The 71,813-nt window shown below is 44.1% G+C and overlaps 2 protein-coding genes and 1 long non-coding RNA gene across 5 annotated transcripts in view; 1 reads left to right on the plus strand and 2 right to left on the minus strand.

The window, feature by feature from the left end:
• The first annotated feature begins 1,804 nt into the window (after window positions 1-1,804).
• Window positions 1,805-29,793, plus strand: csnk1a1 (casein kinase 1, alpha 1). 3 transcript variants are annotated; one of them, XM_063190364.1, is made up of 11 exons: window positions 1,805-2,531; window positions 2,839-2,945; window positions 7,221-7,347; window positions 8,728-8,826; window positions 13,113-13,196; window positions 16,581-16,720; window positions 18,376-18,454; window positions 19,604-19,678; window positions 20,813-20,919; window positions 21,450-21,598; window positions 27,747-29,793. In XM_063190364.1, the coding sequence occupies exons 1-11, from the start codon at window positions 2,409-2,411 to the stop codon at window positions 27,752-27,754; spliced, it is 1,098 nt and encodes a 365-aa protein (XP_063046434.1). In that variant the 5' UTR covers window positions 1,805-2,408; the 3' UTR covers window positions 27,755-29,793. The 3 variants fall into 3 exon arrangements, with proteins under 3 accessions (XP_063046434.1, XP_063046435.1, XP_063046436.1); XM_063190365.1 differs by having other exon boundaries at window positions 21,450-21,562; XM_063190366.1 differs by lacking the exon at window positions 13,113-13,196 and having other exon boundaries at window positions 1,806-2,531.
• Window positions 29,794-38,421: 8,628 nt separating this feature from the next.
• On the minus strand, window positions 38,422-51,585 carry LOC134440603 (uncharacterized). The gene is made up of 3 exons (XR_010032993.1): window positions 51,166-51,585; window positions 43,452-43,525; window positions 38,422-40,162 (listed from the first exon to the last, which is right to left on the minus strand). It is a non-coding gene; the product is annotated as an uncharacterized LOC134440603 (long non-coding RNA).
• Window positions 51,586-59,952: 8,367 nt separating this feature from the next.
• The window catches only part of fbxo38 (F-box protein 38), a 25,944-nt gene continuing 14,083 nt past the window's right edge, over window positions 59,953-71,813 (minus strand). The window contains exons 12-22 of the mRNA XM_063190468.1: window positions 71,377-71,535; window positions 70,533-70,730; window positions 69,890-70,089; window positions 69,291-69,570; window positions 68,839-68,939; window positions 68,206-68,308; window positions 67,323-67,489; window positions 65,039-65,184; window positions 64,369-64,472; window positions 63,093-63,206; window positions 59,953-62,219 (exon numbers count right to left, since the gene is read on the minus strand). Coding sequence (XP_063046538.1) covers window positions 62,041-62,219; window positions 63,093-63,206; window positions 64,369-64,472; window positions 65,039-65,184; window positions 67,323-67,489; window positions 68,206-68,308; window positions 68,839-68,939; window positions 69,291-69,570; window positions 69,890-70,089; window positions 70,533-70,730; window positions 71,377-71,535 — 1,751 coding nt within the window. The 3' untranslated portion in view covers window positions 59,953-62,040. The remainder of the gene's footprint in view (window positions 62,220-63,092; window positions 63,207-64,368; window positions 64,473-65,038; window positions 65,185-67,322; window positions 67,490-68,205; window positions 68,309-68,838; window positions 68,940-69,290; window positions 69,571-69,889; window positions 70,090-70,532; window positions 70,731-71,376; window positions 71,536-71,813) is intronic.

Below are 71,813 nucleotides of genomic sequence, written 5' to 3' on the forward strand. Positions count from 1 at the left end.
CTCACAATCAACGGCAGTGCAGTGGAGTCTGTGAAAAGCACAACGTTCCTGGGAGTGCACATCACAGATGACCCCATATGGACTACCAACACTAGCGCCCTGGTCAAGAAGGCACAGACACGACTCCACTTCCTGCGTAGGATGAGAAGAGCCAACCTTCCCACATCTGCACTCACCACCTTCTACAGAGGTGCCATTGAGAGCATCTTGACCAGCAGTATCTCTTTCTGGCGCGGCACGGCAGCTGTCTAGCTGCAGACAAGAAGGCGCTGCAGAGGTTGGTGAGGACAACAGAAAAGATGATCAGATCACCCCTACAAGCCATTCAGGACCTGAACACTTCACACTGTTCTAAGAGAGCAATGACCATTATCAAAGACCCCACTCACCCAGCACACAAACTGTTTTCCTTACTACAATCAGGGAAGCGCTACCGCATCATGCTGTGTGCTGCACAAGCAGACTGGGAAACAGCTTCTTTCACAAGCTGTCAGACTCCTCAACACACTGATGAAAACTACATGAACATTTCAAAGACACTGAGGAACATTCCATGAACATGAATTGGTCAAACGCAATTTCAAACTTCTGTGTTAACCCTGTTAGGCCTAGGCCTAGATTTTTGACAGTAGGCTACACTTGAATTGACTTTAAATGTAGAAACAACGTGGCATAACAGCTCCACACAGTCATATTATATTATATTATATTATATTATATTATATTATATTATATTATATTATATTATATTATATTATATTGCTCAACATCAGTCCGTTTTTGCAAAGTCAGAGTGCCAAGTGCGCATGAGGACTGCAGATGAGTATTGTGCCTGTAGATGGCAGCCGTGTTCTTTATTTAGCAGACAGAGTTGTTATTGTGTGTGGGAAACAATTGTGTAGATGAGCATACCGGTATTTCAAATTTCAAAGCCGGGTCAGTGTCACCAACCTCTTGGTCTAAGCTTCGTTTTGTTGTTTCACAAATATGATCAAACATCAGATCCGATAGACAACACACCGCTTTTTAGACACACAGAGCAAGTCAGCAGCAAAAGCATCAAAAAGAAATGTGCTGAAGCCCATTGCCGGACATTGCATTGCATTTTTATTCTACAGTCTATCAGGGTCGCACTCTTTTTTAGTCGAATGGAGTAGACTTTTATAAGTGTAGGCAGAGATTGTTTGCCAATAAGAGGAACTTTGGTGTAGGCCTCCTTCCAGCTGTGCGCATCTAGTCTAGACAAAGGTCTGCGCTCGAACTTCAATAATGTTATTAATGATAACGTGGCATAGTGCTCAAAGTTCGCTTTGAAAGCGATTTGGAAAAAGAAAACCCAATGAAACAAGTATTGACGAGTTTGCTGTTGTGTGCCAGGCTATGTTGGATTCCCTGATTGACGCTCCCAACGCAGGACGCTCCCCTGTCGGCTCGCTCCCACTAGTCAGACTATCGGTCCCACCGCCATATAACGGAGCTAGTTATCTTTTGGTGTTAATTTTTTATTTCTAACCCTAACCTTAACCCTAAACCTAACCCTACCTAACCCTAACCTTAACCCTAACCCTAAATTGCTTGTATGTGGCAGTGTATGATAATACGTGAAATATAATCGGGTGGGACTACACGTCCGGGAGTGATAGAAACACCTGGGACTGCACGTCCGGGAGCGATCTCAGTTGGGAGTGTCCATCTACCACCGGCTATGTTGATAGTGAAGTTAAAAACGCTTCCGCAGAGCCATGACGTCACACCACAACCCCTCCCCCTCCTTCTCAGGCCAGCTACCCCTCGCGCTCCTCCTACGGTGGGAAGAAGTCAAATCATCTCGAGACGGTCGGCGGAGTGACAAGATGGCGGATTGAGTGGGTTGCTTTTCTGGGAGGAAAAGGCGACTTAAATAATACAAATATATCGAAGGAAGAAGATTGGGTTTTGTTTGTGGGTGATATTGGACTTTCGTCAAACAAAGGGAAGGCATCGCCCTTCAACGGAGGCGGTGAATGAAGGAAGGGCTGTTGTCGAATTGCGAGTTCTGCTTGTGTCCTTTCGATTTCTCGCTAGCAGGCTAGCTAGCTAACTCGAAACTGGAAATACTGGACTTATCCCATCCGCCTGGAGCCTTTTTGGGAACTTCGATGTTTTGTTCAATCTCGACGGGTTCCATCGTCGACCAATGATATCGATGCTTTGTTTTCAAAAATATAATTTGCTAGTTACTTGGTTGTAGTTATAGAACAAGCTAGCTAGGTCGTGTGCTAACGCTAGCTGGCTACATTGTTTCAAGTGAATCGTCCACGACCAACAAGGACTGGATGTTCTGACTACTACAAGGCCTACGGGAAGCATCTCTTCAATCCCACATCATTTTAACCTGATCGAGTGTGTCTTGCTCGTGATTTGAGGACATGGCAAGCAGCAGCGGCTCTAAAGCCGAATTCATAGTCGGTGGGAAATATAAGCTTGTTCGAAAAATCGGATCTGGCTCGTTTGGTGATATATACCTGGCGATCAATATCACAAATGGAGAGGTATGTTTTGAATATCAATCGCTGTTAAGTCCAATATTTTGTGATAATTGTGCCCATCAATGGACGCAGGGAACTGCTTTGATAACTTGTTAGGTGAGCTTTGGGCAGTTGGTAGGCTACACCTAAGCTAACACAAGCTTTAGCTCGCCAATAACAGTAGCAACAGATTGATAACTATTTTCACAGACCGTCGTTTGTCACTGTCAGTATACCAATCCTTAATATTGAATAGTAAAGGCTAGTACCTCTAAAATTTCTTTATCGACCACTTGTAAGCAGTGTTTGATGCCAATCTGTTTTGTTGTAGGAGGTAGCAGTTAAGTTGGAATCCCAGAAGGCCAGGCACCCGCAGCTGTTATATGAAAGCAAATTGTACAAAATACTTCAAGGTGGCGTGGGAATTCCTCATATCAGGTAAGGCATGAACAGGTTCATTTCTTTTTATATATATTATCAGATTGCATGTCTAACACTCCTGAAATTAGAACAGGACGTCGGTTTACATCGCTAGCATATCAACTGTTGAGAAACATTGACTGGTTATGTTGATGGAATTTTGACAGCATCGCTGTTGACACTTGTGGAGTTTTGAGAACGGAATGTTTCATTTTCTAGGAATAACTTGATGGTTTGCAACAGCAACGTTTGATGTATGAATTGTTCAAAGACTGCTAGGCTATTATATTCGGCTGCCAAACTTGGTTGTATTTAGTCCGTAGCGGGAACATGTGCTGCAATCTATTATTTCCCTGTTAAATGTTATTTGTCAAAGGTTCATTAAACTGGTAGAATGGATATTATTTGGATGGTTAAAGTGGAAAATGTTTGACTTTAAGAACCTTACTCCAGTCGGAAATGGCCGCTGCTCTTTTGTTGTGTTTGTTCCAACATGTCCTCCTACTCGGTTAGAAAATGGCGGCCCAGTGACGGCGAAAACAACTTTTGGGGCCTATACGCATTGTCCGTCAAGGTTACTGAAGACTGTATTTTGTGTGTAATTAATATAAACACAACGATGAGTCCAATACAGTTGGTGGAAGTGAAGTTGTATTGTAAAATCTTTGAAATTCAAATGTGGTTGTCTCGTCAATCGTTAACTGTCTGGATTAAACGACTTCCTTAATCCATTATTGCACGGAGAAGCGGTCGTTTTGCGTTGGTTTCAAAACTTGGAGGCGCAATATGTGATGTAGAGCTATAAATATGGCTATGGAAGATTTTAGTAGGTTATTTGAAGGGAGTAACTGTTGGAATGCTCTGCAAACAATGTCTTACAAAGATTGTGAGACGTAAATTATTGCGCTGTGTCGTACAGATCAGGATACTGCATGACTCAGTCATCTTGACTTCAGATATGAGAGGTTGATGCTATTTTGCATGTGCAAATGGGAGATGTCGGGGAATGTAGAGCTACGTCCCTCGATTCAAGTGAACAGTTTATCTAGAATTATCGTGTAAATTATGGGTGCGACTCGTTGGGCCCGTTTAGTGGCTTGGCTATATGATGAGCCTGCTGGAGTTCTGATATTGTCACGAATGCTCAGATGAGAATGTAACATGATATGCACTTCCAATTATGCTATTTTAATTACATGATGCATGATGAGGCACGTGACCACGATGAGCAGCTGATCAGGACATGATCGAAACTTTAATATCTGGTTTTCAAACAGGTTTTATGACAACTTGGCTTTGTAGTCTTGTTCATAATTATTTGAAAATATAACCTGAATATTGAGGGGTATTACATTTTAAATATTTATAGTAATTACAAATTTTTCCTTGACATTATAGTGTATGTCTGTTTTAATTTTTGGATCATGGGCATGGTGCAGTAATTAAATTATCAATTGTTCATAAACATGTCAGTCGTGAATGTCGTGGTAGCCTAGCTGCTGGACAAAATACATAAGTTAGTATTGGCATGGAATAGCTGGACAAAGGTCCCATGTCGCACCTCTCAGATTAAAACTCATTCTGGACGCACCTTAACTCTCATTTCCGGGCTCTGGAGGCCATTCCACTTCTTTGGACCCTGTTCAAGTGTATTCCATCTTACGTTGCATTTCTTAATGAGGCCAGGGATAATGTAACTTACTGTAGAATTACACACACACACACACACGCGCACACACACACACACACACACACACACACACACACACACACACACACACACACACACGCGCACACACACACACACAAAGGCAAGCTAGACACAGCTCAGTATGCCAGTATTGAGAGTCATAATGTTGTGGCCTTTGAACTCGCAAAACCAGTTGAGCTTGGTTTCAGCTTGCAGCGTCTGAGAGCCTGGGACGTCAGGAATATTGGTTTATATGCTCACTCTAGCTGTTGTGTTTTTCAGCATCAGCCTATTGAAAATAATAGCGAGACTGAGGTCTTGTGTTTCAATCCAATTTACTATTTAGTTGCCCGGTGTCCTCCCTTGTGAAAGCCTGCCACAAATTGACTAATTCGGTTTGAACCTCACAAGAAAATATTGCCCAGAAACTTTTTAGAATGGAGTTAGTCGCAAGTCAGAGCAGAGCACGCAGATAAGCCACAATAAATGCATAAATGGGGTCCAGAAACGTATAGAATTTATTCAACGTAGGTCAAAAGATGCCTGGTGAATATGGTGACAAAAGGCAGAATATGGACTGGTCTGTTGTTTTTGCGTGCTCCTAAAACGGCAGAGCTATGTTTTCATTATTATGCTTAGAAATTTCCATTGATGTCGTAGTTGTCCAGTTGATTGCCTTGATCCTTCTGTAGCTTGAGATCCACTGGCATTCTGCATCTTGAGCAGGTCACAGCTGAGCATTTGACGCTGGTCTGAGGGTTTGAATATGTGCGAGGCCCATCGCTCCTGTGCGTTTTAAATGTATCCACTACTGCCAGTGAAAATCTAGCCTATTGCGCCCAGCATTGAACTGCAGCGCCTGCCAGGACCGATACCAGTAAACCATTAACTTCCTTTAACCCTAAGAATACGTTTTGCTTCCCTGTGAGTCAGTGGTTTGTTAATACCCATGGTACTTCAGATTTTCTTTCCCGAAACGGGGAGGATAAGCCAGATTTAAGTGTAGCACTTTTGAGAGAATATGCTAGAAGGCTTGGGGTAAGAATGTTACTGAACTCCATTTTGAAGTAGCAGGGAGTTTGTCCGTGTTGGGAAAACCTGCCTAACAGGCTACCCCTCCTCCACACCTTGCATCGTTGCTGTAGGTGTGCGCCAAAATGCATATTCAGGCGGTTGTCTTACTTATTGTATAGCGGCACGTATACTTCAGTTCCAGTCCCACTGCAGTATCAAAACTAATAGGTAATGTGTTTGTTAGGCCAAGTATTCTGTTTTGAAGGCTCTTTCTGAAGAAAGGCTTCACGTCAGGAGTACTGTCGACACTTGTTTTTCTAAACCATCTGCTTCCAAATTTCACTCTAAGATACAGGCTAGCTGTGATCACTTTAGCTGCAGGGCCCTCACTAAAATACAACACCAAACAATGTTTCATCAGATTGTGTGTACATGAATGACAACGTTTTGTCAAATTTGTGGCTGTAGTAGGCTAGGTCCAACGGCTGGCCTGTGATGCCTTGTTGGCGGCTACTTGGCAACCTAATGTGGCAATGTGCTTGAGAGAAGGCGTTACACTCAAACTGACCCTGCGTTTCCCCCTCAGCACTTCATAATTTAAAATGCCACCTTGACAACCAACTCCCTCCACCTTGTATTAGGTCCCCTGAAAAGACAAAGTGGGAATGCAACTTGCCATTCTGCTATTTCAAATTCTAGGACCTGTAGTATCACTCGGCAAATGGCCATCGCATAGCATACTATAGACCGGGACGCCTTGAAACTGAAAACCCTTTTGGATTAATGATGAGCGAGTGCGAAGGCCCTGCCCCCACCCCCCAGATGCTCCGAGTCTTCCTTCCTCGCTGCCCTGGACTTGCTACCTCAGCAAGCTGCTGCCGGGTCGACACGCTTCCTCAATAAAGTAGTGTACAGGGAAATGTTTCAGAAAGGGGGTTTTGGCCACTAACCCCAGTTAAGTTAACCTTGTATGAGTTGTAAACCTTCTAATGGAATAGCCTGCAACCCTCAATCAAACACAAACTACAGGGATCTTCTGTTACAAGACTGATTATCACTTTAACATACTGCCATAAGAGACTAGCCCTGCTTTCTGAAGCCCCCACGGCTGTTCTTTTTATCTCCCTTTCTCAACCAGTATCCATTCATTCACCCAAATATCTACCCATGTGCTAATGTATTGGCTTTCTATTCTACATGGCGTGGACACTCTATTGGTACAGTCAATGGATAAGATAGGTGTAATGCAGAGTCCCGTTTTTTTATTGCAGTGTCTTAGTCAGTTAACCAATACAGAAGTGGATGCATTTTTAGACTTTGTTTCTGCCTGGTTCACACTAGGCCCCATCACATATGAGATATGACACGTGACATCAGACATCTTTCATTTAATGCATCCTGTGTCCTAGACATGTACACATGTCACATGTCACACAGTCTCTCTGCCTGGAACTTGTATTCAAACTTGTTTGGTGTCACAGTGAAAATTGGCCGATTGAATGTTTTCCCTGTGTGAAGCAGAGAAGAATTGGGGAATTGGTGTGTTTGTGTGTCTTGACCTGACTGACGTTGGTGCTTGTGTGTTGCAGGTGGTATGGGCAGGAGAAAGACTACAACGTCCTAGTGATGGATCTGCTCGGCCCCAGCCTGGAGGATCTGTTCAACTTCTGCTCGCGCAGGTTCACAATGAAAACCGTTCTCATGCTCGCAGATCAGGTAAGACCCATTTCCTGAGTTAATTTGGAATATATTTTCTGTTTGTTGAATGCAATTGGAACTACATAACCTGTAGATATCAGGCATGGTGCCTGAAATGAGACGTGGGACAAAGGGCCACATGATTACGTGCTATAGGTGCACTGCACTCCTTAGATAATGTCGGTTGGTTGGGGCCCATGTTGAAAAATGATTTGAGGGGAGCGGGCATACTGAATACATGGCTTTCAAATGTTTACAAACAGGTGACTGCGTGCGCACACAGGGATTCCAAAATGCTACGCGGCTAGGTGTTTATCACTGGGTGTCCCATTGTAGCCCTGCACCTTATGTGACAAGAACCTGTTGCCTTGTCGGCTGGCAGTTGCTCGCAGTTTGTACTCTCTATGACACCGTTTAGGAGAACGTATTGTCATGTCGCTCGGAATTCTTTGGTATGCTCCCTAAATACGCTATATTGTGTTGCAAAGTGTTAGCCACTGCTGACAAGGCGGGATTTCGAGAACGGAGGCAGCCTCTGATTGTTTAGAAGCTGTCATCCTTAAAACGTTGCACTCACGTGTGATTGGAGTTATTCATTATGACTTAATTTACAAAGCATATAAATCGATTCTGATGTACTCACCTTCTCTCAGAATGAAGTCGGTAGAAGTACAGAAAACACGGAAACCGCTACAACATCCAGCTGACTAGATAACAGGTTCTAACCATGCACTACACTGGTCCAATGGAACCGCCAATGTTTAACACTTAGCCATGTAGCATTTGGGGATTTCTGTCTGCGCACATTGGAACATTGAAAACCAATGTACATTGTATGGTAAAAAAGCCTCTCTATACAACACAACTAAGTATCAAAACTCTACGCTCGTTCTTATTGAATGCACCCACCAAGTACCACAGTGTTGCCAGACTATCTGGTTGGCAACATGCAGCCCAGCCCAAACCTCTGACCATCATGGGTATGAAATATGGAATGCATGAAATTTTGGAAATTCAAGTTTTTGAAAAATCAGTGCAAGTCACTTGTCAGTTATCGCGTTCATTCTGATGGGGGGACATGTTATTTTATTATTCATACACCTTTGGTACGCATGGTTGGTTTTTACTTACCAAGTAATACAAATGTGATGCAAAAATACAGTTAGCACATTACATTGCTGCTTGGTTTTTCACACCTCTCTTCAGAAATCCTGGAGACTGTTCAAGATAGAAAGAAGTCAGTGTACTTTACTGTACTATTTCATTGCATTATGTCTATATCCTAAACTAGGTGTGTGCCCCACTTGCAGGATAACTTTTAACTGCAATAGTTGTGTAGAAATGTAAGTGTTTTAACATTTGTGTTGTTAATCTTTGTAACTTTTTGTGTCTGCACAGATGATCAGCAGAATTGAATACGTGCACACGAAAAACTTCATCCACAGAGATATCAAGCCAGACAACTTTTTAATGGGCATCGGTCGCCATTGTAACAAGGTAAATTTTGCATAGACCTACAATCCTACTTAAGCTCAACAAATACCGTTCTGGTGAGGAGGAAGATCATAAGATCATTTTCAGCTGACTCTTGCAAGCCCAGATATTGCTTTAGTAAGTAAGGATTTAGGTAGGACCTCTCTCTCTCTCTCTCTCTCTCTCTTTCTCTTTCTCTTTCTCTTTCTCTTTTTTTTTCTCTCTCTCTCTCTCTCTCTCTCTCTCTCTCTCTCTTTTTTTCTCTCTCTGTCTCTCTCTCTTTTTCTCTCTCTCTCTTTTTTTCTCTCTCTTTTTCTCTCTCTCTCCCTCTTTTCTCTCTCTCTCTCTCTCTCTCTCTCTCTCTCTCTCTCTCTCTCTCTCTCTCTCTCTCTCTCTCTTTCTCTTTCTCTTTCTCTTTCTTTCTCTCTCTCTCTCTCTCTCTCTCCATAAGTCCTTTTTAACAAAATGCTGCTTTACCTCCATGATTAAGATCAAAACAAATACAGACACATTCGATGCTAAGTTTGTCATTGTCTGAGGTATGGACACGTGCCACTGATGCCCTGTGCCTCCAACAGGGGCGTCTCTAGCCAAAGAAAAGGTTGCCATTGGATTAACCAGGAGGCGTTTTGCATGACTGTCAAATTTTGTTGTTTTCCCTCACGAAGTTTGTTTTGTTACCAAGAACTGTATATTAGGTTGCCTGATTTTGTATTTTGTCACATTACTCTGGAGAGCCTTTGCAGACAGGCAACGTTTTGGCGAAGTTAAAGCATGACGATGCACATTTGAAATGTGACATGTACCAGCACCATCTCTGGTCAAACAGTGGGTCAGTTAGAACGGGAACAGTGGTACCAACTGAAAAAAAGCCATGGTACATTTTGTCTTTGTACCAAAGCAATGAAGCCTGTATTACCATTTTTTGGCAGTGCTGTCTGGAGTCAAAGTGTTTACCATTGTGTGTCTGTGTGAATGCCAGCTAAAGCTTTGTTTTTTATTTAGTTTTTTTTATATTTATTTGATTTTGTATATTTAAACAATGCACACACTTAATATGTCACCTTCATGTGACAATGGGGGAAATCACTGATGAGAGATGAATAAACGCTCACGCACACCAGTTTATGGGGCAGCTGCATCATTAGCGTCACCGAACTCTCAAGCAGACAGTGCACTGGGTCTTTCTGTGTGTTTAGTCCCCTCTATGGCGCCAAAGGGTCTTGTGTGCTGCCACCCTCTGCTTTTTGCTTGCTTTCTCTCACCATGACTCTCTGTGTTCCGCAGAACATTAGGTGGTGTGGGTCTGGGTGGGGGTGTGGGGTGTATCACGGCCTCCGCACACCGGTTCCGACATCACTGCGGCGCACCATCGGTTCCTACCGTTTCAGTTACCCCTGCACACTGGTGCCGACATGCTATAACAAGGAATGGCCAATTGCATCAAAGCAGAGCATGGATTATCAATGGGTGACTGCGATAAAATGGAACTCTGCTGTGATTGGCAGCCGACATCCACAGACATCCGAGGACATCGGTGCCGGTGTGTGGGGTTGTATTGAAAAGACGGGACTCGAACATTGGCAGAGCAGTGCTCTGCATTTTGTCGGAACCGTTGTGCTGCGGCCCTCAGAGATAAATGGCTATCATGATTGGAAAAGCTATGTTGAGTTTCATATGAAGTATGACACGAAGCCCCACGCCAGCCCTTATGCACACCCTAGCTTGGGTGTCTTTTATAGACACTTTTTTGTGGGCAATAGATCAAACATTCAGATTTACAGCCAGAGCCCAACATCTAATCTACTGTTTAATTCAGTGTGTACTTTTGTGGAGCTAGTAGGTCTTCACCCACTTTCCCACTCCCTTGCCACCAATGTCTGGTGTGACTATAATAAAGAAATCCAGCTCTGCATCATCCGACTAACTTGGCTTGTGTCGCTTGCTCAGGGCCACTAGTTACACCTCATTATCCTCCTCTCTTGTCCCTCCCTCCATTTAAAAGAAGGAAAAAAAACCTCATTCCACGTTTTGCACAGCTGTACTAAACCCACAAAGCATCGCCTAATGCTGACTACTTTGCACGCTTTCTCACTCTCCTCTTGCTCTCTACTCCTGTCTTAAGATTTTGTTTTTGTGTGTGTCAAGCTTCTTCTCCCTGCCTGTTTTTGGGCCTCCCTGCCAAAATGCCAGCAGTGTTCTAGCCTCTTCCTTACTGAAGCTTTTATCCTGAGCACATGGCCAGTGACCAGCTTTCATTTGACCCATTCGCATCACTGGGGCACTATTGGGTCAAAGTGAGTTTTGCCAAGTTGCCCACGGTACCATTCACCTCGACTTGTTTGGCTTCTGTTAAAGTGTGCCTTATAGCCGTACGACAGATTGAAAGGAAATGGGTGGCCTGTTTTTTTTTAACAAGGGCTGTGCAATGAAAGAAATTCCCACGGATTTGTGCCCCTCACCCCACACGTCTATCAATTGTAGAATTATTTATGTGTGCACTGATTGGTCTGATGCCCATTTGCAACGGGGGGGCGAGTGAGCACCCTCTTGTCTGTTCTGCCTGCTTGCTAGTGTGCCATCGTATTCCGCCTGCGGAGGAAAGGAAAGAAAGAGGAGGGCTGCATAGAGTTTTGTCGTGGCATGGATCTAATGGGCCATCTAATATAAGTTGGGCAAATTACACCAGTACTTTGCTTTTGATTAAAAACTCATTTCATTCTATAATACTGTGAAGCCAAGCCAACAGCGTCAAGTGTATTTTGAATTGTTTAAGGTTTGTGTCTCCTTTTTTAGGCCATGTCGTTGCTGCTCTTGTTGAGTTATGGGAATAGGTATTAGCGGACTGCCAAATTTCATTCTGGTAAAACATTTGCAAGAGTAGGAGAGATGAAGGCGGCCACTGTTTTGACTGCTGCTGTACGTGTCTTCGAAAATAAGCTTGTATAGCAACGATAACTGAAGCTAAGGTTTTCCTAATGTTTCTGTGGATGTTGTTCCAGGCTGTGTTACAGCACAGTAGATTGTAGACACATGTAGGTTAGTTTTTATTGACCATTTGGACTGATTTAAAACGCAAAGGTAACTAGATATTAAGTATGAGGATGTTGGTCCTATTGTGAATGTACAGTGAAATAGTTGCAATGGTTCCTTGTTGACAGTTCGCATACCATACTACAATACACAGTTCACAATATATGTCTCTTAGCCGTAGGGTAATGTTGGACAGAAATGGAAATTTATTAGGATTGAAGGAAAGTTGTGCTCCTCAGTCAGACTGCAGTAGGGAACATGTAGAAGTTTGTTGAGAATTACAAGTTAGCAAGGCTTTAACACCAGCCAACAAGCCAAAAGCTGGTGAAAAATCAATTTGGCTGGTAGGAAAGAAAGTTTACTAGCCACTTTGACTGATGACAAGTGTGTGATTAACATCTACTAGCCACATTTGGCTAGTGATGAACAAAATAATACATAGCCCTGTAAGTTAGGCTCACGATTGTATCCCCACAGATGCACCATTTGCACAAGTGCAGGTCAGTGTTTCAATGCAAATGTATATAAGTTTTTGCGTCATTTATTAATTTGCGGCATGCAAGTCACGTGGATACTACCCCAGCCCTAGTTATGACGGAAAGCTGGACCTCATGTTGTCTTCATGAGGTCCTATGCGGCCATGCTGTCAACACCCTGTGTGTAGTGATTGTGGGCCATTGTAGTTGCATCATAAGTGGCGTGGTTAGAATGAACTGCTGCAGTAAAAGGGAAGGAAAGAAAAAAAAACGACTGCAAAGTCAAAAAAGTGAATCAGGCTTGGAAATGGTGTGTCAGATTTAAGTTGGTGGGGGTTGGGGGTTAGCCATAAATAACATCTCTACCCGGCCCCGAAACCACTTTCTCTCCTCCCTCCCCCTTCTTGGTTTCTAGCCTAAATGTAGGCTAAACTGGGGTTGTCATTTTGCCAGGGCTGATTTCCGGGGGTGGGGGGGTATACAGTATAAGCAGTGAAGCAGAACTTTAAACTCCCAATTTCCCCAATTCTGTAGATGGGGTTCCTAGTTTCCCCCCCCCCAGTTCCCCAATCCTGTAGACGGGGTTTCCTAGTTGGTGGGCGAAGGATGGTCCAGTCCTGGGGCTTCCTCTCCTTCCTCCCCTCCTCCACTCCACCCTTCCCCCCCCTCCTCCACCCTTCCGCTGCTCCTTCTCCCGTTCTTTTTCTGAGCCTTGGTGTTGCCTGTCTGCGCTGGCCGTCGTGTGGGGTTGTCAGCAAATACTGTTTTGATGCACTGCACCCTCCTCTATTGTCTGTTCAGTGTTTAGAAACTCCAGTGGGGAAGAGGAAGAGAAGCTTGGCTGTTAGTTCCTCTCAGGACTCGTCTTTCTCAGGATTAAACCAGGTCTGAACCCTCCCTCCCTCCACCCACCGTCTCCCTCTAACGCTACCTACCCCACAAAATTCTTTTTTTTTTTCTGTTCCACTTGGTTTCATTTTTTTTCAAATCCCGTCTTCCACATCCATAGAATAAATGTTTTGGATTTCTTTTCTTTTTGTTGTTCAGGGGTTTTTTTTTCTTTCGTAAGTAACCATTAACAATTGTTGGCATTAAACCAGACACACATGCTAAACCGAAACCGATTGTAACTCCTGCTCCAGGTTGTAAGAATACGGCAAGAGGGAAGAGCCTTGTGAGTGGCTGCCTTGGTACACAAGGTTTGTTTTGTCTTCAGGAGTGTACCAGAGTAGCCCAGTAAACCAGATGAACCCACCTAGCGGCAGAAAGTGCTATACCCTGGCAAGCTGGGGGAAAAAAGAAACAAAATCAGTCCTTCAATCACGACCCTCCTGTCACCGTGTATCTTTCATTTTTTTGTTCCGTTTGAATAGCGAGTTGTTGTGAAGGTTTAGTAAGATGGTTTTATGATGATTACGTGCCGTTAAACCATTTCAACACCAACCGTTGGTTTCACAGTTTGTTAATTGTGCCAGACTGTACATGTTGTCTTGCATACATGTTCTAGTCTGGATTGCATACATGTTATTCCGTACATACGTGTTCCAGTCGGGCTTGCTAAACCAGTTTTAGAGTGTCATGTTGACGACTCACCGTTTCATTTGCACATGCAAGTTGTGTTTTCCCTGCTCCTAGTTATGGCTTTATCATTGGTGTGCGAGGCTGCCTCACTGTCTTCTTATCCACCCAGACGTCAGGGTACAGCTGTCCTACGAACAGTAAAACATGGTGCATAGAAGACCAACATTATGCGGAACAGTATCGTAATCACATAGGAGCCGGAATGGACAAGTTGAAGAAGCTCCTAATGGACCGTTGGTTATTTATTTTCGGGGTCACCTGAGGAAAATAGGGGAGGGTCATGCCATTTTTTCCCTTTGCTGCGGGATGGTCAACCAACATTTTTTAATCTCAAGGGGAGTGTCATTCAAAAATGTCTGTCCCATTTATTTAAAAAAAAAAAAAAAACATTCCAAAGTAACCTACCTTCGATGTAACATAATCCTCAGAAACGCCTCCCCCTTTCGCTAAAATTGATCAGGTCATCAGACCCCTGCTATGTTTTGTTGTGTCTAAAGAACATTTGTCAGTAAGCTAAATCTCCCAAATGGCTCCGCCTTCATGAACTATAGTTTTCAAGATCAGAATGCAATAACATTCAGTAAGCAGCAGCGTTTGTCAATCAATGTTTGTCTAAAGATAATGTACGATAGGGCTATTCATTAAACTTTTCCGTAGGGGAGGGTCATGGATTTTTTGACAGCTTCGCGGGGAGGGTTGTCAAAGTTTTGAAGCTTGCTCGGGGAGGGTCTTGCAAAATGTGACGACCAAGGCTGGAAATTTTCCAAAGACCCCGAAAATAAATAATGAATAGTCCCTTACACAAACAATTGCTGTTGGCACGTGTTGTTTATGCAGAACTGGGACAATCCATTACACACAAACTGGCACCATCATAACGTTCACCACCTTAAACTTGTACCAGAGGGGTGTGTGCGTGTGTGTGTGTGTGTGTGTGTGTGCGTGCGTGCTGCATGCATGCGTGTGCACGCCTGCTTGCGAATGTGTGTCCACTTGTTTCTGTGTGCTTGCCTGTTAACGCGTTTATGTGCCTGCTTGCGCGTGTGTGCGGCCCTGCTTGTGTGTTTGTGTGTGTGCACCTACGTGCGTGTGCACACTCGCCTGCTTGTGCGTGTGTCTGCCTGCGTGGGTGTCTGCGTCTGCTTATGTGCGTCTTTGTGTTTGGTGTGGATCTCCATTGAGGTGGTTCTTTCCCATCACTGGAAGGACCTCAGCCTGTGTGGAACAGTGTGACTGAGCTGCTTCATGCTCAGCAAGGGAGAGGAGAGGAGAGAGCGAGTGTTGATGGAGTGGAGTGGAGAGGAGAGGGCGGGTGTCCATTGATGTCATACTCTGCTCTTTGGCCTGTGGCCAGTGTTTGGAAAATGGGCACTGGCATCGGGGTGTGGTTAGGTTATGCTTGCTTCCTGATTATATGACCTGGAAAGAGTCTCTCTCACTCTCTCTCTAGCTTTCTCTCTCTTCCTCTCTACCTTTCACTTGCGTGCTCTCACTAGCTCTCTCTTTCTCTGTCTGATTCACCCTTATGACTTTGTTTGTAGGCTTTTTAGATTGCTTGAAAAAAAAATCTTTTTTTTACCATCATTGTTGCGGCTGTTTGGACCTGTAAACATTGAGCCGAATTTGTATTTCAGTGTAGGAAAAAGTTCCCAACTTGACATATTTTACCCCCCCCTTGTAGTCTCTTCTCCCCCTTTTTCCAAAGTTGTTCCATTATTTTTCTACAAATCAAAAGTGTGGCATGCTTTGTTGTGTTAGTGACCCATGTAGCTCAGTTCATGTAAAATTCTTGGCGGCCTTAATATAATCATTGGATTTTCAATATGGTTCATAAGCCTAGGATTTGGAATGCTTCTATGAGCTTTTATAAATGCGATCTTGGAGTTTTGTGTGAATGAGGTCAAGCCAGTTTGGAAACTCAGATTTAAAGTGTTCGAAGTGTTTTGACCTGTTTTGATGGCAGATCTCATTTTTGACACTAATGTTCTACTCTGCCTCAGGAAGCACCATTGCAATTGTCCTTGCTATCTAGTAATTTTTTGACGCTGAAAGCTATCTTTTTGCGATTGGAGTCTAGAGAATTGCTGAAAAGAAGAACTAGACATTTGGGTGACAATGGAACTTGTGAATAGTTTTGGGCAACCTGCAGTTTAGTAGAAAATGATAGGCCAGGCATGCCCAACCAGATAGGTAAAGGTGGGAGGGCAAGGTCCTGGTGTCAAATTATGTATCGTCAACGCGCTTGTCGCGTTTCTATCTTGAATGTTGGCTCTATGAGGATGAAGGACCAAAACCAAAAACTCAACACGTTTTGACCAGGATTGCGTTTCTCTACAGCATCGTTGATGACTATGTTGGCAATTTACTTGCTTGCAATGCAATTTTCCATCGGCAACCTACTAAGTTGCAAACTTGTTAGCAATGATACTTTCGAGAAACAGGGTCTCCAGAGTAGTTTCACTGGGGGTGGTGCCACAGACGAGCTCCTCAGGTGTGCGCATGATGCCAGGACTGTAGTCGCGTGGTGCAGGCCATTGACGACATGTACTGGAGTAGCACTAGACCAACTTGTTAGTGTCAAGTAATTCACGAGTTTTACCTTCACATGCAGACCAGTTAAAATTCGAAATGGAGTTTCATGCCTCCTAATATTCCTTTTGTTTTGTTTTGTTTTTTCTCCCTTTGAAGTTGTTCCTCATCGACTTTGGTTTGGCCAAAAAATACCGGGACAACCGGACACGACAGCACATACCCTACAGAGAAGACAAAAACCTCACCGGCACAGCTCGCTACGCCAGTATCAATGCACATCTTGGCATTGAGCAGAGGTAAGCACCATACGTCCTCATTAAATCCTTAATGTTTACGCTTCCACCTTAGAGTGCATTGTAAAAACTAAAATGTAACCGATTCGCTCCTTCTGATCGTCCTGATTTGAATAAAGGATGAAAATGATGTGAAAAACTCCCTGTCCTTACACGGCTCTGAAAGAGCTGTTTATTGGAAGCTTCCCTTCTCAGCCTTCACCATTTCAGTTTAAAATACATTGAGATTGCTTGATGCCCTTTTAAATGTAAAATCACAGTGAATGCAACAGAGCACAAGTGAATGCTACTGTTGGCTGCCTGTCCTTGATGAATTGGTCCAAGTTAAGACAGGAGTGGAACAATATAACAAGGTCCAACATCCTGAATAGAAACTTTTTAATCACAAAAGATGGCAAAATGGAATGCATCGTTCGTAACAAATGTAGACATTTTTAACTGACAACGGCTAGTCCACTGAGCAAAATAAACAATCCCACTTTCACAGTTTCCACATGCTTGCCTATCACAACAAAGTAAATATGTGTAAGACAGTCCAGGTCTATTTGAGGGGGCGACCTCTGCTGATGGTGTGGACTTGCTTTTGATTTAAAAAAAAAAAAAAAAGATTATTTGCTGTATACAATTATGAAATTATGCTAAGCACTGAGCAATAGAACCAATAAGGCACCACAGTTGACCCACATGATCTGTACAATAGGCCACTTGCTTTGGCCCATGTAATGGCAACCGACATGGTTGGCATTAAATGGAGTTTCATTCAAGTCACGTACCTAGCTGATTGCATAATAATTAAGATTTAAGATTAAATGAAAGCGCTTTTGCAGTGGTTGTGTAGGGTCCATTAAATACTTATTATGTTTGTTTTAATTTGCTTTACATGTCACTGTTGGTAATTGTGTTACTGGTTTCACAAAATAACGAGTGGAGACTAACTGGAGTGATGGGAAATGTTTTCAAATCAATCAGTGTGTCTCAAAGAAAGGACACTCTAAACGATAAAGATTAAGTCAACAGTAACTGTGTATCAAATGGTTCAACCCCAACTGAATATACAGTCTTAATTTACATTAGGAATAAGCCTTGTTTTCTCCAAGATCAGAGGTCGCAAAACATGTGCTAATCAGAGCCCCTCCTCAGGTTGTCACATAGACTCACGGCTCAAGAATCTGTCAAGCAAATGATATTGAATGAGTTAAACGGTTATATAACATCTAAGTAGAAAATAACTCTAAAGAAAGCATTCATTGACGTTGAAATGTTATGTACAAGATCATCATTCCGAATCCACCATGGGGTTTCCTTCAGGCTCCTCACATGAGAGTGAGAGGGGGGGGTGGGGGGAGTGCTAGAGGGCGATCGTGGGGGTGATTTATAGGGCGCCATTGCAGCACCAGCGTGGCCTTTACCCGGCGTGTGGCATGTCACTGGTCAGCAAGTTAAATTAGGGTTTGAGTGCCAACACAACTGTCTTCTCTTCTCTTCCACTCTGAAATACCACTGATAATGTGAAGACGTACAATGGAATGGCGTTACGATCCAATTGGCCTGTCCCTCTGACTTGATTGCTTGTTGTGTGTGTGTGTGGGGGTGGGTTTGTGTTTGGAGGAATGTCTAGGCAATTGAAATGACTCTCTTTGTCTCTCTTTCTCCCACAGTCGCCGAGACGACATGGAGTCGCTAGGATACGTGCTCATGTACTTCAACAGGACCAGCCTGCCGTGGCAGGGACTGAAGGTATGTCAGGCCGGTACTCCAGGGCACCTTGTCCACTACGTACCGCAGGAAGACCCCTCATGCGCACTCATTGCTTTGTGTGTGTCGAGTCCGGTTCCAGTTCCCCTTGAATCTTGGAGAAGTCACATATGCTGGTGGGATTGTTGTGGTGCAGTCTGCTAAACATGCAGTACCATACAGGGGCAACTTTTGAATCTGACCTGGGTCATGTCCAGCCCCTTTCCCAATCGCTCTGCCCCACCAGTTTCCTGAAACAAATGTTAGAAAAACTGAAGCTGAACAAATCAAAACACAAGTTGGAACTGTGAAGCAGCTCTGCAATGAGATTTGGCCTGGCATTACAGGGTTGAGAGCTCATCCCGGCTTTTGTAGTCCTGGGTAACTGCACACAAAACACACCGCATTCCTGTGTTATCTTTTTTCTAGTGAACATTTTCAAAAACAATATAGTCTAATGCTTTGTACGGCTTGTAATTATTTGAATTGAGTAAATTCAATCAGGCAAGCAGGCCTTATCAGAGATCATGTAGCTGGATGATTTGTTTTTGTTGGCTTTATACAATCATGTGCCAGTTAGCCATACACCTTGATCTGTCATAGTTGTACCCAGGGCTAGGCAATATATATATATATATATATATATATATATATATATATATATAATATATCGCCATCGTGACAGAAAAGTGTCTATCATACCTGTTCTGCTCTATGGTTTCTGCATTATAAACAAATGTTATCCATTATTATAGCTAATATACAATGTTGTCATTGTGCACGCTCCAAGTCCGTGCTACTCTGCTGCATTGAATCGTCCTGGTTGCAGGCTGTATTTAGAACAGGCAAGGTTAAATGTGGTGCAGGAGGGATCCGCACTGTGGCTTAATGTAATTAAATGGGACATCAGATTGCAGACCCTGGCCTGATATTCAAACCTGTCAGAAGGTCAAATCTAGCAGAGCCTGCGTCCTAATCACCATTACTAACCATTAGAGATGTTTGAAAACTTTTTAAAAAAGGTCACATTTCTGCTTGTCATTTGTCAGATCCTAGATCACCCTTGTCCATGGTTAGGACGCCCACCGATAGTGGCCTGGGACCTGAGTCTGCTGCTTTAACACATTCATTTCTCACCCATATGTTCCCCAGGCTGCCACAAAGAAACAGAAGTACGAGAAGATTAGCGAGAAAAAGATGTCGACGCCGGTGGAGGTGTTGTGTAAGGTAAGGACTTGGAAGTTAGCCCTGCTCCGCTTCGCTCTGCTAGCCTAGCCTAGCCTCGTGGCTGACTGTACCATTCCCGAGAGCCGATTACAACGGGCGCCATCATTGGTGAGGTGAGGGAGGGCGGGACCTCAGGAAGCCTCGTGGACTCGTGCCAGCAGCATGTTCACAGGTCATGACAGGAGTAGTTTAAGGGCTTGTGAGTAGCAGAGATGAATGAAGTAGAAGTAGCACTCTCACTGGTGTAATTACAACACTAGGACATGCTCTTAAGTGAATTTATACACCAGTTATTCCACTGTGCCCAATGAGGATCAACTTTAAGAGTACTTTTGCTTTATTACTCGAGAGAGGTGTATGAAGTAAAAACAATATCTGCCTCTGAAATCAACAGGTCAATTATGTTGCTGTGACAACCAGTACGAGTAGTAAAGTAAGGTGTGGTGAAGAGGGTGGGGACGGCGGCTTTCAAAACTCCCTCCGAAAGCACTGGAAGGTCATTCTTGCATGACGGTTAAAAATGGCGGGTATAAATGTCAATCTAATCCGAGCCACAAATAGGCTTTAGGGTTTTTCTGAAGGAGCCCTCGTGGTTCAGCATTGCTGCAGCCGTGACCTGCAAAGCACTTTTGTCTGAGGGCTCTTTTCTCATCTACGATCATTAACATGCCTTTACATGTGTAGCAGCCCTTCACGCCAACCAACGCAGCCCTATCTCAACAGTCGATTATACAAGGTGTTCCAGCCTTCAGCACTTTTCCCCCGAGCTCTGGCTCCCGGGTTGGTCCGCTAATCCCTGCATAATACGGTTAAGAATGGCTCTGTATTTTATGTTTGCAAGGGTTTCACAATAGGTCAAGGAAACAAGTCTGTGACCAATCAGTAGGGCACAAGTCCACAAAAAGGGATATTGTATCAACTGGGAATTTCAGTGCGTGTTGGTTAATTTAAGCCAGGAACAATTAAGAGAGATCACTGAGGCCTTTGGCTACATACATGGCATTGCACATACTCTCATACATGCCATGTGAAGTAACCTTTGGTATTTTGAAATTTGCTATATGAACCAAAATTATTATCATTACCTTTGTTTGTTATTATTTGAGGTAGAAATGTGTGTTTTCTCATTTGCAGGGTTTCCCAGCCGAATTCGCCATGTACCTGAACTACTGCCGTGGGTTGAGGTTTGAGGAGGCGCCAGACTACATGTACTTGCGTCAGCTCTTCCGCATTCTCTTCAGGTGCCTAATCATCTCTCACTCACTCACTCGCTTTCTCTCTGGGGCTGCACCCCAAGGGCCACGTTCCAACACGCCAGCTCAGCAATTGATACAGCTCACTAGTGTGGGAACGCATTTCAATTCTCAGGACACAAAAGTGAAAGACTGAGGCCGACATGGCAGATTTGTTTTTTACTTGTCATGGCGCAGGCTCATTTTCAGATTCTCGTTGCCCCCCACCTGTTGCTCCCTCTGTCTTAAAATATTCAAGCTTTTCTGGCAGGTGTTCACAATAGAAAAACATGTCTTGGGCAATGATTTGAGTGGCCATTTTATTTGGCCAGCTGTGTTGTACTGTTAGAAAATTATTAGTAGTCTTGCCCTCAACCCTTCTAAATGGGAAACACACTGATGTCACCTTTGTATGACATTGTTTTTTTTGTTTTTGTTTTATATGTATATCAAGATGAACAAGCAAAGAAGCACCCCAAGTTTGTAGTGGCGTTTCCCTTTTTCACGTCATTTTGTGGTTTATCCGTGTGGCGTTGCAGGACTCTGAACCACCAGTACGACTACACGTTCGACTGGACCATGCTGAAGCAGAAGGCAGCCCAGCAGGCGGCCTCCTCCGGGGGCCAGGGGCAGCAGGCACAAACCCCCACAGGCAAGCAAACTGACAAACCCAAGAGTAACATGAAAGGTTAGTAGCAAACAGCCAAGCGACGTTTTGAGTGCAAAAACAGAAGACACCAATTGCTTTCATTTGTTTTGCGCAAAGTGGTTAAATGCAGAGAAAAGAAGATGAATAACATGGAGAATGGGGATTCGGAACATTCAAAAAAAAAAAAAAAAAGACCAAAAAAATAAACATTGACAAGTACTTTTGGTGTTTTAAGAAGACACCCAAAGGAAGAAGGAAAGGAAAACAAATAGAGATAAACATTAAACATTCAATTGGTCTGTCTTGCAGATGCAATGACGTCCTTGGGAAATTTGACTACTAACTTTATACCAAAATGTCTATTCTTCTCTGGGCCAATGGGGTGACTTCATCAACCTTCTTATGTGGATGTACGACAATCATTTAATAATAACGATCCCCTCTGTGAATTAACCCCTTTCCAAATTGTTATATGCTGTCCTGAATTTTTCTGGCCTCCTATTTGTTTGTTTGATCTAACACCTAAACTGCTTTTTTAGTTCTGTTTATTTTGCTTTCTGCCATGGCATTACCAGCATCATAATAATAACTAGTGAAATTAACAACTCACTAACCCTCACCTGGTTGTTCTGTCTGTTGGTTGGGTGGTTTGATTTGTTAAAACATGTTAATCTTTTCCTGTCTTGTGTATGATTATGGGAATGGGTCTTTGTTTTTTCATCATGTTGAATTTTGCTGTGTTCATCATGTGATGTTTCTCTATTTCAGTGGCAAGTGCTTGTAGTCAGAGCAATCTGGAAGGAGATTGATCCAATGTGACGCTGTCCCAATTTCAAACAGCTCTATTGATCTGGATTAAACGGACATGATGCATTCAGGATTTTTCCCCCAGTTGTACATGGCTGTCTGAAGGGAACAAACTCTATGTTAATTTGAGTTGGACAACTATAATTGTAATGGAATAGAATCGTTCTAATGCTGAGAGAGTGCTGCCCCAGTGTTAGAAGGCACATTCAGATTGTATAGTCTAGTAGTACCACAAAACACAGGGGACGATCAAGAACGCATTTACAATGTTTTGTAGGTCACCTTTTTTATCTTTGATTCAAGGCCACAAAAAAATGGGTTGTCAATTAGACATCAGCGCAGCTATAGGTTTTGAAGTTAACTGGATGCCCAAGCTTTTGCAGATCACACCTTTTTTCAACACGTCATTGTACTTCAAGACAACTATATAATTCTACTCTAAGAAGGCTCTCAAAGGAATGTCCAAAAGCACAGGCGTCCTGCTTTTTTAGGGTTGACATTACCAGTTTTTTCGGTTGTGCGAAGACATTCTTCCACTCCTTCATTCGTCTCCTGACAAACGTAAGCAGCCATTGCAGAAACCTACAAATGTTTGTGTGATGAAACTTGTGTGCTGTATTTCACACTTGATATGTGCATGTAATTCCATGTTGTGCGAGAACTTCATGTCTCCAGTGACCTAAGGGGCTCCGCACATCGGCTCCGACAAAATGCGATGCAAATTTCGATTCCACTGTTGTCAATACAACCCCGCAAACCGGCGCCGATGTCCGCGGACATTCGCGGATGTCGGCAAACGATTAGAGGAGAGTTCATTTTGTCGGAGCTGCCCATTGACTAGCCATGCTATGTTCATGTGGAATTGGGTTTGGGGGTGAGAATTGTTTCGGAAGCGAAAGTGCTCCGCAGTGCTGTTGGAGCCAATGTGCGGAGGCCCTAAGACCGTTCTCGCTACCGCCAACGTTGTGGACCTGTGTGTGTGATGACCTTGTGGGTTTGCCAAAGCGTTTCACTACTGCTCGCCATACCGCGTGTTTATACATGCCTCAGCTCCTCAATACGGAAGTGTTTGACTTCAGTGTCGAACAGTTAAATATGACTCACTGTTGACTAGAGCTGGTTAATCTTTGAACATGTGCTCTAAAGTACAGCTCTTGTTGCACCCTCTTCTCTGGGCTGATTCAAATCGCTTATTTGAGCAAAGGCTGCTGACTTGGGTATGCAAAGGAGTATGCTGGTGAAGGCATATTTTTTCCCAACAGACCTGCCAACAGCCCTTCAGTGGCATGGGTCTCCAATGAATTTCCAGGCACTAGAGAGCGAATGAATCGCACTTCGATAAGCTGAACGACCCACAGTTATAAGACCGAAAAATCGTAAGGTCGGAGAACATGACTTCAGGGTCGTCAAAGCCTTGTTTATTATTTTTTTTGTGTCGTCTTCCATGCTTCTAGTTGACTCTGGTTTTGTTGCGTCAAGTATTTCACACATCTATGCTGCCTCCGTTGCCTTGTGGCCAAGCTGACCAATCGTAGGGCATGCTTTTCGTTGAGGGGCCACGTTGACAGGCCGTCTAAACTGCTCCATTAATGTCTGTACCGTGCCCTCACATTTCCAGCCCGGCGGAAAGCTGAACACGAGGGAAACTGCTTTTGGATTTGTGAACTTTTTTAAAATTTAATTTATTTTATTTTTTGTGCCCCTGAAAGAATTTTTTGAAAGATGAATGTAGATTCAACTACTAGAAATAGACTGTTTAACATTACAAATATCCATAGAAAGGATTAGCAACGCTGTGTATGAAGAGAAATTACACGCATTGTTCATGTGTTATATGTAATTTACTGCACATCAAGATGTAGCTCACGGACATGGATTACCTGCAGTGTAAGACTGAGAGACAAAGGAATTCTGTGAGGATTTTTTCAATGTTTCATGGTTAAAGTCTCCAAGACCTCAAGGTCTCAATGGCAAGCCAAGACCGACAGCAACAATGTAGAAACGATTTAGGGTAGAGTAACTCTATTGATGTAGCAGGGTCAGAAGTGTTCTGTGTAGTTTGATTCTGTGGATGGTGTTTTGCTGGGGTTCTTCTTCTTTAAATCTCTTGACACACCAGATGAGATTACCATCAAGAATAGATGCTGAATACTGCATGCTGGATCTCCCCTGAAATCGGTCCGCTCAAATTTTTGATGAAAAGATCTGTACAAAAATCGGCGTTGTGCATTTGCCAGTGACGTGCCTTCAACCTGAACGGCTTTGGAAAGCTAGTCGTATGTAAGGGTTTTCCTCCCTTTTCCCCTGTTCTCTCCTTCCTTCCCTCCCTCCCCCGTCCTAGTAGTCATGGCATCTGAAGTGCTGTGAGGAGAGCGGCTTGTCTATAAATAGGATTTGCTGATGACATGGTGTGGAGTCTAATCCTTTGTATACACTCCCTCAGCCTGTGGTGTGTGGTGGCGGTGGCCCCCATGTGCACACTCGTTGGCAGCGGCCTGTGCAGTGACCATATACATATACATGTACAGCAACTGGAGTTTTGTAGAAATTCATGTATACATTGCGCTGTAAGAAATCCCAACTGTTAAACATGGTACGTTGCTCTGAGAATTTGTGGCAAACAGCATTTGTTGCGAGATTTATCTCATTTGCGATGGCAAAATTGCCTCTATTGCTAACTATTAACAGGCATATTTTAATAATTTTCACATAGCCTGCGAGTTGATGATTGCAAGCCGCAAACTTCAGCAGATGCTCCAATTTCTCCTCCTCGTTCTTTCCTGTACACAGCTGATTTTTTGAAAATAGAAAAAAGCAGCACGTGCGGCGTTCCTTGTCACTCAATAATCCGCACAAGCTTTCCGTTTCTACAATTCTGCCCTTAGTATGATAAAAAAGTTTATTTTTTCTTTTGTAATTTGATAACTTCCATAAGGGAGAGTGGATGCAAAGGAGGGAGGGGCAAGCCATTTGTCAAACAAAGAATCGCATTGTCCAGCAAGCACAGTCCAATTTCTCAAAATTCCTGTTTGGTTCGATTTCAGCTTGGCCTGGGTCTTTACGCGAGTTTAAAAACTCTGACTTTAATCGGACTAAGCCAATAATTTGAATTTCTTCACTGACTGTCTCATTGGTGCACGATTTACAGTATATAGTATTCCTTTTTTCACTTTTTTTCATGGATTTCTCTGGATTGTAATACATGGGACCCCTGGTCACTGCATACTTAAGTAGCAAAGCTTGTGTGTGCTCAGACTGATTTTTTCCCCCCTGCATACTTTGTGTGGGCAGTGGTGGCCAACAGTGGAGACGTTGTGAATGGGAGCTCTGTTTGAACCCATTGTTTACCCCCATGTTGCACAATTTTGAGAAATTGAAATTAAAAACAATATGGAGTTGGCTACAGCAGGGGTATTTCATGCAAGTGTTTAGAGCAAGCCTACTTTTGTATATATAGTCGATTTTCCCATCATCACCGTGTCATGAGCAAATTCACAGCTTTGGAGGGAACCCAATTTGTCCAAAGATAATTCTGTGAAAACATTATGTTTTCTTTATTTAAAAAAGGCCTTTGGCAGTGGCTTTTTGACTCCAGCTCCTCGCATATGTAAAATGGAGGAGCACCGATATTGATAAAATGGTGCACTGCTCCCATTGTATATGATTTGTTCTACTTTTGGCTTTTCATTTTTGATCTGAAAACTGCCTTGTTGTATTCCTAGATTGTTTCAACAGTGTTAAGTTAGTAGCACCACAAATGTAGGCTCGGACTGGACTTGTGGCAAAGGTATGAGCGTTATTTCTGTTGGTACAGTTCATCTGTTTGTTTTTAGGATCCATGTGTACTTCTTGGCTGCTGTTTTAGGCAGCGAGAAGCTAATTTTAGTCTGACTTGAGGAGCGAGGGGTGCCCTCTTACCTCCGTCAGAATGTCGTGAGGGTTGCATCAGACAGCTTCTCCTTACCCTTGAAATGAAAGCCTGACACGTGAAACATTACGGATCTGGTGGCAGAGGGGGGTGTTAAGGCAGGGGGGGTAGAGCCCCTGGTTCCTCCTGATGCAGTGTAAGGGAGTACCAAGATTCGCCTGCCATCCAAGGCACACAAGGGCTTACAGACCAATGAATCGCTCCCACCACACCCCCTCTAGGCCTACTTTGAAGGACCTTCTCCATCTCACACAGAGAGGGGCTCAGCTTTGATTGCCTGCAGCAAAAAAAGATGAAGGCGTTTACAAAAAAAAAAAAAAAGAGGTAGTGTTTGCATGGATCTTTTTAAATGCTCTCACCATGTTTGAGAGACCAGCTGCAGCTGTTATGGTCTTTTGTTGCAGCAGCATAAATTGGAGTGAAGTTGTACTCAGGCCTGTCTGCTGAATGGGCCATAAAGCTCTCGATCTCTGGCTCGAAGGGCCTGCCGCCGCTGCTGCTGCTGCTGCTGTCATGTCCACAGTTTAGTGGTGGCTGTAAAGTTCTTAAATGGCGCCTTATGAGCCTGGAGTTGTAAGACTGTACGAGATTGTATGTAATGTTAAGCAGATCCAACTAAGTGGATGCAGAGTATGTTATTCGAATGATGACGTACCCCAGGACTGAATAGCCTTTTTTTTTCGCTTTCTGTGCAAAACCTTGCCTAAGACAGATCAATTTTTGGTGGTGCTGTTGAACATTCGGGAATACAAAAAAAGATAAACGTTGAACTATTTCATGTTTGTTGAAAACCCAGCACCAAGATGGTGGTAGGGTGAGCTGCCTTTTTATAAGAGACATGCTAGTCGACTCGAGAGTTAGTCGTTGACTGCTCTGATGAAAGTTTGGTCCAAGTATTGTTCAGTGCAAAAGTAGTCTTGTCTTGCATGACCCGTCACTGTGAAAGAAACTGGAACGGTTTTATCTCAAACCGTGTGTATTGCCCCGGTGTGTGGCACGGTGTGTCATGGCATGGCATTGGTCGTTTTTGCAAGTCATGTAGTGGTAATGGCATGATGTTGTCATGGAGACCTACCACTAAGAGTCCTGTCAAGGAGACCTCTGCTGTGACTTTTCATAGATCGTGACGTCTTTCAATTGCTCTCTGCAGACCTTGACGGGTGAAGTTACTGCCATCATTAGATGATTAGATGTCTTTGACTTTGAAATCAGAAATGCTGCAGTGTGACCATTGACTCTGCATTTTTATATTACAGGAGCAAGCAGCACAACTACCGTACTCGGGGAGTCCAGTCCCTCACCGTTACGACTACCTATCTTTAAACCCTGAGCAGAACCTCTTGTGACACTTATGCCTTCTTTTCTGTCTCCCTGTCTCTCTCTCTTTTTCCATGTCTTCTTTCTCACTTTTCCTCCCACCCCTCCTCTATCTACATTTTGGTTCTCTTGCAGGTTTCTGAGCATTATGACAATGAATCGAAGCGGAGCAGAGACGTCACGGCCGTAGCAGGATCTGATCTGCCCTCCACTCACATCCCGGCATCTAGGATCAAATTCACCAGACCCTGCCTGGACTTGTGGTGTGGGGGCAACCCTTTCCTGTTATAAAAAAGTGAACATGTGTTGTTCCATATACTATATATGTAATCGGTATATATAGATAACATGCTCAGCATATATCTATATATTGGTATGTATATACTATATTCACACAAGAGAGAGCTGGCTTGGTATGGAGTTCAAAAAGCTGTAGCCTTTTTCTATTGTCCTGTCCCCTGGAGACTTTTTTTTCTTGTGTTTTATTCAAAACTTGCAAAGGAAAAAAAATGTTAAGAGAGAAATGGTTGACTCACAGAGGATCTAATTGTGCACATGCCAATGTTTTCCCTGGGCTCGCTCCTTCAGGGCGCGGCTGGTGGGAGACGGAAGCAGGGCTTTCCTCACCTGTCAGCTGCCTAGTAACCTGGCAGCAGCGGTTACCACCCCTCAACCCCAACACCACAGTCAAATCCACGCGGCTCCACCTAAAACACCTTCACTTCTGAGATTAAATGTTTTCTTTCTTTCTTTTTTTTTTCTTTTCCTTTTATTTCTTTTCTTTTTTTTTACATCCTGACTTAAAATGAGAACATGTAAACTTTAAAAACCTCTGTCGCAGATGAATCCTGGGTGTTACTAAGCAAAAACATTGGGTTTCTTTTTTTTAATTAAAAAAGAGGTAATTAAAAATTCTGCCTGCTGATATGTGCTAGAAAAGCTTCTGATGTGAAGAAAAAAATTCTAGTGACTACTAGGTTTCTCTTTAGAACGCTGCATTAACTCTATTGTACTTGGTATTCTGAAGTCTAAAAAAAAAGAAAAGAATAAAAAAATAAACTCCACGAAAGCATATTCATTACAAATTAGGCATCTCAACTAAACCTATATGTTAATTGCTTAGATGAAATTGTATGCATCTATGGTATTGTTTTCCCTCTCATTTGGAAGAAATGGATGTTTCAGCGCTGGGTGTACCAAGTCATCCTGTCTTCATTTGATTTGCAGCACTGGGCCTCCATAGTCTTGTTCTGTTCTGAGACGAATGTGCTCACATCACTCCACCCCTCCCCCGTTATCATTTTTATATGCATATATATATACACACTTTTTTATCAGAGGAAAAAAAATACTTTTTCAGTTTTATAGAGTTGTCTTTCCCTGTTTTGAATTGATCATTTGGGGAAAGGGTGTTTTTTGTTGCTTCCTCCTGCACTGAAGGAGATCCTCTTGTAAAATATCTCTGGGACTTTCTCTGCTAAAACTAAATTTGTTTTCACTCGGCTGCTCTTTAGAAGTAGCAAACTTTTGCTTTTTTTCTGTTTTAGTCTTTTTTTATCACAAGGAAAAATAAGCTGAGAGTTCCTTTTCTATATATTTTGGGGCTCTTGTAAAAGACCCTTCATGAGTTTCTCTCAGCTTCTAGTCACAAACAACCAGATGCACAGCAGTAACTTGGCTCTCCTGTTTTTTTTCTCCTTATTATCCCCTCTGACCCAGCTTACAGCATTTACTGCTGGACATTCTATTAAAAAGTGTAATTTATTCCCTTTTAGCATGTCAGAACAAATTAAAATGACTTCTCAGAACCACTGTCCAGTGTCCGTACTTTGAAGGAAAGAAAAAACAAATTCTGTTCTGTTATTGGGCCATAAAAACTTTTTTTTTGTCTCATTTGTTTCAGTCTGTTTATCTCAAGTGATTACGCAGTTCAGACATTGGGGGGGGGTCATGATGATATTGAGAGAATGAATGCTTTTGGTCCAGAGAAATGTTATTTTTCCCCCGAAAGCCTTTTCTTTGCCAGATACACAGGGGTGGGATTTTGAAATGGTCTGAAGGTGTATGTGTTATCTAGATCAGTTCATGTCGACTGATTGTAGGGGTGGTGGGTAGTTGTAGGTGCTTGTGGTGGTGATGTTAATGGGATTTATATCTGTAAATATTAAAGGCTTCAAGTGGCTCTTGTGGTAATTGGTTCTATTAATTATCCCACAACATGTGCTCTCTCACCGGTGCAACCACATACTGTTTAACTGTCAATGTTGGTAAAGTGTTGGGATTGATTCCTCAGTCTGGTAGCCACCATTGATGACTCCATTTTCTCTACTACTTTCTCTCTCTATCTACTAAATAGTGAACTTGAATCAACCACACTTTGAATGTCATGTAATTTCATTTGTGCAGAGGGTTTGGAACAGCCAAATTAAGAAACGGTTATTGGTGGGAGGGGTCATCTCGAGTTTGAAATGTGACTGCCCAATCGCTGACGTTTGGGTGTGATATTTAATTTAATGAGTCATGGTGCGCCCTCATCCCGCTCCACTCCCTGATTGGTCGGTTATCTCCCAACAATAATAACCACCTCCAGGCAGACACAGACATAACGTGAAGGGAAATAGATAGATTGTTAAATAGATTGGCTTGTCCAGCGCTGTCACAGGACAGGCCTGTCTTCACAGTAGGCCTTCAGAACAACCAATAATTGTTTTGAGGGTATGGGTTGTTACTTAAAAGGTGGTGGTGCAGGTTAACTACTGATGTTTAAAAGTACTTGAGGCACTCAAGATAATGTATACCATTTGAAAAAATCTTTGAAATGGTGTTAGTCAGTAGAATTCTTTGAACTGAATGAAGTGATGTCACATTGGGGACCCCTCAGATGAGACCCATAGAATCCTGGGTCTCCAGTCCCCAACGTGATGTCATGCACTGCTTTGTCGGGAAAGAATAACAGCCTCTTTTTCGTTTAATATGTTTTGTGGTACCAAATTAAGTCGAATATAATGGATAACAATAACATAATGAGTACTACTAACAAAAAAGTTGTGAAAATCTTTAAATCTTAACGTGTACCACCACCTTTATTATTTAGCCATTACACAGTAGGCGGCAAAGGACTTGGAGCCCCAGAAACGGGCCAACATTTTAGGCCAGGGGATCCTGACCTTTTCCAACTTGTGGCCCACCTTGAAATGTTTGCTTATGTTCTGCACCCACCTCATACCCAATAAACAATAAAACTCAAATAAATAGTCATCAGCAATACACACAAATGTTATTTCTGATCTGTAGAGAATTATGTCCAGGCCCGCTTGGAATATGTTTAAGGCCCACCATGTTAGAATCCCTGTTCTAGACAATTAGGCCTATGGTCCCCAATACCATCAATATCTGGAGACCAAAAGGTTGTAGGCCTACCAGGATTCAAATCGGCAACCTAGTGAAAGTGAAAAAAAAAGTGAAAGCCCATTGGGAAACTCCAACTCCCATTGTCATTGTGACACAGCACTCCACAGCACACAAGTGAACACTGCACACAACGAAATTGCATTTTTATGCCTCACCCGTGCAAGGGGGCAGCCCTCAGTGGCGCCCCATGGGGAGCAGTGCGGTGGGACGGTACCATGCTCAGGGTACCTCAGTCATGGAGGAGGATGGGGGAGAGCACTGGTTGATTACTCCCCCCACCAACCTGGCGGGTCGGGAGTCGAACCGGCAACCTCTGGGATGCAAGTCTGACGCCCTAACCGCTCACCCATGACTGCCCCTAGTGTAGACCTAGTTTATTTGTTGGGACCACCTTCTTGCCAATAGCAATAGAACCAGCTGTAGTCAGCCGTGGTGTGGCCACATGGTTAAAGGACTCTTGGAATGGGCCTTTTTTCTTGTGACTTCAGACACCATCAATTCGATTAAATGCCTTTTAAGTAGGTGTTGGTGGCAGATGTATGCCACTTATAGACCTACACGTCACTGATGTTCTGCTCGAAACCCATACTCCATTACACCTGCTTCGCTTCAAAGCGGAACTTGTTTGAGATTTGCGAAAAGGGTGAATTGAAAGGTTGCTGGTTTGAATCCCATACCATCTGCAGTTAGAGCAAGGGACCTAACCCAATATTTCTCCAGGGACAGTAACCATTGCCCTGTCATAACTATAAGGTGATCAGTATGAAAGCTTTAAGTGTAATGTAATGCAGCTCCAACACCAAGGGTAGGCCTACAACTGCACAGCTAAATAGAGGGCACCAACATTTGTGTCCAAATGGGAGATGAGCAGCATTTGAGGGAATGGGTTGTATGTTCCCTCAGTATTAAGACACTGCAGTTGGTGGCAAAGGAGATGGTTTGAAATTCTAGACAGTTCGGCCTATGGTCCCCAAGACCAACATCTGGAAACAAAAGGTGTGTGTCCCTCCAGACCAGTGGCTCACCAGTTACCTGTATTTCATGTCATTGGCACCAACAGCATTGAATGCACTACCCTGATGAGGTGTCGGTGCAAATTCAGTTCAATTTGAATGTATTATGGACTATGTACAATTAAAACATACATTTTGTCATTTCATGTATTGTACCAGAGTTAGCCTTGAGGCTAATTTACATCTGCACTCCCTGGCATGACAAATCCATGAACTATTTCCCTTTCATAGGCTACCGTACTTTGGCCATCCTCACGCAGGCCAGTTCCTGTGAGCTGGCTGCCTCGTTTTGCAGCCTTTCTGGTTCCCATGTCAGTTGCTAGTGCTGCGTAACGTAATCCTATTGCTAAGCCCTCACTTGCCTCACCCCAACCCCCATCTATTCTGTATGTGGTGAGTTGTGGCACCCTGTTCAACTCATTCGATATAATGCGCCCATACCACTCGGATTTAGCATTAATTCGGCTGGTAGGCCTAGGGGGCGGGTGGTAAATAGTGTGCACTGATTGGAACTGTCAAATGCGGGCAAGGCTACCCTACCCAGCTGTGTGAAGTGGGGGAGGGGAATTTGGAGACGAATGGGAAATGCGCTGAAAAAGCACTCTCCAACTCGGTTAGTCTGTGGTAGAGCGATGCAGCTGTTTATTCTTGACGAGATAATCGCTGTAGGTGGGTTTAATCCTACTAACAATGCACAAAGGTAGACATGCTGATGTGTTAGCCTAAATGTATGCCTATACGGAAAATTATTACTTCCACAAACCAATGTACAGTAGGCTATAGAGTAGGCAAAAAGAGTTGCAGTTCCATGTTTGAGACAGAACCAACCAGGAAACTTATTTTTCACATTTCATCCACAGGTTGCAGATGAAACGACAAAGATTAGTCTCAGTAGGTTTTTAAATTGACAAGATGCAAGCCAGTAGGCCTACATAGTGGCGAAGATATTACAGATCTGATGATGGCGCACCTTAACATTTTTAAACAGCAACAGTGTCTTGGCGTTGACATTAAGCCAAGCTTCTACTTGGACTAGTGATTTTTTAGCAGGTAAAAGCAACATAAATATTCCATTGAATGATATTTCATTCACACATTGAGGAGGTTCGGATCTCAGTTTATTCATGGTTTAATAGACAGTCTAGCCTCCTGGCTGCGTGGATAACAACAGGGAATAACAAATAACCAAGGTGTATGTTAAAGACTCTAAAATATCGAAGTGAGATGGATTAGTGACCGAATTGTCGCCATTTTGGTAAAGTTGTGGTAGGAAGGGAGCAGGTGGTGAGCGTACGGTTAACAGCTGTCAGGGGGCTGGTGGTATGTTCAGCTACACGAAAAAGGCGGCTATGGAGTTCCGTCCCTTACTCCATATTAATGACGTATATGGGAGATACGCCTGCTGCTCGACTCGAGGAACTTTGGTTAGGGTGTAGCCTGTCTGTCATGTTCGTTTGCCAACTGGCTCTTCTGGTAACTAGGTTTCGAGAACAGACTCGCTGGCACGCTGCCTTGACCCTGAAATAATTCTAGCCTACTCCATTGTGGCATTGTAGTGACTCAGATGAGCAGGATGATTTTGAAGACCTAGTAAGTGTATGGTTACTTAGAGTGGAAATCGGAAGCATATGTCGACAAGTAGGCGATGCGCATTATGGCACATTGCGCGCAACGGAACCTGAACCATTACGCATGCGGCTATACTGTTACGTTCAGTGGTGTTTAGCCTACCTCAAGGCTTGTGGTGGTATTATGTGGTAGGCCTACGTTCATACATCCCCCAAATGGACCAAATATCCGTATGAGTGCAGATGAAATTTCTAACCCCAACCTGCTATGAAACACTTCCCTCGGCGTAAATCGCGCCCCGGTGTGGCGCATACGAGACGCTACAACGGCTTTTAGCTGTCAAAGATATCGAGTTTCGTGCCCTTGTCTTCCCGTCAGCTGATGGACTGAACTCGATACAGTATTCACAGTCATACAATTAAAGCATAACAATGCTGCCAAATGAAAGCTGACAAGGACAATGAAATGATACATGATAAGTGTTGTCCTGGTATTAAATAATCTTATTAAAAATAGTAATATGATAATGTTGTCCTAGTATCAGGGTACATGTTTTAAGCAAGCCAACCCCGTTTTAGATGATTTCACTTTTCTTAAGTGTTGAATGCAGGCAGCAGTGACACAGGTAGCCTTCACCAATAGGGGCTTGACTACTATGGAGAGTGAATCAGGTTCACATTACATGATATTTACAAGTGATTCATCTGACTCTGTAAGGCCTATTCGTTTTGTGCTCCCTGACTGTCTCCTGACCTCTTATTTTGCTTTCATATCTGGACGCAACAGGTCACAGAGAGGTCTTAAAATAGAGATTTTGGAGTCTGTGGCATCAGTTCAGATGGGGTGTGAATGAAAAGCTGCCTGATTACCCTACAACAGTTGGTCACCCAGATGTGAGAAGCACAGCGATTAGTCTGAACGGAGTTGGTCAGAACAGGTCAGTTGTGGTAGAGTAGAGTATCATTTATTGTGTTGGAGAAGCCATAGCTTGCAACAGGGGCACACCATTTTTGCATGAGGTGTGATGTGAATTGACCAGGAATCACAACAGCCTGTTTTGCACCATCACCTTTCATCCCCTCCATTCTCTCGAGAGGACTGCCCTCTTTGTGAGTCCATTGGAAAGAGATGGAAACAATTCTGCAAACAAACTCAATTGCCTCACTATGAAATCCTCAAACTCAGCAAGGGGTTGTAAACACATTGCCGGACATGATTTCTTGCCAGTCCAAACGCACTGAATCTTTTTTCTGTTATGTTGCAGATTTAACTGGGTAAAAGTCTAACCATTCAAAAATACAGTTCCATAATGACTGGAAACAGGGTAACAGGAGGCAATGGGAGGGGACGTCTTATCTTCTTATCATCCTCACATGACTGTACTTTTCTCTCCACCTCAATTTGCACTGCCATCCACGATACATGCAACCTTCATGCTAGGCCCTTCATTCTTGACTCATGTGAGGGAGAGTGATGTGGGAGCTTTACGATCTTCTCTTGTATTATTTCTCTTGCTCCCCCAGGGAATGCATCCATGTCTGTCATTTCATTTCTGTCTCCTCTTATGGTGTGAGATCACAGCATGTTAACAAATTACACCGCACTCGCGCTTAAAAGATGCCAAACATGAATGAAAACTGAAAGTAAAATGTCTGCATCCTTTAGTTTGTTTATTGGCCTCGTTTATTGGTTTATTTAGTTTGTTTAATGGCCAAGCTTTTGGTCGAGAGTCCAGAATCGGAGGTCAGAGAGAGCCCAGAGGAAGGTCAGTCAACCGAAAGCTTGGCCCTTACATGAACAAAAGGATTTAAGTGTGCAGACATTTTTCTTTCATGAGATCACAGCGTAGGCCCCTACCTTTGCTGGACATTCTTTCATGTTCTTGCACTTGACACAAACTTGTCATAAGCTGCTCCTTTTTAAAATGAAAATCTCGAAGATGAATTAAACGGCCATCATTAAATGATGTTCTTTTGCGTCATCCGGCATTACTTGACGCTCCTTCTGCATTCTCATGTTTCATGAAGTACACACAGTGTTATATTCATAATGTATTCACAGCCCTGTGTTATACTCACAATGCATTCACAGCCGAGTGTTATATTCATAACACTTTTACTGCCCAGCACTGAGCTCTAGTTTTTCTAGTTTTCTCAATAAGAGAGAAATCAAGGTCTTTTGACGTGTGTATATAGTAAGGGCTCAACCGTTCAGAATACTTTGAATTTAACAAATGTTTATCCAAATTGACTGACAGAAGAGGATATTAACAGCAATGTATAATGTGAGGGGCAATAAGCAGTTTTCAGATGTACGTGTGAAGGTTTCTTCATCGGAGCAAATGTCTGCTGTCCCACCTCTATTTATGAAAGATCTGTCATATCCATAAGAAACCACAGCATATGCACCACACGCCAACCTCGAGACATTACTCCACACACCTTCCAGAATCTTGAAGGTATCTTCATGTATGATAACTAATTGAGGGGAATGTAGTAGCTTTATTAGTGATTATGTCAATACCTACACAAAGGAGTTACACACAGTTATTTCAAACTTAAATCCTATCCAAATCAGTAGACAGGATTCAGTCCTTGAGAATTTGACAAGAGGTGGCCAACAAATTATACAGTCGGAAAATAGTTACTGGCTGAATTTTAGACTTAGACTAATGTGTATTGCTACAAAATCTTTGTCACATCAGGAAGGCCTACAGCACCTTAGAGAGACTTACGAAAGAAGAGATTGGGTAAATGGAGAGGTCTATTCAGTGAAAGCCCATGGAATGTGGTGTGTAACCGTATGGAGGAACATTCCCTTCTTACTTGTTAGACTTACCTTGTGCCTTCATTCAAACCGACTTAAAGGACATGAATGTGCCATTTATGAGTTTAGTTGTCAAACTTTCACCAGTGGTTTGAGGCTTGATAAAGAAGAAATCATGTGATTAGACATGTTTTTATGGTATTCCTGTCTGATATGACACATCAGCAAATTAAAATTTTCCTACAGTAGGCCTACGTTTGAAGACGTTTGGTTGCTTTGACAGTGCAGGTATACACAGGCAGACAGAGTTTAAGACTGAGTCATCGGACACACCCAGGTAGGCACAAAGGTCGACTCAAAGCTCCAGAAGCTACAGATAAGGTCTGTGTGTGTGTGTGTGTGTGTGTGTGTGTGTGTGTGTGTGTGTGTGTGTGTGTGTGTGTGTGTGTGTGTGTGTGTGTGTGTGTGTGTGTGTGTGTGTGTGTGTGTGTGTGTGTGTGTGTGGTCTGGGAGTTGATGTGTTTTGTTAGTTGTTCCTGTGCGACTCCCTCCTAGCCTGCCACTCCCTTCCTGTGCGTCATGCGTTCATGTCTGATCAGATCTCTCTCTCTCTCTCTCTCTCTCTCTCTCTCTCTCTCTGTGCAGGAACAGCACTGGAGTCGGGCACATCTAAACCCAGGCCGCTCTTTCAGCAGATTCACTGACATTTAAACTGGAGGAGCAAGTATGTCGTAACACACCTTGAGGACACAGTACTCTTAATACCACCCCCTTTAACCACACATTCTCTCGGTGTGACTGACTCTCTCCCACTTCACTCATTCTCACATACGTTGTACTGACTTTTTTTTTTTTTTTTTTAGCAGTTTTCCCCCCTCTCTATTTTCAATCATATCAATGGTTATAAACAATGCTCTAAATTAACGCCAGCCAACCTCCCAAATAGTGGTGAAATTTCATTTCAGAATGTAGAAAAGACCAACTTACGAGCCACTTTACCACGACCCATTAGTGAGTGTGCTTGGCTAGTAAGATTTCAAATTTGAATTTAGGTCCCCTTATAAATGACTGTATTTCTGTGGACATGTGTACTGTGTTTGTGTTTGGCCATGTACGCCAACGTGAGATATGTCCTCCTCTGTAATAATGTGTTCAAGTCCACGTTGCAGTTGATTTAATTTACCTGAGATGAGATCAAGACAAGCCAATGTACATAGTACCTGACTTATTTGTAAACACATGCTTGGTTATGCAACTACCGTCAATTACTTCAAAGGCTATCGGCCTCCCAGGCATGTGTGTGTATCTGGCTTGTTTGTGTTTTACTCTTTTCGTCGAGACGGCGTTGCACAGAGACCCTCTTTGTATTTTTTTTGTAGCGTGTGTCTGGGCGGTCAGCTGCCTCTTCTGTTCGTGATGCTGGGAGTCAACACTATAGGAGATGACGGGAGGGTGAAGTAAGCACAAGAACAGAGGCCTATACCAAGAAGCTGTTTCAGTAGTAAACCAGGATAAGTTAAGAGGTAAATCACCTAATAGAAGAGCCTGGAGTCCTCATTTTCTAAGAATGAATGAATGAATCACCGGGCTCTTCTATTAGGTGATTTATCTCAACTTATCCTGGTTTACTACTGAAACAGCTTCTTGGTATAGGCCTCTGTTCTTGTGCTTACTTCACCCACCCACTGAACCAGGGTGTCCCGGTTGTCTTGGTGTATTTTCCATCTCCTGTTTCCTCACCTGGGTCATGCGAGAGTTGGGACAAGATTCCACATTTCTATTTCCATGTCGATATCAGCCAATGAGTCGGAAGGATGGCTCAGATCTTGTGAGGAGCACGTGGCACAGAGTGTGTAGGTGTGTGTGTGCGTGCGTGCGTGTGTGCGTGCGTATCTGTGTGTGTTGAACTCAGGCTACTGAGAACTTGTTCTGCGTCTCTCTGTCTGTCTTTCTGTCTGTCTGACTCTCTCTCTCTCTCTCTCTCTCTCTCTCTCTCTCTCTCTCTCTCTCTCTCTCTCTCTCTCTCTCTCTCTCTCTCTCTCTCTCACACACACACACACACACACACTTACACACACTTGCACTCTCTCACTGCATGCTCAGAATCCCTCTTTTTACTACCACGTTCTAAAGGGACTGCTCACAGTTTTACTCCACTGTTCACACAGGGCTGAAATATTCAGCTGCCCCTCAGCCTTGCAGCCTGCTGCCATAGGCACCATGGAGGCCTATTGAACACACTGCTGCCGTAGAGGGGATATCAAACTGAGAGGAACGCCACATACCAAAACGTCTTAGAAAGCAAATACACACTCAAGTAAATAGTGTTCCCTTGTCATATTCTCATCAATCAGCCTGTTGATAGGCATAGTGCTTGTATGTATGGAATCCATAGAGATCCCAAATATTTATCAACATAAGCCTACTGTAAATAGCAGTGTGATTAGATAGCCGCATTTTCCATGAGAGAGGAAACAAAAGACCCACAGCTATAATAATCCCTAATTCTGGTCATCTGTTCTAGCATGTGTCGACAGCCAGTGGGGCTTTCTTGAAATAATGGAGTGGAAAATCATACTGTGCCCCCTTGTGGACACTGTAGCCTAGAGCTTGGCTGTTATATTCAACTGGCACATAGATGTCACTGTTTTCCATTTGGTTGGTTGTTAATGAATACTGTGCCCTGATAAAATGTTTCATTATGTAGTGAGAAGAATGAGTCACATTAGACATTTATAATTTATTGGCAATCAGCATAAATAATTGATTCTACAAAAAAACGAATAATTACAACTGTATAACAGTAATAGGCCTAACAACTATTAATAAAAACTATATAAAATACTAATAAAAGCAATTTCCCTCCTCGAATAGGGCATTATGCACTGTGTAAAGACATGAAGTCAGGCCCCAACCCCAAGAACAGTATTTCCAGGAATCCCCCATTAATGATTGCCCAAGGGATTCCTGGGAAAACTGGACCCCGGGGTAAGGGAACATTTGGAATGGATTTGGCAACGTCTTCCTGTACAATCCCCCCAAAGACATAAATATGGCCCCGTAAATACTCCATGCAGCACTGCACACAAGGCAGTATATTTTTTTCTGTATAAAATGGTCTGTAAACATCCTTGAAATATACATTTTTTGTCAACTTCAAAAATGCTTTAACATGTTGTAGCATTAGGTGTGATATGGATGTGTACGAGTCTCTTTTTTGCAGGGTGTCCCAAAAACAGCAAATAAGAACACAGTCGGTGTAGCAGTGATTATTGCTGAAAAGGACAGGTTTCTGAATGTGCAACAAAAAAAAATGATCATGAACACCTTCACACTTTACACCTTAACCCGTTAAAACACAGTGTTATACATTTCTTGTTAGCTTGGCAATGACCGAGTCGTAGTGCATTACTAAAGGCCCTGTGTTATGTCATAGTACAGTAGTACTATGGTAATTAACCTTTCAATGGCTATTATAGCGTGCCTCAGATGGTAAGCCTGCGGCGTGCATTATGGGGCTACAGATTTGGTGGTGTTTGAGTGTGTGAGTGAATGTAGCATGGGGTCTGGAGCTGCTGCCCTCCCTCCCGAGCTACAGTGCTTCATCTCAGACTCCCAATTGACCAGAGATGCAGCACTGCACCTTGGGCTAGACGGCCATGTGCGGCAGGAGAGGCTCCATACGTCCACGTCATCCTCCAGTCGCTTACTGTACACTGTTGACTCCCTTCTTGGCTCCCGTCAGATTCACTGTGGAGAGACACTTATCTTACCCCGTCTGTTGGCCTGGACCTGTTTGTAGAAAGACAAGACAAAAAAATAAATGTTTTGATGTCATCCATCTGGAATTTCACTCCACCATTCCACAGCTCCCAGAGAACTTGGTGTCAAAATCCCACAGAGCATTTGTGACGTCATGGGGAGAGTTCAACATTTTGTTAAAAGGTCTAATCCTATATGTGACTCCTTAAAGGGTTACTAGGAACGTTTTGAATCTTGAAGAAGGGAGGGAGGGGGCAGCAGCTGTAAACATCATGCGAGATGGGACAGGAAATGGCTTTGACCCCTGTTTGGCTGTGTGTGTTTAAGCCATCCTTACTTCCTGTTGCTCACCCGTGCCACTTCCATCTCCCCACAAACATTCGCCCCCCTCTCAACTTTCTCACACTCCCTGTCCTCCCACGTCGCCCTTAACTCTCATCCCACACGTAGTTAACTCTCTCTCTCTCTCTCTCTCTCTCTCTCTCTCTCTCTCTCTCTCTCTCTCTCTCTCTCTCTCTCTCTCTCTCTCTCTCTCTCTCTCTCTCTCTCAGTTGTACAGGGGCTGTGAATATCGGATGTAGGCCGACACTGTATGGTCTGTGGCTTTGTGTATGAGAGCAACGTATTTAATCAATGAATATATTTATGACTTTCATGGCATTCCATTAAATGCACCGTCTGACTATGCCTCCAGCCAAGTGGCACGCTCAAGTGCCTTGAAATAGCACTAAACCTTTGTCTGCTGTCGCCAACACCACTTCGCACCATGACCTGACTATAAATCCGTCGTCAATGTCTGGACTCTTAACAGACCCAGAATTCTTTTGTCTGAAATCAGTTCATTTCCCTATGCTGCTAGCCAAACCATGCTAACATTAAACCAAAATATCTTTGAAGTTTTTTATACTGGCCAGCCTCGGTGTGCTACATTTTTTCAAAGCCGGTGTGTGAAAGCATTTATAAAGGCCCTCATCCTTTATGTAGGATGAAACCGCTAGTCAGAGGCTGACTCACTCAGGGACTGATGGTATTTCTGCGATCTGATGGTCTGTTTTTTTCTCCCTCCAAATGAAAGAACCACAGAGAGGGTTGTGCTGTGACGTGTCTGGCCTGTAAAGCTGTGTGTGTGAGAGAGAGGGAGTCGCACACCTCTTTGTAGCGGGTCATTTAGTAAGAATTTAGGCCAGTTGGGTCCGAGGGGAAAATAAAGCGATGGGACATGCTGCCTGCCTCCTCACGATATCAAATAGCATTGCCAATGAAGACGGAAAGTAAATCAGGACACCTCTCTCTCTCTCTCTCTCTCTCTCTCTCTCTCTCTCTCTCTCTCTCTCTCTCTCTCTCTCTCTCTCTCTCTCTCTCTCTCTCTCTCTCTCTCTCTCTCTCTCTCTCTCTCTCTCTCTCTCTCACACACACACTCTCACTCTCTTTCTCTCTCTGCACAAGTGGGGCTGTAGGTTTCTTTAAAATTCACACATTCAGTGAGTGCATGCCCTCATCCAGACTTTTAAATGGCATTACAAAACTGAGCAGTAGCCTACACAAGGAAGGGAAAGCAAAACGGCTACTAAACTCCTATAAATGCGTTTAGCGCCATGCTTGTGGTGTCTGACTCAGACAGGAAATGACTTGGGATCTAACTGGCTTACAGGGAAATTATAAACACATTTCCATTCCGTTAATACACATGAATTGGCACTTCAGCTGGAAAAGAACGGGGGAATCTGCCAAAGCTGCAGTGCATCTCACTCACATCATAACGGTGGGAGTAATGTTGCATCATCGAAGCCAAAAGATGTAGCACAACACAAAAATATACTCCACCACACACTCATGGTGTATAAAGTGGGGCAGGTCTCAGGGTGCTGATTGCTCAGCTTTAAGCAGAGACAGGGAAGGGAACAGGGAAGACCAGGAAGGACATCACTTCAAAATGCTAATGAAAATATACTATAGCTACTACAGTAGTTTTCAAAGTGGGAGCTGGGGACCCGTAGGGGGGCTGTGAGGGGGTGCTAGGGGGTCTGTGGCAAGTCCGAAGAGGAAGCATAAATAACTGACTGAATAATTATTCAAAATAAACAAACATAAGCTCAAGAACTTTTTTTAAAAAATGTATATATTTTTATGGGCTTTTTGGGCCTTTATTTCGGACAGAACAGTGAAGGTGTGACAGGAAGCGAGTGTGGAGAGAGATGGGATAGGGTTGGGAAATGACCCCGGCCGGACTCGAACCCCAAGTGTGGGGGGCTCATCTGCGCTGCGCCACATCGCCCCCCCGCTAAAGAACATTTTCACTGGTTTAGAACTGCATTACAATAATACATTGCATCTCCGAACATTACTATGCCTACTATTAGCGTTATGGTTTTGAAAGGGGGTGCGCAGAAAAATAGTGTGGCACCCACCCATGTACGTAAGAGGGCCTTGGCATGAATCTACCGTTATATGAGGAGCCTTGCCATGGTTAAGTTTGGGAACCGCTGGCCGCAATATGTGTTGATAAAACCAAAAAGAAAAAATATGCTATGTTTTCATGCTCTGATGGCATCCACAGCTGACAGTTGCAGTGCAGCATGTACTTAACCCCTTAGCGCAGAGCCTCTGCTATAACCTTACTGTCACCAAAATGGTAATGACCATGTCTTAATCTGTTATGTAAGGTTCTTGGTAATGTCATAGCAATGTTATTATGATGTACTTGAGTCTTTTCAACCATGAGTGAGTGAACGAGCCCAATCTGCACAAAGAGGCCACTTCACGATGGGAGTTGACAGAAGAATTCAAACCTCATCCACTGAAAACACACACACACACACACACACACACACACACACACACACACACACACACACACACACACACACACACACACACACACACACACACACACACACACACACACACACACACACACACACACACACACACAGCTATGATTGGTGAGGCACTTAAGAACCTCCTAATTTTAAGATAGCACTCTGCTGCCAGTGTTGTGATAAAGCCTCCTGCGTCAGCCTATGGCAGGGATGGGATGAGAGAGAGAGAGAGAGAGAGAGAGAGAGAGAGAGAGAGAGAGAGAGAGAGAGAGATGTGTGCGTGCGTGCGTGCGTGCGTGCGTGCGTGCGTGCGTGCGTGTGTGTGTGTGTGCGTGTGTGTGTGTGTGCGTGCGTGCGTGCGTGCGTGCGTGTGTGTGTGTGTGTGTGCGTGCGTGTGTGTGTGTGCGTGCGTGCGTGCGTGCGTGCGTGCGTACGTGTGTGTGTGTGTGTGTGTGCGTGCGTGTGTGTGTGTGTGTGTGTGTGTCTTAAGCATTACTCACCTCGTGCTGGCTGGCTTCTCTGGTGGGTTCCTCTTCTACACCTAACCCCCTGCACTGTCAGTAGGTAAAGCGAGCTGAGAAAGAGGGCAAATCAGACAGAGAAAGAAAAAAAGAGAGGATGGGGAGAGAGGGAGGACAATCATTAGTCACTTCAGATTATGCATCAAGTTTGCTCCCCCAGTCAAATTACTCTCCCACATACTTAGAGTGACCCAAGCGCAGATGGACAATAATAGGCCCGGGACACAAGTCAGCCATCCTCTGTTTGTTTGGGCTATAACTCCTGCTCTCTGTCTGTGTCAAGAATGTCCACTAATGTTATCAATTATTGTTGTCAAGTTTCTTACTCTCAGAGGGCTGTCATGATAAGAAGAGAGTGATAAACACAATAAATCTCTTAAATTGAATTTAGAGAAGGAGGGAGTGGGGGACTTATCCCAAAGAAGGAAAGCAAAACATAAATGACGTTAGGGGAGGAGGGAAAATGAGGAGTAAAGAGAAAGAAAGAAAAAAACGTTTAAAAAAATCCCAAGTCGTTTTGAGCTTTTTCCAAGAAGTGAGAGCTTTAAGATTGTCTGAAATCCCTCTCTTGGACTCTCCCGGCACGTTCATAACCCCCTTTCCCTTTTTTCCTTCCCTTCGCTCTCCCCCCAGTGAGCCCCAATGACCATATAAGGACTTTCGAAAAGGGATTTTTATTTCGGGATAATGGAAACTGTAGGGCTGCACGTTTGATAAACATTCATCTTGTTCTGCCTCCTTACGGCCAGTGATTCTGGGGGCTGATAGTTTGTCACTGCAGTGTGTATGTGTCTGTCTGTGTGTGTGTGTGTGTGAGTGCGTGTGTATGTGCGTGTGCGTGTGTGTGTGTGTCTCTCAGACAGCCCCTCCCCTCCCGAGGCTGCATACATTCCCTTTTCTAGTCACAGGCGGCCACTAATATACATAAAAGGGAAAAGAGAGACTAGGTGAAGAAGAAGAAGAAGCCTGAACAGTGTGCAACGGCAGACTTGTAGAAAGTAAACAAGCACACAGATCCTCTCGCTCACCGTCACGCAAATAATAAACAAGATATGCCGTACACACCAGGCTAGGAGTCACAGCACAGAGAGCCAGTCGCAGTCATCGTCTTCTATAGTGTAACTTGGACTACAGATGTACATCTCTCTCTGTCTGTCTGTCTGCCTGTCTGTCTCTCTCTCTCTCTCTCTCTCTCTCTCTCTCTCTCTCTCTCTCTCTCTCACACGCACTCACACACACAGACACACACACACACTGTCTTTCTCTCTCCAGATTGTCAGAGGGCATTTTTTGGATACGGGGGAACCCTCTCTTGTCCACACCAATAAGTATTCATGCATGGGTGAGTGTGTGCATGTGTGTGTGTGAGTGTGTGGGTGTGTGGTTGTCTTTGTTTGAAGAACAGGTTTTGGGGGATGATTGACTGTAGTAAATTACTTGAAAGTGTTTTGCCATGGCATTGCAGAGTACCCAGCGGGGCAATTTGTAAGGATCAAGGAGGATGTGATTGTGAATGTTAAATCGTAAGGTGATCTGCAGACCAAAGGCTATGCGGGTGGATACATACAATACACATGTAAGTGGTTATGTCAGAAATGTATGGAATAATGAACATGTCTGATATTGAGGCAGGTTGCAGCGACAGAAATGAGAAGGACGGCAGCTAGATAATGATGAAAGGGACAAGCCTCCATGCATATGTGCTGGGGGAGATCAGTAGCGAGATAGATAGAGAAAGAAAGCATGAGCGAGAGAGACAGAGAAAGAGAAAGAGAGAGCCCACATCTGAACTGAGCTGATACGGTAACAACCTAAATGCTACCAGCTTTGCATGCTACAAGCACAGGGCCTTGACCCGACGCTGTAGAGATCTAGCCATTCCAGCGAATTAAGCGGAGATGGAAGCCAAATAGTCCTATATGCCTGAATGAGCCATAAATGTACTTGCAGGCTAGCGCGGCATGGTGTGATGCGTGGCATGCCTAAGCCTTCTCTTTATCTGCTGTGTGTCTTTATCATATTATGTGCTGTTGGCTTCCTGGCTGGTATGTTTCAGATGGGCTGTGACGTAGGCCATGCCCAAACATTTACTCTCCATTGGAGACACTCAGCCAGGAAGACATTGCTCACTGGACAGAGAGGAACGTGAAAACCTGCGCGATTGTTTATGCCAATGTTTGACAAGCAGTGGGGGTGGAAGGGACATGAGGGGTTGAGGAGGGTGGGGGAATATATCCTGCATGTCTTTATTTGAAATGTGCTTTCGGATAACCATCTGCTCAATGTGATGTCAAGTGCGATAAAGATGGTGGTGTGGATGAAGTTGACAGTGGACTTGAAGTCAACTATTAACTCCATAAGCAAGAGAAACAGATAAATATGGGGTAGCAATGAAAATTTGGAAGCACAACATGAACAGAGCACATGATGATTATAGGAGAGAGAGAGAGAGAGAGAGGGAGAAAGAGAGAGAGAGAGAGAGAGAGAGAGAGAGAGAGAGAGAGAGAGAGAGAGAGAGAGAGAGAGAGAGAGAGAGAGAGAGAGAGAGAGAGATGACACGTTGGAACTACAAGAAAAACAGAGTGACAAGGAGAAGTAGAGACAGTGGAAGCAGAATGAATAGTCCTTAATTGTCACTATATAAGTACAGTGAAGTCCTTTATTGTCACCATACAAGTACAGTGAAGTGTAGTGTGATACAGCCCGCAGCTGCACAGAGAAGCAGTACAGAAGGGTACAGCAAATAAGTAACAGAAGAACTTTTGTACTTTTGTTGAGTCTCTGTATGTCTTTGTGTGTTTTGATGTGTGTATACTACCTGTTAAATGTCTTTGCGTGTCTAGAAAATATATATATATGCATGTATGTATGTACAATGTATGTATGTATGTATGTATGTATGTATGTATGTATGTATGTATGTACAATGTATGTATGTATGTATGTATGTATGTATGTATGTGTTATTACTATTAAAAGAGAGACATAGAGGAGAAAGAGTCAGGACTAGAAGAGTTTGAGCTATGTGACAAGCAGGCCGGTGCGGTGCCAGACGGCTCACCTCGGCAGCTCAGCTCAGCTCAGCTCCCGGTGCAAGGCAGCCAGTCGCTGCTGTGTTTACACAGACACAGGGCTCTGGGCCCTGATAATGCCAGAGCAAGTGCTCCCACACGCCAAACATTGCCTTTTAAGGCCCCCTCTCATTTCTTCACATCTACTTCAATCATCTCAACAGGAAATGTGAGGGAAAGGAGGGAGCAAGGCTGAGAGAGAGGGGGGGGGAGAAAGAGAGAGAGAGAATAAAGAAGGTTGAAAGGAGAAGAAGAGAGAAAGGATAAAAGACGAAAGAAGGGGACACCGTATATAGAAGGAAGGAAAAGAGAGGGGAGAGAGAGTAAAGAAGGTGTAGGTATGGAAAGCAAAGTAAAGAAAGAGAATAGGGTGGCAGGGACGGTCCCCCTGGATAGATTCCCCTGCTCCCTTGACAGACACCGTGCAGATTATGAGTCCTAATCAGATGCTAAAGGCTGGGCCCTCATCCTCTTCCCATTGCCTCCGCTATCCACTGTTGACACTCACAGGAAACTCTAATTGGGCTCTTAAAGACACTGGGCAGCAGTGGACCTGAATCCCAGAGAAATGTTGGCTAATTGGCAGCTTGAGTAGTCAACATTTCTTATGTCCAGTACTGTACTGTAAAACATTGCAGCCAGTTAAACGTTAAAAAGTAAGTTGCACTGCTGCCTTAAGTTTGTAAGTTAGCTCAACTTGAAAAACTTAAGTCTCGAATTAAGTCTCAAATTGAGTTAACTGACAAACTGAAGGCAGCAGGACAACTTACTTTTTTACGTTTAACTGGCTCGCAATGTTTTACAGTGTAGAGAGGGATGACAGTTCACCCTACCAAGTAAAGAATGTCATACAATACTATGGAAAACTACACTATACAACCTTGTTATATCCCGTTATACTATTATAATGCACAATGCTTAATGTTAGTCATTCAAACAGTACTATTGCCATTTTCCACTATGATCTGGCATAATAGCCTTTACCGGGAACACTACTGTAGAAAACCAAAGCTTCCTCTTGGCTATACTTGTGAGCTGTGAAACCCCCTTGAAAGCTTTTTAAAAATGTACGACAATCTTAGCCAGGATGCCGGATGTCCCAAATTCTCTCGAGTGTGGGAGGACACCGCTTGACGCTGTTTAAACGTGCGTGTGAGAGCTTGTTTGTGTTTGTTGGTCTTTAGGGTCAGCGTCAGTAGCAAAGCTGGCCCTGGACACCATGTATGTCTATCAGACTAAAGCAGCCAAATGCATTCCAGTGAAAGGACACATTTCATCCATCCAAATGGGAGCTAGTCACAGTCTGTTGGCTTTTTCCCACAAAACTTTCTCATAATAAAAAAAAGTGTAGGCACTGGAGAACATATGGAAAGCTTTTGGCTTTTGGAGACAGTAGACTTGGTGCCTATCTCTCCCTCTCTCCCTCTTTCATCGCCAGGCCTCTTGAAACATCTGAGCCTCTGATAGAGATGATGCTTCATGTGGTGTAACCAGAATCTCAGACATGGAGATGCTGGGCCAGGCTTAGTTCCTTGGGGAATCTTCCTATACATGAGCCCTTTTTTGTTTACGTATGTATGTATTTATGTATTTGAAAAGATGGGCCTTGGTCAGTCTCTGTGGAGCCTTGGAGCCCCGGACTCCACCCCACTCCATCACCCACCCCGACCCTCACCCCATGTGAAAGTGACCCTGGGAACGGGGGTCCCCTGAGACTCGGGGAGAGGGACGTAGGGGGGATGGGGGTTTGGGGTTGGTGGTGGCGCTGGCCACGAGTGACACACAGAGGAGTGGGGGGCAAGCAAAAGGTCATGTGAAAGTGCTCCGCTGTGATGGCTTCCAGACTCTTGACTCCTCGGAAAACAAATAACGCACTTCCTCTCCCTCTCCCTCTCTCTCCATCCATCCGTCCCTTCCATTTCTCCATATCTCCATCTCTCCTCGCCTCTCCACTCCCCTTATCTCTCCATCACTCCTATCTATACATCCATCATTCCATCCATCTCGCCATTCTGTCCACACGCCTATAAATCCACGATACATGGAGTGGAAAATTACTGGCAAAGCTTTAAGGATACTGGTCAGTCCTCACAGAGAGAGCAGCATGTTAAACTGTGATGTCTGTGATGATTGTGCGATTCTGTGTCATTTCGGCCGGCTGCTGGATATCAGTAATTCATGGGACTTCGTAACATATTTTACTGTCTACAATTTGATAAACTCTTCAACTCCACTTCATTGCTAGCCGACTAATTTACTAATTATGATCAATAACCCATTAAGACTCTGCGTTATAAATTTGCTGTTAACAGAATGGCAATGACGAAGTCCTAGTGCATTACTTAAGGCCCTGTTTTATGTCAGAGTACTGTGGTAGTTAACTTTTCAATGACTATTACACCATTCTGCTGGTGGAACTGCATGCATTATGGGGCTACAAGTCTTGTTGCCGCTTTGCTAATATAAAAATGGCATTTGGGTTTAAGTAGTAAATGACTCTACAACAGTCAAATGATGAAGAAATTGGGGTTGGTCTAAACTCTAGACAGTCATTTCAACCATTTTCCTTCTCAACATCGGCCTCCAAGTTACTGTAAAAAAAAAAGCACACACACACACACACACACACACACACGCACGCACGCACGCACGCACGCACGCACGCACACACACACACGCGCGCGCGCACGCACACACACACACACACACACACACACACACACACACACACACACACACACTGTAACAACTGTAAATGACCGAGGCTGCATGAAATGCGCTGGAATGTTTCGTGGCCGGGTCCTAGTCTAGCATGTGTACATGAGCGCCTCTAGGTCATCACAGTGGCATCTAGCTCTAGCCGCCTCCCACACTACACTGAGGCTTCTTGAAAGTCGGCCGACAGCTGCACACATCTGCTCAGCCTTCCTCCCCTGCTCTCCTCTCCTCTCCTCTCCTCTGCTCTCCTCAAACCTCCAGACAAGGCCAGATTTACGCTAGACTCCAGCATGCAGGCTTCCTCCTCACCTCATACAAAGGAACAACAGGGAGAGGTGGAAAAAGAGAGAAAGTATGCCTTGTTATGTACGTAGTAAAACAATCTACCATGTTTCCACATTTTCAATTATTATTCAGAATCAGAAAAACTCACACGTTGTGAAAAGTTTTCAGAGGTTTAGCTTGTGCTTGAACTTGGCCGTGATTTCAGTCCAGATATCTGCTGTCTCACAGGCAAAGCTGAGGAGGATGTGGAATGGTTCATGCGTAGAAAGGATTACCGAAGCTTATTGCTATTAGCCCCTGTGACGAATTGAACCATGGCAACAATATATGATTGACTTTTTACATAACGCCAGCGTTTGGTGATGAAATGTATGAACGAACTTGGCTATGTCTTTCAGATGCTACACCAGCTAAGCAGGAACACAGCTACTCTGTACCACTCAATCATCTGCACAATGTCAGTGTGGCCTCCCTCTGGTGATAACGGTGACAGAAATAACCAGATGCTCTCTCATGCCCACATCACACTTTATCGCACTATAACCCATTAAGGCAGGGACCAACTCTGCACTTATTCAGCTTTTAAGAGGTAGTGTAGTCAAAGTTCTGTTTCAAGCATTTTCATGAAGATGTAGTACTGTTCAACTGAAACATTAGTTGCCTTGTATGTTGTACACAGATAAAAAAAAACAACACAAAACAAAAAAACACAAAAAACCCAGAAAAAAGTGTGTGTTGCTCTGGGTTGCTGTTCAGTTCTCTAATAGACAGGATCCCATTTTTACCCAAGATGAACCTTGTTAAAACACTCAGGTTCTGAGGGCATGGAAAGTCTGGCTGTGTCCCGTTTATGGCATTGGCTCAGAGCAGGCCGATGGAATCTTATCGCCCCGTCTTTTTCAAACAAATAGCACACCCAATTGCCCGTGCCGGTAACTATCACAGTGTGCCCAGTTCCAGACCACAATTTCTTCCAGACTCAAACAAGGCCCCGTTATCTACATCAGGAGGGGAAGTGAGGGACCTTACCAAACTCCAATGACACACGCACACGCACACACACACACACGCACACACCAAATCATATCAAGATGTCAATCACTCTCAGTCATTAACTTGGTAAGAGTACAGAGTTACAATATTGATAGATGATGGTGTCAACATACCACAGAAACATGTACAGGGCTGTGGCAGAGAGGCCAAGTCTACCATCTGGCCCAGTGAAGAACAGGGAGAAGGAGAAGAAAAAGAAGAAGAAGAGGAGAAAGGAAGAAGGAGAAGACTAAGAAGAAGTAGAAGAGGATGAGAAGAAAGGAAGAAAAAGAAGGAAATCCTTCACTCATTGCCTCACCACACGTGCATCTCACCGTAGGCTTGATTGGTAAAAGAGAGTGCCATAGCGGCTTCATATAGAAACCATTTCCCCCAACAGGAAGTGCATCATACAGTCTACCTCACTCAGCATCTGGTTGTAATTTTATGCGCTGGTGTGTGTGTGTGTGTGTGTGTGAGTGAGTGTGTGTGTGTGTGTGTGTGTGAGTGTGTGTGTGTGAGTGAGTATGCTGGTATGTGTGAGTGAGTGCATGTGTGGTTGCGTGTGTGTAGCGGTGAAGACTTACCTCCCTGCCTCTCCTCAAGGTGCCAGTGGTGTGTGTGCCATCCTGGTGCCCCCAGAGCTGGTTCCAGGGGCCGCGTGGGGTGGAGTGGCCTGCGGCCTGTGTCCGGCTGGGGGTCTAGTCGGCCCCTGGTCTCCCCTTTGGCCGCGGGTGGAGCGTGGACTGTCTGGACCTGGAGTGAGAGGAGTGGGGGTTCCCGGCTCCAGACTCCAGGCTTTTGAAGAAGCGGGCCGGCCTGCCGCAGCTAAAGACTTTGTTTTACCTTATATGAGGAGGGGGGGCCGGCCCAGCCGCTCAGCGCCACACGGAGGGAAAACCCCCCGAGCCAGATGATTGGCTGTCGGCAGGCCCCCCTGTGACCCCCAGCCTGTGACCCGCGCTGTCTGCGGAGGAGAGCTGCTCTTCGGGAAGGAGGGATTCTGGTCGGGGGAGGAGGATGTGGAGGAGAATGGAAGAAAAAAAAGACAAAAAAAGAAAGAAGGGGGAGGAGGGTAGGCCAGGCCTTTTGGGGGCGGTGGGATGGAGTGTGTATGTGAGAGTGTGTGGAGGGGGGGTGGTCCTGTCTCCCTTTTCGAAGGAAGCCGCTTTTGACAATTTTCATTTTTCTTCTAAATTTGGAGATTTCTGCCCCGTGCTGCTCGGGAGTTCTTGGCCGCCCCTGCTCGGCGGAGTCCATGTGGAAACCATTAACAACAAGGGCTCCCTGCCATCGTAGCCTGGGAACATGAGCGAGCCGAGCCCAGAGCAGAGCACAGCAGCCCAGCGCAGAGCACAGCTCAGACACAGTTATTTAGAATAATTAACTTCCTCTCAGAACACACTCTCATGCCTCCATATGGGAAAACATTTAGTTGTGGCGGCTGGAGGTTAGCTCTGGGGATCATATGCAACAATGTCATGGTGGAGAGTTGAGTGGAGACTCCAGCAGCAGCCAGCCACAGGTGGAGCAAGAGAAATGTAGTTTGGCGATGCGATTTTTTGTTGTTGTATAGTTTTAATATTATTTTGTGAAGAAGTGGATGATAAAGAGGCGAGAAGAATGCGATATAAGCATGGCTGAGACATTGGCACAAGACTCATTACTTACACCCTGAAGTAAGCACACTTGAATACAATTATCCGTAGTTCCCTTGGGTTGATATAAGATACTGGGGGAGAATATTGGTATGAGTTTGTATGGAAATCAAAAATCCCCTCATAAACCTGTAACTGCAATTTGAAGCATTCCTATCAACTTCAACTTTTACACTTGTGTGTCCATGAAGAGTCCATTCTCCACAATCATGCTCCATCTTTACACCTAATCAGTCATACACAGTTATGACTGTTACGAACACAGTTATACACAGCTATGAAAAGAAAGGAACACTGAACCTTTAACGTGTAGTCTGTGTAGGCTACAATATATCATCAGCATTTCTATTAATTGCAATAAAACATGGCAAATCATTCAGCTGAGCACAACACATTGTTCTGTTACTGTGGGCAGTCATTGTAATTATTAATAATTAGCTAATGATAATAATAACAACTGTGTTTGTCCACTAAAGAAACATAGCATGTTAATATTAGGAAGAGAAACCTATGATGAGGATTATTATATTATGTTGTATACTATTTTATTAATAATATTATTTTATCAATATTAAGATATTGAAGGAGAAATGACATCTGATGTCTCACGTCCCTTTGCGTCGCATCTCCTCTTTGTCTGAATATGTGTATGGTGTAACCATATTATAAAACCACTAATTCCACTAGCATACATTTTACATGAAAATGCAAAACAAGTTCAGAGCCATGTGGGGGTAGTTGATATGTCATGTCATGGTCACTGGACATTTCAATTATGTAGAACGAAACTTATTTCCATCACAATGGCTGAGCGGTGTGTGTGTCTCTGCTTTATCTGTGTCTGTGCTATCACTCGTGTGTGCAAGTCAAGTCATCCCATTGGCCGGTGATCCGGTGCAATTGGCCAGCAGGTTTGGCAGACAGCTGCTGGCGTGAAGCCTCATGGCTATTATACAGGGGGAGGGGAGGGGCAAAACCTTGACCTTCAGCTGCCTATGCAACCAGATGATTTCTCCTCCTCCTCTCTTCTCTCCCCTGGCCGAGAGAGAGAGAGAGAGAGAGAGAGAGAGAGAGAGAGAGAGAGAGAGAGAGAGAGAGAGAGAGAGAGAGAGAGAGAGAGAGAGAGAGAGAGAGAGAGAGAGAGAGGAGAGGTCAAACAGACAGATTGGATATGGGGTCCTGAGGAAGGAGGGGCAATGTGTGTGATGCCTGCAAAATGTCAGGCCAGGCACACAGGCACACAGACACACAGACACACACACACACACACACACACACACACACACACACACACACACACACACACACACACACACACACACACACACACACACACACACAATCACTCCCACTCCACCTCTGTCTCTGTCTCTGTGTAAGGCCTGCTAATGTTTGGAGGTGCTGTCTGCTGATGAGTTGTGCTGGCAGGCAGACGCAGGCGAGGAGAGGCAGCCGAGGAGAGGCAAGGCAGCATGGAAAGACTAAATTTAGATAGAGCTGGGATAGGATAGGATAGGAGGGGGGGGGGGTGCATAAAGAAACACAAAACATAACAGTCAAACGGAACGCAGAATGGTGTGTGTGTGTGTGTGTAGATGTAGTGTAGTGTGTGTGTGTGTGTGTGTGTGTGTGTGTGTAGTATGTGTGTGTGTATGTGTGTGTAGTATGCATGAGAGAGAGAGAGAGAGTGTGTGTGTGTGTGTGTTTTTTTGCGTAGGGTGTGTGTGTGTGTGTGTGTGTGTGTGTGTGTGTGTGTGTGGGGTGGGGGGGTTGCGCTCCCTCTTTCTAGAGAAACCCCGTCAGCCAGAGCAGCCAGGGCCCCGTGTTTAGTGCAGTGAACTGCAGAGGAGAGGAGGTCAGCTTCCCACCCTCTTGGAGAAGCCTTAAAAAGGCAATGTTTGGGGAAGATGCTCTGTTTACATCTGCTGAAACGAGCAGCTATTAAAGTCGGCAGTCAGCCCGTGCCTCACCGCCTGGCAGCTTATAGGGCTAATAGCCCTTAGCTGATAGTCATTGACTTTTTTTTTCGGGTATGTGTCCACAAAAAGACGCCTTCAAGAGTGTAAGTATATATGAGCACTACGGCACAGTTCTTTTCCCTCTTATGGACAAAGACGTATGTGCTTTGAGGCCGGGGTGACATGGTATGCAATGACTGGAGGATAAGCCTGATTTTGACATCCTCTAGTGACAGCGTACACATACTCACACACACTGAGCTCCTGGGTTTTTTTTTTAATTAAAGAAGATTTTGTTGACTTGTGAAGTTTTTAGCAGCAGTAGGTTATGGCACTGTGGGGCAAGTGGAGGGCAGCCACCCAGTTGGATGTAGGGATGCTAAGAGGAGAGAAATAGTCTGCTGCTATGCAGTCATGCAACCATTAAACAGCAATATTTCATTGGACTGTGTAATGTCTACCAGGTGTATAGACACACATAAGTTAGGCCTAAGAGGAAGAGTTGGTTCAAAAAAAGCACCATTAATACAGTCTAGTATATACCATGATATGTTTGATCAAACTTTGCCTATTAAAACCTTTTTTTTATTGATATTCATTGGCTACGTTTACATGACGTTTTTAATTCTGAATTAATAATTCTGAATTAAATAGTTCCATCGAGTTTACTTTGATCTTTCATTTAATTCAGAATTGTGAGAAGATTGTGTGAGTGAATTCTGAATTAAATGTCTCATGTAAACGTAGCCATTGTAGACTGTAGGTTTGTGAGTTTAGCTAATGTGTAGTGTAGCAACAAAACTCATCTGCGCTTAGTCTGGCCAGTCAAGGGATAATGAAATTCTTGGATATTTAGACTTATCGTCCTACGTCACTACTAATTTATCCAATGACAGTGCCAGAGAATCATGTGTGGGGAGGCTGCCCACATGAAGTCAAAATTGTAAATTAAAATTGAGACTGGCGAGAGCCTGTGATTCTCTCCACTCATCTCAATAACTTCATGTGCATGGGCCTTTTTCACGTGGTTTCAGATCGCCTTCGACCCATCGGTCTGACAGCCCATTAGTCTAACATCTCATAAGTCCGACAATAAGCCAGAGGAGCATCACAAGAATCCCATTGGTCAATAAGCCAGAGGAGCATCACAAGAATCCCATTGGTCCAATAAGCCAGAGGAGCGTAACAAGAATCCCATTGGTCCAACATAGCGTTAGTCTGATGGATTAGTCCGATATCAGTGGTCAATTGTCGGACTAATTGGCTGTCCCAATAACATGGGACCATCAGATCAGGGGTGGACAAAATGGATTGAGGAAGTAAAAGTCCTGCCAGATATACGTATAATCAGCCATCCGGGTACTTTGATGGTGAATGAACGGTCCCCCCCCTTTTGGGGGAAAACAAACGAAATGTCTCATTAACTTACATGAAACATCGGCTAGCCTAAATAAACCCAGTCCATGCTTCAGCCACGACTGTCTGGCTATATTATTTGAACAGCCAACAACACAACATGTCTTTGGCATGTTGAGCACGAACAACGCTAGTCTACAGGTCCTTGTCTTTCATTTCTTCTTTCCCAACATCTACAGGGCCTTGCCTTGACTTATCCCCCAATGTTATCCCCCAAAAAGGGGCGTAACACACATGGCACATGTTACGCCGGTTACACGTATTCCCTGCCTGCCTGCACCTCACTGATTAGCTCATCAGCTAGGCTAAAGAGGTTTGATCATTGGGATCAATTTAATAAGTATCAGAAAATATCCATCAAAGGCTTTTACTTTCCCACGTCAGACACCTTGGAACACTGAACATTTCAATACATTCGAAGAATATCTAAATTGCGTGAAGTGGCAGACACAATATAGATGCCACGGTATTCATCCTGAAACTGGCATACCTGCCTTACTTCAAAATGGAACTTCTCTGACGGCACGGTGAAAAGGCTGCCCTTTGGAAACTTTGGGCCTTTCTCAAAACCTAGTGCCGTGTTCTTCCAAGTGTATCAGCCTAATTAGTCAGCCCCAGTGATTGGATACTCTTTATTAGTCAAACCCAGTGATTGGATATTCCGTAGAGTTCACCAAAGAGTATCCAATCACTGGGCGTGACTAATTAGGCTGATACACTTGGAAGGGCACTGCACTAGGTTTTGAGAAAGGCCCAATGCCAGTACCTAGGCTCCGCCCTCGAAATGACGCAACACCTTTGACTCTGCTACTTTAGCTCAGGAAAACTGTTTGTTCAGGTACTTTCGGTTTCCCTCCATAGCGGGAAACTCCACCCACTTTATCGGAAAGCATTCAACTTTGAGCATCACCAACGGTCCTGGGTAGAGGCGTGTTCAAGTCAGTGACGTGGTTTAAGCAGAGACGTTCTATTGGGACCAAGAAATATTTGGTTTAAACTCAGTCTGTTAAGCTCAGTCTGTTCTGCCCTCGACCAGTAGCAAACCAAGGGAGGTGGGTCAACCATGCCATTTGACAATGTTAGTTGTTATGCTCTTGGTCAGACCAAGTCTCGAAGAGATTTGAAAGTCATGATAATCAGGCTACTTTGCCAGGCCAATGCTTGCAGAGCTTTGTAGTCGCAATAACCAGGCTAACACGATGAAGATTCTATTTACACACAAAACAAAATCTGCAAAAGAATTTAAACAGGATAAAAGAAGTTAAAAAAAACTTTAAGTGAACTGAAATCATGATATACGTTCTAAGTTCTATAGGACAGTTACTGTACCTTAAAACCATAAACCTGCCACGATATCTTAACACTTGTATTTTTGGCCTCTTGTTTTAAATATTTTTTTTTAACAGGAAAAACTGATTTTCCAGAGCACCATGGGTCTGGACAGATTCATAGGGACAGATTCTTGTCTCTGTTCCCGTGTGAAGATTCATTTACTTTACCTTTGTCTGTCCCGGAGAAGAGAAGAGAAGAGAAGAGCGAGCAGAGCAGAGCACACGCGGTCCAGCCAAGGTGTTTAATTTAACCCTCCTGTCACGTCTGGGCAAGCTGGCTCTCCTCACGGCCGTCATGTGCATGGTGCATGGCCAGGTTGGCGTGTGTGTGTGTGTGTGTGTGTGTGTGTGTGTGTGTGTGTGTGTGTGTGTGTGTGTGTGTGTGTGTGTGTGTGTGTGTGTGTGTGTGTGTGTGTGTGTGTGTGTGTGTGGAGTGGGGTTGACAAAAGCCAAACCTGCACAGCCAGCAGGATGTAGCGGCAAAGTGTTGGAGACTGCACGATGCTACAGGACTGACAGCTTTGAGAGTTTGTGTGTGTGTGTGTGTGTGTGTGTGTGTGTGTGTGTGTGTGTGTGTGTGTGAGGGGGGTGGGGGTTGTTAAGGCTAACAGGATGAGATGGCTGTGTTTAAACCAACCCTGCACGTTACACCTGTTTGTTAAACGAAAGGCGGGGGCCATACTAGATTTTTTTTCCTTTCTTTGGCTGTAGCCTTTGTCTACCATAGTGTTTCTCAGTCCTAGGGGGCGTTGAGAAGGATGCAGTTCAGAGGGGGCAGTGCTTAGATGTCATTGAGGGCATTAGTCCATTTAAATTGTTAGTAGTAACGGGGGGTTGGCAGGCTTGAGATGAAGTCAAGAGGGCGTTGGGATGCTTAGGATAAGGTCCAGGGGGCGTTTGTTCAAAAAAGGTTGAGAACCACTGCTCTAACAGAAGGGGCTGAGCTATCACTGACATTTCCATTAACCAAGAAATGTTCAGAAACGATCATGTGACATTATGGTTAAAGCACATTCAATCACTCCAATCATTTTAATATTTAGCCTGAAAATGAATGGATGTGCCTCGCCTTGTCAAGGAAGCTCTTCTCATCACACCCAATCTGTCTATATTAAAACCCTGAAATAGTGCCACACTGCCTTGATTATATAACAAAGGTCACAGGGTGACCAACATGTTGTCATGTTGTTTTTAAGTTTTAAATTAGAGGCATTTTGCCTTCAACCTGTAAGACAACCAAAAGGCAAAAAAAACCCTATTATTATAGGCTATTGCTTGACAACCGGCAGCTGTCTTCAGTGCTTGTGGATGCATTCCATGTTAGTACCAGCAACTGGAACATTTCTAACAACTATGCAGCAGCGGATTCTTTCCCCAACCTAATATCTTTCTTCAAACTTGGCACGCCTTTGCACATCATTGAGTAGGCCTACAGTGCAGGTCTGCAAGAGCTTCTCCACACAGGAACTGAGAGAGCACAGCTGAGCTCCAAGGACACAAATCTTCTCTCTTCTTCCTGCTCTGGACAAGACTCTACGCCACAAATTGCTCTTAACATTAAACACCTATTTCACGTCAAGCAGCCAGCAGTAAACACAATGACCAGATTTAGTCCAGATCAGTGTTGCTGCTGCGCACCCCCAAATCCCTGGACTTCCTAAAGCCGACATTTTCATCTCAATTTCTCACATGGGGCCGGGTCGAGTGTCTGGACTGTGCAGCGGCAGGCATTTGTGGGCTGCAAAGATGTGGTTTTACAGTGTGCTGGGCTGACTGAGGGGAAAAGTGTCGGTCTCGCTCCCCTTCCAGCCACAGCAGCAGGGGGGTATACCAAGAACATGGTTAAGTGATCAACCAGATTTAGTTAACCTGCAGGAAGTGGTATACCTGCTAACGGATGTACCTGCAGGCATCATTTAGTGAAGAAAATGAGGACACCATGCTATTCTATGTGAACCAGCTTCTTAGTATACCCCCTTGGTCTATAAGCCAGTTGTTGGGGAAAGCTAGAGCATTAAGGGATGGGTGGGTGGGTACAGGTTGCATGAGTTGTTTCGGGGATAATGAGTGGGGGACTAAGATGTTGCCATCACATACCCCTTGAGAGAATTACAGTCAAGCACACTCGACTGACTTGTCTTGACTTCCCCCATTGTCTCTCTGCTTAAACAGAATAGACAGTTTTGATAGTTGACATCAATCACATCAATCTATACATGGATCAGTCGTTTAAGTGCACACACGTGCATGCACATACACACACGCACACACACAGTTTGATTCTCCCTTTTTTTATTTATGTGAAATAGGCATTTTTTTATATAAAGGTATAAAACAATTCTGGAAGATCTTTTAATTACAGCTTATCTGTACAAGGGCTTTTCCGTGTATAGGTTTCCGTGGTTCGTAGTGTTGTTCCTCAGTGGTGAGCCATGAGCGCTTGTTAGCTTGGCCTTGTTGACAGGGAGACAGTTGGACGAGTAGAGAACAGCAGCAGGTCATCAGGGAGGGCGAGGGGCATGTTCCAGAGAGGTGGCTTAGAGACTAACCCAGCAGGGGAGCATTCCAAGAAGCTGGCTCAGCAGTAAACCAGGTTAAGTTAACCTTGAGGTAGTGGTAAATCATCTAATAGAAGAGCATGGAGTCCTCATTTTCTCAACTAAATGACACATGTGGGGTGTCTATTAGCAGGTTTACCACTCCCTGCAGGTTAACCTAGCCAGGTTTATCACCTAACCATGTTCTTGGAATACCAGACAGCTATGTTAACCTCGACTGAGGTGTGAACTAAACATCCTAATTGAAGAGACCTGAAAGCTCATTCTTCCATCAAACCTAAGCCACATTCCTCTTCTTCTAGTACATATTTGCTGAGTTCACACAACAAGGTGAATGACTATCTCTGATTTCTAGAGGAGTGCTTTAACTCTTCACTGAATTGTTGTCATGGCGAACTCATGGAGCAGAGCGCTTTCACAGTAAATGTATTATATTCAGCATTGTGTGCAAAGTTAAGACAGACCTGTGTGCACCCCCTCTCTTTGTATCATCACGTATCATTTCTTTTCTTTGACATCCGAAAACGTACACACACACAAACAATACACACCAAACACATCATCATCATCATCATCATCATCATTGGTAGGCGAGTCTCTTCAGAAAATAGTACGCTTAAAAAACAGACACTTCTCTCATTCTTTACTTTCATGAGTGGTGTAGCGGCAGTGAAGGGAAGACAACCACAGATGTATGGACCCAACCCCTCACCCTCTTGTCACACCTCTGGATGAACATAACAGTTTTTTTTTCAGTCTTCAATACCTCCAAACCAAAAGTGAGCATGTGTGTTGGCCAAGAACTAATGAACGAGAAATTAAACAAAATCAATCTTAAAAACAAGCAAACAAAAACGTCACCTGTGGAACCCTATGGAAATCGGCATCCCTTTAAGTCCTGGGTGGGAGTAAATATGTAAAATAGGATGCTGGAGGCAAGGCTGGAGTTAAGGGTTACAGAAAGGGACTCTACCACATCATGATCTTGTATTGGGTGAACAACATGGCATCATGAAAAGTAAGTACGATAACACGCAGATTTGAACCTCGCGTTTGAGTACGACACCTTTGCAAGTTAACGCATGCTCAACAACGCCCTGGGCATTGTGGTTTCAGTCTGGGCACAATTTCACTACAAATTCATTATTTCCCTTGCTTGTTTTGCTGTTCTTGGAAAAAGTAAAGTAGAAGAAACATTGCTTTACTGACAGATTAGGGTTAGGCATGGTTTTAGTCAGGGCACAGCAGAGCATTTTTGTGTTTAGCAACAGAAAATCGCAGACGTGGCGAGAAAACTGCACAAACCTCGTCACGTGACAAAAGTGCTGTTTGTTCCACTGTTTGAGGAGGACGACATAACTTGAAAAGCCGTCACACCATAACACGGAATACACTAGCGTGAGATACATACACCGATGCATGATGCCAGTCTGGGGTGAACTGAGAAACGACTTTAAAAGAAAATGGCACTGATCCAGGGACCAGACAAACCATGACACCCCTAGTTAGACCTGAATGACTCTAAAGTGAAAACGTAACATTAAAAAAATAAATTGGAAAAACAAAATAAAAATAATAATCAAACGATACTGCTTCAAAGAATGCTAAGGGCACTTCTTGCCTGACAGATGGAGACATTGCCCCTTACTCCTCCCTCAAAACAAGAGGCAGGGAAGAGACAAAACTCAATGAGGAAAAAAGAAGACCTCAAACAAACAAAATATCAAAGAATACAGATAATAGCTCAGCTGGCAGTATTAATCTTTTTCACAAGCAAATTAAAGGGCTTGTCGAATCTTTCTGAGCACAGTCCACACCAAAAAAAAGCCCATTGTTCATGTAACGACTAAGTCCAACCAAGCAACAAGCCAACCACAATGTAGTGAAACATCACTAAGCGTGGCAGGGGCATCCAATGGATACCAGTCTCCAGTGAGAGCTATGGTGAACATTGTGCTCTATTACCGGGTCAGCACCTCTAGAACAGCAGCATGCGTGAAGTCTGGAACACGACCCCGTCCCCCCCGTCCCCCTGTAGCGCCAAGCCTCACAGAGACCTGGGGAGGAAGGGCCAGTCGGAACGCTACGTGTCAGTCACACCACAACCACAACTGAACTGTGAACCTGGAGGAGACCGAATACTGACTGAACTGTAGTTGACCATCACAGTTGATAGACAAAGAACACAGTCTTTTGTCTGTCTCTGTGCTGAGGGTGGGTGACGAGACAGCCCATACACCTTGACGGGATGGGTAGTATAAAGGACCCTGAGCCTCCCCCCCTGTGAAGTTATCTGTAAGGAGCCAAGAGTGGAACGTCATCTCTTGTGAGCGAGGGGGGTGGGAAGTCCAAAGGCCTTTCACCTCACCTCCCTCCCTTCCTTTACCCCCCTTTTTCCTTCTTCAATGAATGTCTGACCTCCACCCACCCACCCATCCCCAAGCACCCCGCCTCTTGTGGGAGAGGGCAAGGCATGGCGTGGCGAAGTGGCTCTAGGGACAGACAGGCAGACAGGCAGGCAGGTAGGTGAGAGGAGAGGCACTAGATGTAGTCGTCGTCGACAGGCTGGCCGCGGGCGTCGCAGTAGTGGATGAAGAGCACCACAAGGCGCTGGAAGACACCGCACCGCGCCTGCCGCCGCTCCGAGATCTCCTCCCCGATGGTCTCCATGCAGATGTCCGCAGACAGCTGACCCTTCCGGCGCGGCGCATAGATGGTAGCTGGGAGTGGGGGTGAAGTAGGGAGGCAACTTTATAAGGGTAACAAGATGCTACAATGGTTCTATCCTGTCTAACCAAGGTAGACCCATTCTAAACTGGTCAAAACCATTTGGAACCGTTGAAGCCTGTTTAAATTGGTCTAAACCACTTTGAACCAGTATTAACCAGTCTAAACAGCTTTGAACCAGTCTGAACCAGTCTAAAACAGATTGGACTAGCTTTAAGCAGTCTAAACTTGTAAGCACCAGATTAAACCAGTCTGAGCTGGTGTAAATAAGTTTGAACCAGTCTGAATCAGATACAACCAGTTTAAATTGTTCTATACCATCTATTGGTTTTAAGTCACCCTCTGCAGTTTGCATGAGTTTGAGTGGTGAAGTGGTCTAAATTGGTTTGAACCAGTCTGAGCCCGTTCAAACTAGTTTGAACTGGTCTACACTGGTTTTGAATCAGTTTAAACTGATCTCAACCAGTTAATACCAGTTTTAAATAAAATCCGTGACCATATTAACAAGCCAGGGAGCAAATAGAATAGAGACAACTGCCATTTTGAAAACCCTATAAGGTCATAGTCAATCTAAGCTTTTCTGCTTCATCATACTCCATGGTTTTCAAAACCGTATCATTGTCATAATCCCAAAAGAAAAGAATAGATACAACACAAGAAAACTGGCTATAGCATTGAAATTCAAAGTTATGAAAAGCAAACCTGGAGATAGCTGGACTGCAGAAATATTCATTAGCCCGCCCGCCCCCACACACACACACACACACTATGAACTCCTCCTCGACCTCAGACACATTTACACATTGCTGACATTAGTAGAGCGCCACAGTAATCGCTTACTGCAAAGTGATGTACTACACACTCACTGCTTTCATCGTCTTCAAAGTCGTATCGTGCGTAGCTGTTTGGCTCTGCTGCTCGCAAAGTCCTCAACCAGGGGAAATCAGTGATCATTGTGTACGGCGCACTGTCAACTGTACCTGCAAAATGGATAGAAAAGAGAGAAAATGAAGTGAAGAATCCTATGGACGCAGTACATGCAACATTCTGAAGATGTACTGTATCTTCACTATGATGCATCTTAAGATGCATCAAGCCACGCATGAAGAAACCAACTTTTATTCCTAGGACAAGTTATATCCTACTGTACAGATTCCCTGATGCCTACAGTACATACTTAAAGCAGCTGTTGGCAACTTGTTTTTAAGTTAACTTTTCTTGAAAGTATGAAATTTGTAACCCATTACGAAAAAATCATCTTGCTCTCTCCACAGTCGTATGTTGACAAAAGGCTAGCGTTCCCCGTTTTGCTTATTCAATCAGAGTCTGCCTCTAAATACTTCGTCTGTTTCATGAATCTCAGTCTTGATTTACAGCAAGAATTGAGGTGGACTGTGGTGACACTTGGTACACACAATCTGGCCACAAATAAACACACTACAGACACACAAGAACCCACTAGAATATTTTGTTGGGCCACCTTTACTTTTGATTATGACCGCATTCAATGTAGCATTTGTTTTTCAATAAGCTTCGAATGCTCGCAGAGCAGCGCCAACGCACACCAACAACAGCAGGTCCAAAACAAAGTGTGGAGAACTGTTCTGCCAACACTGGATTCCACTGTTTTCAGTACAACCTCACACGGCGCCAACCTCTGCCCACGCCACTGCTTTTGTTGGTGTTGCTCTATAAAACCCAGTGTTGAATCTCTATGCTCATCTGCTGCTTAGAGTCAGTGTGCGGCGGCAAGAGAAATGGTTGAATCTGAAATGCTTCCCCATGGTGACCATGCGCAGGACTTTAAAAGTATTTCCTGGTCATGTGACGCATTATTTTTTCCATATGAAAGGTCAGGTTTCTCTCCTCTCAACCCAAACCCCTTGAATCCATTCAGAAATGAGCTTTGGGGAATGGTATGGGTGAAAAAAGTTCATGGTGTGTGTGTGTGTGTGTGTGTGTGTGTGTGTGCGTGTGCATGTGCGTGTGTGACAGAGAGAGTGTGCATTTGGGGCTACAGCAGTGAAGTCAGGTGCGTGAGTAGGGGGTTGTGTGTTTATATTTCACAGGAAGTGTTGTGTACAGTGGGGGTGGGGGGTGGGGGTGGTTGACCCTGAGGTCCGGGGGCAGCTTCCTGCTCACCCTCCAAGGTGTAGATGTCTCGCCCCCAGGGGTAGTTGGGATACTTCTGCACATCCTCTTCCGTTCGTGTGGCCTCTGGAAAAAACTCATATTTAATGAGTTCCCTGTTGACAAAAATGAAAAAAATGAATGCACTACAGGGAGAAGCCATGCGTTTTTCATCCACAGCGTTTCAACTCTACTGTCCTCTGAGTGGCCTATTTCAAAGGGAAACAATGATGTAATGTGAATATTGGCTGAACAACATAACATATCATTTTCATTTTCAACTTCAGAGTTTTCCTCTGAGACGGGTCCAGCAGCATTATCCAAAAGGGACAGTTGCACCACCTGCTGGTAAACCTATGCCCTGCATGTTGCATTACAGTACAAAACAGAGGTCTCAATTGAAAAATAAACTATTTTCAGAGGTCTACCCTGAAAACCCTGGATTTCCCAGCATAGAACATTATGACCGCTGATTGTAATTCACCTTTATCAGGAAAAGCACTGAAAAATTGTCATCAATTATGTTAATGGTGTGTCCATTCACTATACGAGACGTGTCTGTGATGTTCAGTGTGTGTGTGTGTGTGTGTGAGTGTGAGTGTGTGTGTGTGTGTGTGTGTGTGTGTGTGTGTGTATGTGTGTGAGTGTGAGTGTGTGTGCGCGTTTGTTGGGGGTTACTCACTGGCTGATGTTGGCGATGGTGTCCATCCAGCTCCTGACACGCCTCTTGTTACTGGCGTTGGGCGGGTTGCTGAACTCGTGGATAATGGCGATGTGATATGGGTACGGTCCACTGAACAGCATCTTCTCCAGAGCCAGAGAGTTGATCTGTCACACACAGAAACACACACCTTCAGTTTGGCTGACTGCCGGTCAGAGTTTGGATATGGGCAGGTGGTTTACAACATTGGCAAAGTGCTCATGCTACCCCAAAACACAACAGACATTTTACTGAGAACATTCATGGGCACTGGGGGCCGTCCTTGAATAGTAAGGGGTATTCATGTTTTCTGGGGGATTTGGGTCTCTACATCGCTGAAATTAGCGCCATAGAGCTTGAAAGTGATGTCACTTCCCCCGATTTCATGGGACCTCAACGGCGTTTTTAGCCGAAAATCGTAGCATGTAATCCAATGGCAGTATTAAAATGATATTTCGATCCCCTTCGAGTTGTGCCACGAGCTCTGATATTTTTGTTTAATTTTTCGTACGAACCCCTAAACTTCTTAGAAAGCTGTGTTTCTTCACATTTTTCATGCAGATGGCCTCGGAACAAAACATTGATACTTCTGCATGAATAATCTTTATCTAACCTCTTAAACAGCATATTTGTAGCCCAGCGCATATCATGACTGAGAGCAGAAGATATTTACTCTCTACCATGTTGTTAGATGGTCAGCTTAGGTCCCGTGAAACGCGGAACTAAGGGGCGGGACTTTCGAGCTCTATAGCACATCATGCCAGTTGTTGCTTCTAAAGAAAACCCTTTTCACTCATAATATTGTCAATCACAAAGCTATTGTGTAAGTTTTTTCATTTGTTTCAAATTCTAATCCAGCTGGACTAGGGAGAAAAAACACTAAAAAGGACAAGATGACCACACAAGCACAATCTGTCCAGCTGCAATACACAGAACATGCGTGTAAAAGTTTTGTAAGGTGCCAACTAGGGATGCAAATTATCGATTAATTAATTAATCATTAGTTGATAGCCTTATCGATCGACTTACGATTAATTGATAAGCTGCGTTTTCCCCCCGAAATCTCAATGTTTCTCGGAAAAAAAAACTACTAAATCTAAAACTTTTAATAAAAAAATTGAAATAAAATACCACATTTAAATTAATTCTATTTCAATTCTTTAATTAAAGGTGATTTAAATATTCCCACTATTCACACCCCTCTTCACATACATTCTTCACATGCCCATTTCACCTGGGTCTCTTGTCAGTTGAATTGTCGATTAATTGCGATTAATGTCTTTTTAATCGGTTAACGCATTGATCGATTAAAGTCGATTAATCGATTAATCGTTTGCATCCCTAGTGCCTACTGACTTTGCATAACTTTTGGGATGGGGGCATAGTTTGTTGATTGTTCAATTAAAAAAAGTCTCAACATAATCCAAATATCATCCTGGAAGTTATTGAGGTCTAAGTATAGGGATAAGTTAAGGGATAATGTACTTGTCCGGCCACAAAAAGGTTGCACACACTCTAATATGTTGTTGGACTGCCTTTACCTTTAATTATGGCACAGATTTGCTGTGCTATTGTTTTAATATGCGTCTGAAATGTCACAAGACTTATTTCCATTCAGTGTTGCCTTCTCCAGCACAACACAGAGATTCTCAATGGGGGTTATGACGTGGACTCTGATGGCCTATCCATGAGTGAAAATAATGCATCATGCTCCTTGAACCACCTTGCTGCAATGACTCGCATCATTTCCTATACAGAACACAAGCCATGTGCTTTTAAAGGTGCACTGTGTAAGATGGTGGCCAGATTAGGCATTGCAACCATACTGATCATGGAAACTGTGCTTCCATTTGCAAAAAATAATATTTTAAATGAATATTTATTAACTAATAAACTAATATTTACTAATATGACCAAAGTATGGCACATTCTGCAGCTAAAAATGGCTATTTCTGGAAATTCAAAATGGTGGACCATGGAGAAGATACCCCTTTTCATGTATGTCATATTGAACACTTAGAATTTGATCATGGTGGTAAGTATTCAAGGTAACATTTGCGAATGGGAAGGATGACTTCTGGAAATAAACTACTACAAATTTTACACGGTGCACCTTTAAAGATGTTGAAAATTGTTGAAAACCGCATGAACGTCACTCCTGTTTAAATGGTAACTAAGCATAGATGTGGCAGACGCCTTTTAAGGTGAAAACTAAGTGAAACACAAAGCTGCGTCTCCCGGTCCATATGCACCAGAGAGGTCTGACCTGCTGCATGGGCCTCATGTAGATGATGCGGTTCCTCTCGGGGGGCATGCGGAGGATCTGGTCCAGGACCTGCTCCATGTCCATCTTCTTGCACTGGGCGTAGTCGAAGCGGTTCACGATGGGCGCGTTCTCCACCTTCAAGTACTTCAGGACTCGGCAGCGGGTAGCTGAAGACACAGAGACGGGTGTTAAAGGGTATCTATCCACTAAACTGAACATTTTGTGAGGGAGAAAAGTCATTCATTCCTAAATGTATATACCTTTCCCAATTAGGGTTGAGGTGTCCCTTACTTTTAGACAAAACAAAAGCACAGCAATGCTAAAATTCCATGGTATTCCCTGATTGCACATGCAAAATGCTCAAAGTCCATGACTTTCCAAAAAACCTCTTTTGAATGTCCATGATATTCCAGGAATTCCATGACCAGTGGGAACCCTAGTTTATCTTTCCTCTGCTGTTAACTGCAGCCATGCACCCATTCATCCCAGCGCCCCCCAAACACATCATATGACGATAGAAGATGGATAGATAGACAGGAAGATATCAGATTGGCATTCATAATCACAGATGGGGATGTCAGTCCCAAGACAGCGCTCACCATAGGGTTAAGGTTAAGGCACCAGAGATGTCAATTATACTTGATATTGCACTCGCTGTCTTGTAAATGACCCCTGTCAAGTCAGCTAATTAACTAAACTGAACCACTACAGACTCTTAGGGGGGCATTCTATTCAATTACACTTTCACAAGAATCCAACGTCAAGTTCACCTATGCGTGACTTGAGGCCGGGTTGCTTTGTCTGATTGCTTCTGGAGCACTCTGTGGGGCAGGAGGCATACTCCCTCACCTGACCTCCCTCCCTTCACTCAGTACTCACTCACCATGGACAAACATCATCTTGGGGCAGTCCTTCAGCACCAGGTCTGTGATGCCACAGTTTGTGAGGTTGATGCCCACCAGGTTGTTGGACTTGAGTGTTAACACCTGCAGACCAGAAGAGGGTCATTTATAACACTTGTATATATGCAGCTTTTTATTTACAGTGAATTACATTATTGAATCTCTATTTTATTTTGAATCTATCCATTGAATCTCTCTCCATCCTAATGGGCCATTCTTTTGAAACTCTGTAGTCGGAAACCCCGACCTCCACCTAGGGAAAGTGCAATAGAATGGGTACTAAATTTGGGGTTCCCAGTTCGTTAAACATCAGTGCTTTCAGACATCTGTAGTGTCCCCCACTGTTGTAATAAACGCATTTACAACGGTTGTCGGGAGAACGAACTCGGGTCTACCGATAACCGAGTTTCAAAAGAATGAAAGTGTAGGCAAAGGACGTGCTCAAATTCTTGGAAAAACGAAAGTCTTTGGGTGCGCGATAAAATGGATCAACTTAAAATGGATCTTCCTTAAGTTTCAAAAGAATGAACCATAAGACAGGGGGGTCGTTTCAAATGGCCATAGAGATTGTATGGAGACGTTGAGGGGATTTGCAGAGTAGAGAAGCTCCTCACCTGCACGTGGTCATCCTCTGTGACCGGGTCACTGGTGCTGGTGGCCTTGTCGGCTGTGCGTTTCTTTTTGACTGTGACCCGGGGCTTTGGTTTTGAGAGCTCTGGCCATTTAAACACAGAAAAGAATAGAAAGGGGAACAAGTTATATAAAAAAAATGTTTGCATGTTTTTGGTACTGTCATTTGAAAAATTACACTACAATTTGGTTTTGAGAGTCAGCCTATTACAAAAAGCATAAAGTGTAGCTTGTCTGCTAATGTTGCACGACTTCTGTTGCATATTCTGTATTTACAAGTACAGCGCTAACAAAGCTGACCTCCAATCAAGTTATTTATATTAGTTCAGCATTAAGCAATAACTTAATTTCTTGAAGTGGTGTACTAAACCATCTACTGTCCATGCTTCTTTGTGGTCATGTTATAAAACCTGTGACTGCCTTCAGCTCAGCTCACCTGCTTCTGACACGAGTGGCACGGCTGAGAGCCTGCTGCGGGAGCGTGTGACTGGTCGGCGTGGGATCCTGTGCTGATGCTCCTCCTCCATGCCGTCGTCTGACGCAGCGCCACTGGGGTGAGAGTGGCCATCCTCCCCAAACACCTCCTGGTCATCCAGGCCCTCCATCCCCGCGGGGCCCTCCTCAGCGCTGCCTCCCCCGCCCGGGCCTCCCTCCTCCTGGCTGTCGGCGTCCTCCCTCCAGCGGATGGAGCCCACATAGGCCCCTGCCCCAGGCACCTAATAATAACAATAATAACAATAATAACACTATTGTTGGAGCACAATTCATAGAAGACATGTAGCTCGATGTTCTTAACAATGTTAGATTACAATGTTAGATTAACAACAATATTTGGTTGTATTAGTAGGAATTAGTAATAATTGTAATAGTACAATTAGTAGTACTAATGAAATAAAATGAAAAAGAAGACAAATTAATAAATAAAATTGAAATTAAAATAAAATAAATAGAAGACAACTAACAGGCAAAAGCTAGGGTCAAAATATGCTGAGCAATTATAAAATAGTAAAATGGCATAAAATCCACAGGAGTCACCTGTCCAGAGGCTGCAGCCGCGGGCCCCCCTCCTCCTCCTACTCCTGCTGCTGCTGCTGCTGAGGCGGCGCTGCGCTCTGGGGCCTCGGTGGCCGCCCTCATGTCCGCCTTGATCTGCTCGCTCGTTACCTGGCAACCCTTCTCACAGCTGGGCTCCTGGGGGGGTGGGCCACGGCGGCGCAGCGGCGTCTTCCCTTTGCCTGCACCCAACGACACAGACAGCCAATCAGAAAAGAGGAAACAAGGTCCAACAAATCACACTGTACACAAATAGGTTTTCATTGGAACACTGGTGTGTTTCCTCAGCATAATAGTTTCCAGCAGTCACAGATAAATTATGTTTCTTGAGTCAGAAAATGTAAATACAGAACAAGAAAAACGCAGGTGTTGTTTACTTACAAAGGTAATGCAAAAGCCATACTGTCAATAATGTTGCAATAGTCATATGGCAAGCTTTTACTAAACATGCCTTCATGTTTACTAAACATGCCTTTCATGACTGACATGACACTTTTGTTACAGTTGATAATGTGGGCACCACCATCCAGTGAAGTGAGAACGGTCATTATCTGTTATTGTGGCCCCGACACCAAAACACTATGCTGCTGACTGATCCTGAAGTGAATGTCCAGTGTCCACTTACTGTTGTGTGGGGTTGTGGAGTGGGCGCTGGAGCTCTTGGGCCTGCTGTTGGCAGGCGTCTCGGTGTAGGATGTCCTGGAGGGGAGCGGAGGACGCGGCGTCGTGCCTGGAGTCTTCTCCTGCTCGTCCTCGTCCTCGCTGTCCGAGTCCAGCACCTTCACTGGCGGCTTCTTCACCGCAGACTGCACCCCACTGGGGCCTACCGTAGAGCCAGACGGCAACGCAGTAGATAAGAGAAAATACGGCAAGGGAACGGAGTGGGGTGTGTATGTGTTTGTGTGTGTGTGTGTGTGTGTGTGTGTGTGTGTGTGTGTGTGTGTGTGTACTGCTGTAAATTCATACGTTCTGGGGGTATTTCAAAAAGCAGGTTTGGTGTATTACTCATCCAACGACCATTCATTCATCATTGTCAAAAGAGGTTGATATTTACGTAAATAAACAAACACTGACAAATGGAGACTGCTAATCTGTATGTCACCAACAGGCCATGATGCACTGAACTTAACTGTGATTAGCCTGGGAAATCCCATGCTGCTTTGCACAATCGTTCTGATCTGAAAGGCAGCATGGAGCCTTCCCTCAGTGAGAGTACCAGATCATGGTCCCTGTCTCTCTACAATCAGCGAGCAGGGAGGCGTGGAAAGGCGATGACTGCAGTTGCAACTGAAACAATTGGCTATGCCCATGTATGCCAAATGATACACATTCGTAATGCCCAATAAACAGCCGTTGTCAATCATAAACCACATCCCCCTGTGGGATTTACAGTAGGCACGTCTCCAGACCTCATCTCACTTGTGATTAGGTTTGGTGATAACCAGGCAAGCTCGATGTGATTTTCTTACCTGCCTGCTCTCCATCGCCCCCTGCTGGTTGCCTGGAGCCAGAGGAGCCCTGGGGAGCCTCAGCATCAGCATCCCCATCAGCTGCAGCAGCCTCCACCTCCATCAGGTCTGGAGCCGCCTGGTTCTCCTCCTCCTCCACCCCGTCCATATCACCAGCGTCTGCTCAGCAACAAGCATTCAGGCATAAAAATAAAGGACACTGTATAAGTCCATCTATAACTCACAATAGGATATTGCAATACTTAAAAGTCTGTTTATCAACCAAAATTGGTGGGACCCCTGTTGCTTTTGGCACTGTAGTCAACACGGCTTGGCGTAGCCAAACAACATGCAATTGATCAGCCTCTGACCTCTAACATTCGCCATGGTGGGAACAAGCCGGTACCCTGGTTGGGGCATGGTCTCATGAAGTACAAGGTTATGCAAAACACACAGGC

This window comes from Engraulis encrasicolus, chromosome 23 (assembly GCF_034702125.1).
Source record: "Engraulis encrasicolus isolate BLACKSEA-1 chromosome 23, IST_EnEncr_1.0, whole genome shotgun sequence".
In the NCBI taxonomy this organism is placed as follows: Eukaryota; Metazoa; Chordata; class Actinopteri; order Clupeiformes; family Engraulidae; genus Engraulis; species Engraulis encrasicolus.

Excerpts from the sequence above, each read along its gene's own strand:
- csnk1a1 (XM_063190364.1), top strand. The coding sequence starts at position 2,409 with ATGGCAAGCAGCAGCGGCTCTAAAGCCGAATTCATAGTCGGTGGGAAA. Across the intron at positions 2,946-7,220 it reads GTGGGAATTCCTCATATCAG|GTGGTATGGGCAGGAGAAAG; the intron begins GTAAGGCATGAA and ends TGTGTGTTGCAG. Across the intron at positions 13,197-16,580 it reads CTTTCTCAGGATTAAACCAG|TTGTTCCTCATCGACTTTGG; the intron begins GTCTGAACCCTC and ends CTCCCTTTGAAG.